The following is a 72,089-nucleotide window of genomic DNA, read 5'->3' as shown; positions in this document are numbered from 1 at the left end:
GATGCCGTTGGCAACTATTCTCATCTAGGTGTACTATCGGGTAGTACGTAGCTCTACACAATAATCTCAAGTTAGTACTGTAATCTGCAGCTTACAGTATAAACATCAAGAACATTGCATAGTTACTACGATACATCCCAATAGATCAAATTTTCCTATCTTTTATTCTTTTTGAATTCACTGATATTCGAATCTTATTCTGATTACAATATCCATTAGCAATTTCTAACAGTAACCTCCTTGCCCTTATTAAGAGCAATTCCATTACTGCATCTTACTTTTACGTCCTCTTGCCTTACATTAAGTAGGCTCACTAATTAGCTTTATAATTTATGGTGTGTTAGAAAATACTTTTCGCCGATAAACTCTTTCAAAACTAATTTCACTTATTATCACAATCCTTATCTTAAGGGCTAATCACTAATGCGTCAAAATTTATTCCTCTGTAAACGAATAACAACAGAACATATAGTTCTAACACTAATGTAAAAATATGAAAATTCGTGTCAAACAATACATATATATATCTCGGTTGCTAATTGAGAAAGTACCAAAGAATGATGTCAAAAGTCTCGGTCTCTTTTCTGTCAGATAGCGTATACTCGTTGAAGCATCACCTGCTTTTGGTGATTCACGTAGTCGACTTCTAGGTGTACTACCCTACCTCTACCTTTGCCTCTACTAACCGATGGTGAACTCTTTGGGGTAGAAACTTGGGTTGATCCTTTGGTGTAGTAAATGATCCGTAACGACTGGATTTACACAATCCTTAGCAAAATGACCAGTCTCTCCACAATTAAAGCATGCTCCTACGGCTCTATAACATACCCCACTATGTGGTTTACCACAAGTTTCACAAAGTCGATCCGACAACGCATTTAGGTTTCGTTGAGTTGGTGATCGGATCGAGGTGGTTTCATCCAAAAGATCTATCTTTACCTGACTTCTTACTATCTCTGTCAGATCCCCAAAGTTTTTCCTCTTTCCAAGAGGGACCACTAGAACTCGCTCACTGACTTTTCCTCTTTTTCTCGCCTTCTCCGATTTCTTTTCTCAAGAGCCGCTTGATTCAATTCTTTCTAATTCCAGTGCTTGAGAAATAAGTTCAGAGAAGTTGTTATGTTTGAATCCGACCACTTGTAATCTGATACTGGGCTTCAAGCCGGTTTCAAACCTCTTACATCTCTCCTCACGGTAGAAAGTAGACTTCTCGCATAATGGCTTAGGCGGGAGAATTCCTTTCATACTTAGCCACCGATCCGCTGCTTTGCACTTAGGAATTCTTGCACTCCGGTCTACATAAGCATCGGGGACATATTTTTGCCCGAATTCTCGAGGAAGTCATTCCATGTTAGCACCAGTTCTATCGATCGTGGGGATGGTTTTCCACTACCATAAGCATCCTCAGAGCAAAGATACCGAGTACTCAAATCTAAGCTCCTCTGCAATGCGCTTTCTTGAATACCCTATCCATCCTCTCTAACCATTGTTCTCGCCTCTAGAGGATCTATCATCCCCTTGAACTCAGTAGCCCCATACTTCATCAATTTGTCATATTGTCTAGCGTAAGATCGTGGTTGTACCACCGGTGTCCGTATTGGGACTTGAGTAGGCACATTACCATCCATTTGTTAGAACATTGCACTGCGTCACGAGCGAATCGAGCAGAATCTGCAGATCGCAGGGCTGGTGCTCAACCACCGACATTATGTAGGCATGGGGCATCCCCTTGCACCTCCTCACCTCAATAGATTGATCGACTAAACGATCACCCTCTTCCATAGTCAATGCGAGGATTCTAGACCTCCGTATAATAATACAAGGAGATTTCCTCCCGTTAGTGCATATTTATAATGTAATGTAATCGTATGTATCAAACAATGATATTGAGCAATTGTAATCGTGAAGAAAGAATATTCAAATAACATGTGAAAACAGAATTTAAAAACTTTGCTCGATACCACTAAAACATGTCACACCCTACCCTCTCAGAAGGCATAACATGATCCCGTAGTATACCTAATGAATTACCAACTCCGCTTCATCGATAATCCATTAAATACACTACAAGGGATTTTAAAACTTTTCTTACTTCTTTTACAGTGGTGAGCATTATTTACAGTGTGAAAGACTTTGGTGAATCAAGTGAAACAACTAACTCATTTGATTTATTTGGAGTATTCAGAAAATTTTGGCAAGGTGCCATTTGTATTTTAGACAAAACAGCTTCTTCAAAAACCTCAAAAAGCACTTCAATATATTTTCAAATCTCAACTCCAACATTTTTATCAACACAACACATTTCTCAAGTCAAATCCACGGTGATTTTCAAAGACTAAGATACAAAGATATAACACAATTTTTACAAGCCAAATAACTCATAATTATTTTACAACTTTATCAGATAACTTAAATTTACAATCGCTCAAAACCAAGAACAAAGTATACATACAGTGAATATATATTACAAGATAAAATGCCACATGTGGTATACTCATTATACCCAAAAATCTCTCATTGGCGATACTAGCAAACTTAGCTCACGCTCTGTCTGTCTCTACCGCGACAAAGAATAAAGCTATCACGAGACAATATCTCGCAGTGCACAACATTAACCAAATACAAATTTTAAATCACAATTCATAAATCATATCAATAGTGGATACTTAAAACCATAGTTAAATTCAAGACAATAAATGTCAACAAGAATTTAAACTCCATTTGTTAATATCACAATAATTTTCAATAAGTCGATCATGGTTGAATTCAATAGACAGATATGTCAATAAGAGTTTAAATCAATTTCACAATCTCACAATACATAATAACACAATTCGATCAAATAATCAAGAATACAAGGTTGCCAATCTATAACACAATTTAGGCCATGACACAATTTTTTCCATATATGCCGTGTTGTACACCACGACAAGACATGCTCACCCCAATAATCGAAATCAATGAGGGAGGAAGCTAGCTATATAATGAGAACTCATCCACACTCACCTCAGATCGAAGTCAAAGAGGAGGAACTTAATCATACTCACCCTGCACTAATAAGTCAAAGAGGGAGGAATAATCACACTCACCCCATTAATGGAGGAGGAACATATTATCGTGTCATGCCAATTGTGAGTCAAAACAATTCCAAACATTTTATTCAAATGATCCGTAAGAATCCAATAAATTTCCAAAGTTATAATTTCATTCACAAAATGGCAACACAATTCGTAATTCACTTCAATTTCCACAAAACCATTTACGTGCTTTTCAATCAATAAGTATCCATCAAATACCATTCAAACAATTTTTCACGATTTCAAACCATTCACAATGTTTTTCAATCAATAAGTGTCCACCAAACACATTTCCACAATTTAAAACAATGATATGCAAATAGTCAATATTTATTTCCATTGAAAATAATTCAAAAGAAACAGTTGTTGTGCACAAACCTCGATGACTCCCCCGATCCGACTCGTGTTTCCTTCCCTTTTCCTGAGTCTTTGGTAATCGAGAAACACAATTTGAAGTGTTTCAAGACTAATTTAAAGTGTCTCTATCGATGGTGTTTGGTAAATAATGCATCAACTCAATTATTCACTTAATCACCTAATATACCGACCCTCGCTATGCTTTTAGGTAAATTAGGTTTTAGTGTCGTTAATATGTCACATTTGATAGGGTTTTAGGTTTGGTATGTTTTACCAAAGTCATTTCCTTGCTTAGTGCATTTTAATGCAAATTGCTAGATTCCGGAACACTGGTTTGACCTAACCGGACGATCTAGTTCCTCGGTTTTCGGTCTCGGTCGAAACTACAAACTTGTAGATCTAGGTCTTATTGCACGCGGTGCAAAATTTCAGGTCAATCCGAGTTAAGTAGACCAAGTTATGGTCATTACACTATTGCTGGTCAAGTGGTACCATTTTAGGTCAATTTTTGGTCAATTTGGTCAACTCTGGTTCGGCCAGTTTTTGGACTGAACTTGTGCAAGTTGTTTGACTTGCTTATGGTCATTTCTGGGCTTTGGTGTCTTCATAAGACTTGTAGGTATGGGTCTTAACTATTCTTGGTCAAAATTTCAGGTCAATTGGACCTGGTTTGAGTGAGTTATGGCCTAAACACTCACTGCTGCCCAATTGGTCATTTTTCAGGTCCTAATTGCACCTAATCCGAATTGGTCATTTTTTTAGGTCACCTTGCAAGCAGAATTTTGGCATGGTTTCTCAATGAAAGTTGTCACATTTTGTGCCTAGTTTCACCTCAAATTGGTCTCATACCAATTGAGGTTATACATTCAAGGTTATAGGCTAAAATATACACTGCCCTCAATATGCAATTCACATCCCAACTTCAAACACACACTTACCTTTGCAAGGTTTACTTCCATACCCTACCAAACTGTTTTGGCACATTACCAACAACATTTTCTACATTACATAAGCATTATTTTGGGCAGATTCCAATCACCCTCAACACACCAAATATCATTCACAATTACAATTTCTAAGTACCATTACAAACACACTTAAACATTACAAACTTTACATACACTTTACAATGTAAATTGACATACATATCATCAATCCTTCTAGGTCAATATGCTGCCCACACTCCCTTCAATATACTCCATTATTCAAGTGTCCACAAGCTGCCACAATTCATTCATCAACATCACATTGCCGTACCATATGCCAATTCCCATCAAAGTGCATCATTCACCATATATACATGCATTAAATCACTAGGTTACTAAATCACCATGATTAACATTATTTCTCATCAATTATATACACAAATACCTCATCAAAAACGTGACCCATGGCTGTCCAAAATGGCAACAACAATAACCCTTCAAACTCAAAATTTTCCTTCACCAAACCAACACCCATAACATGCACACAAAACTTAACAAAGCTATCTTCAAAATTATGAACTTACCTTATGCTTGGAGCTTGTTAAACCTTGCTTAAACTTCTCAAATTTAGTATCAAACTCTTCCTTGTGATGAGTAAACAAAGTTTAATGAAGGAACTCAAGTGTTTGGAGTTGAAATGGAAGGATGGATCAAGCTTGCATGAAAATGTCCATGGAGTTTCCTCTCCCTTCATTCACGGCAACTTTGGTACAATGGAGAAGATGAAGTTTCTGCCTTGGATAATGGATGTACACCTGCCCCACTATGTGTTTAATTAATCCTTTAATGGTCCACTAACTCCAAATAATCATATAATAAGCCAATTGTTCATTTATTCCACATTAACCCATGATTTTAGCTATTTGTATTAGGTACCACTAAACTAATTTTTCATTTTATTTTCTAAGTGTAATATTATTTATTTTTAATGGACATTTAGGTCAAAAGACAATTCGGGATGTCAAATGACCATAATGCCCCTGTTCGGGTTGCATTCCCGATTTTTCGGTAATACCGGGTTTTGTCTGTTTTTCGATTTCTCACTTTTCTTTGTACTAATTATTTAATTTTTATTTGATCTTTCTAATGATATTTATTCTTCAATAAGGGTCTATTTAAGTCCTAAAAATGTTTTCCAGGGTTCCCCGCAGTCCAGGGCTAGTCAACGGTCCACGCCGTGACTTCCCAGTGCGGTCACCCATCGCTAGGTTTCCCGGCTCGCTTAACTTGATCACATTTCTTTGCTATTATTTTTCCTTTGTTTTTCTTGTATTTTCTTTTCTTGTATTTCATTATTTTATGTCTCCTCCCTCATGTCAAAGTGTAGTTCTAGGCATCCTAGCTGTCCGGACAACACTGGTCACCGGAGCAGTAGAACGCACTACCGAACTTTGGGGTGTTACAATAATGACAAACACAAATTGAATGCAAGTGATCTAAAAGAATGAAATGCCATGTTGAAAACCAACTCAAGTTCAAAATATATTTGGCACTTAAGGTTATGTCATGTTACAGAAGATAGGATTGCAAAACTGGAGAAAATGGGGATTTTATCCTCATTGGGCTTTGAGCCTACTCCAACTTGTGAATCTTGCCTTCAAGGCAAAATGACTAGATCACCCTTTGTTGGACAAAAGCTAAGAGCTGAAAATATTTTGGAGCTAATACATAGTGATGTATGTAGTCTATTTAAGGAAATGGCTAGAGGGGGCTTTCATTATTTTATTACCTTTACTGATGATAAATCAAGATTTGGGTATTTGTATTTGATGAAATACAAACATGAATCCTTTGAAAAGTTTAAGGAATTTAAATCTGAAGTAGAAAATCAAACAGGAAAGAGTATTAAAGCTCTTCGATCAGATTGTGGAGGTGAATATTTGAGTACTGAATTTGATGAATACTTGAGAGAGCATGGCATTGTTTCTCAGCTGACTCCTCCAAGAACGCCACAGCTGAATGGTGTATCTGAAAGGAGAAATCGTACCTTATTGGATATGGTACGTAGTATGATGAGCTATACTGATATGTCAATCTTCTTTTGGGGATTTGTATTAGAATCAGCTTTGTATATTCTGAATAGGATTCCATCAAAATCAGTTTCTTCCACACCTTATGAGATATGGCATGGAAGAAAACCAAGTCTTAAGCATGTTAAGATTTGGGGTTGTCCAACTTATATCAAAAAGCTGAACACTGATAAATTGGAGACCAGATCAGAAAAAGGTCAATTTGTTGGATATCCAAAAGATAGTTTTGGATGTTATTTTTATTTGCTTACTTCACAAAAGGTTGTGATAAGTAGAGATGCCACATTTCTTGAACAACAGTTTGCTCAAGAAGGAGGCAAAGGAAGGCAAATAGAGTTAGAATTGGAGAATTCTGACCAACAAACAGATTAGATGGATATAGATTCATCTAGTCAACCTATACCCGTTGATGAAACATCTACAGCTATTCCTCGTAGAACAAACCAGGGTATCTCACCTACCAGTGAGATATGGTTTTCTTCATGAAGAAGAACAAAAGTTGTCTACTCATGAAGAAGTAGATCATGGAGATGATCCACTTACCTATGAAGAAGCTATATCAGATATAGACTCTTCAAAATGGATTGATGCTATGAAATCCTAGATTGATTCAATGTATAAGAATCAAGTTTGGGATCTTGTTGACCCACCTGAAGGTATTGTACCTATAGGGAACAAATGGGTTATCAAGAAGAAAATTGGTTCTGATGGAAAGGTAGAGACCTATAAGGCAAGGCTAGTAGTGAAAGGGTTTCGCTAAAGGTAAGGAATCGACTATGAGGAGACTTTCTCGCCTGTTGCCATGCTTAAATCAATTAGGATTTTATTAGCAATAGCTGCATACTATGATTATGAGATTTGGCAGATGGATGTCAAAACAGCTTTTCTCAATGGATACATTGAAGAAAACATTTTCATGGAACAACCTAGGGGATTTGAATCCCAAGATGGTTCCAAGGTATGCAAGCTAAAGCGATCCATTTATGGGTTGAAACAAGCTTCGAGGAGTTGGAACATCCATTTTGATGAAGCCATTAAATCCTTTGGTTTTATCAAAAATGAGGATGAGCCATGTGTATATAAGAAGGTTAGTGACAGTGCTATCACTTTCCTTGTCTTATATGTGGATGACATATTAGTGATGGGTAATGACATAGGTATGTTGACAACTATAAAGGTATGGTTGTCAAATACATTCTCCATGAAAGACTTAGGGGAGGCAACCTATATTCTTGGGATTTGCATCTATAGAGATAGAGCGAAAAGAATAATTGGTTTATCCCAAAGTCTATACTTGGAAAAGGTGTTAAAGAGGTTTAACATGCTTGATTCCAAGAGAGGATTGTTACCTGTGAGACATGGTATCCATCTTTCTAAAGAGATGTCTCTAAAGACACCTGAAGAAAGAGATAAGATGGACAGGATTCCATATGCTTCAGCTATTGGAAGTTTAATGTATGCAATGTTGTGTACTAAATTTGGATATCGCATATCTTTATTAGTTTGACTAGCAGGTATTAATCCAATCCAGGTTTGGAACACTTGATAGCTGTCAAGAATATCCTTAAGTACTTGAGAAGAACTAAGGATTTATTCTTGATTTATGGAGGTGGAGACTTGCAATTGGATGGTTATACTAATTCTGATTTCCAATCAGATATCGATGATAGAAAGTCTATCTTTGGATATGTGTTCATTTGTAATGGAGGTGCAGTCCATTGGAACAGTTCCAAACAGAGCACGACTGCCGATTCCACTACAGAGGCTGAGTATATTGTTACATCAGATGCTACAAAGGAAGCTGTTTGGATAAAGAAGTTCGTGACAGAACTTACAGTAGTTCCTTCCATTGAGTCAGCAGTTCCATTACACTGTGACAACAATGGAGAGCGATCATCTGAGCTAAGGAACCAAGGTCTCACCAGAAATCCAAACACATAGAAAGGCGCTACCACATTATCAGAGAAATAGTTGGGCGAGGCGATGTAGCCATGCAGAAAATAGCATCAGCTGAAAATCCAGCTGATCAATTCACTAAGCCTATGTCATAGACTCAGTTAGATCGACATCTTGAGAAGATAGGTCTAAGATATTGTAATGAATTGCTCTAGTGCTAGTGGGAGATTGTTAGTAGTATGCCCTAGAGCATATCATTTAGTATGTATCTTATACATATTTTTATTAATAAAAGGCATTTCCACTTTTCCGTTTACATAATATATTTATGTGTAATAGAAAAGGTCCATTGATATTTTGTTAGAAATATTATTCTTAAGTTGTTAAGAATATGAGTGACAATATTTCTAGCACAAAGTATCATAAATAGGTTCACAATCGAGGATACTTCATAATAAGGACATGACTTATCCAGAAAGATTGTATTCATGTTTGTTACCAAGTTATTTATATGAGATATAAATAAGATGGAATGGTGAGTCTCATGCCATATGACAAACATGATAGGCACTTATAAATGATAAGTAGGCCGAACCAGTGACACTTATGACAAGCACATGGAGTTTACTCTTGTCAATGTTTTGTTATAAATCATATCAGTGCATATAATCTTTAGACCTGAGATAGCACAGTTATCTTGTATATAGGTAGCTTGAGTTTGATACTACTTTCATACTTGTACTATGTATGGGTATATGGGCATGTGTTGGCTCCTACTAGTTATTTATGAAGGTAGGTGTTGATCAAGATGGAATCTGTTCCTCTAAGTAAATAGAGATAAAATCCTATGTTCATTTAATTGTTCTTGATGTTTCAAGTTCCTGGCCAGGACAGATAGATTTATTTAGAAAAGAGTTTCTGATGAGAAAATTTTTTTAATCAAGAACTGGAATTAAAAGAAAACATAATATTCATAGCAAATGGAGTTTGACATGAACCATGACTCCAGCTTGAGTTGAGATTTTGTAACAGAGAGATTCTAGTGCATGGTAACATATGATTATAGGTTCATTTAAGGTAAAACTTATTACTAATTAGGTGGCCATGGCATGCTATGCTAGGTGTTAACCATGGTCTATGAGGTGCAAAAAATGATTTAGAGAAATCATTTATGGTAAGAAAGAGTTCTTATGATATTAAGAGTTGATATCATGTCTCATTGCCAATTAGTGATGAGCCTAGCAAGTCACACACATACACAAGTTATCACCTAATTAAATATGATTTAATTAGTTAATTAAAGAGTTTAATTGATTAATTAAATAGGTTTGGTTTGCAATTAGATTGCAAAGTCCCTAGCATGACTTGAAACCAAATATAGATTATTGGATGTGTAATATAAGTTAAATTTATATTTAAAGTGTTTAAATATGAATTTAATTAATGAGAAATTAATTAATAGAGATTAATTAATTAATTTATTTTTGATATAAATTGATTAGAAGAAGAGAAATAATTATTTTGGGTTATGAACTCAAAATTAAGACATAGGGCCATTTTGGTAATTTCACAGTGTGAAACGTGGCACCATGAGATGGTGACACATGGGATTTCACGTAAGCTTGCCAAATATTTTTAATCATGTAAGATGATTAATATTAAGATTAAATATAGGTTTGACACTTAGCACAATGTGATTGGATCACTTAAACCTAGAGCTAATCAAAGGGTGACATGTGGCAAGGGTTTAATGTGTTAACCTAGCTATATAAGTGTTGTTATGAAAAGAGAAAAGTAGCCAGCAGCCACTCCTCTCCTTTGTCATGCCACTTTGAGGCTTTTCATCTATTCTTCTTCATCTCTCATCAATTCAAAGAGATTAGCCATCAATCTCTTGAATTAAGAACACTAGAAATTGTTTCTAGTGTCTTGTTTACATCTCTAATCTCTTAAAAGGTAGAACTTGAATTTCTAATTAATAGAAAAAGCTTTAGAAGCTGTTCAAGGGCTGCCATAGGTGTTCTTGGTGTAGACAAGCTAAAGGGACAACATCTGGTGTCCTGAAGACGAATCTCAAAGACGTAGACACGCTGCAATGCATCAAGAGGTTAGTGTAATCGTTCTTGATTTAATCTAGGGTTCTAAAATTAATCTGATTAATTTTAAAATCTTAAATGGGAAATAAAGATCCAAAAAAACATATTAAAAGAGTTTTAATATGTTGTTTATCATTGAAATCAAATAGATAAAAATAAATCTTGCATGATGCATGTGACCCTAGGTGAAAATTTTTGAATTCAATGGTATAAACTTGTGTTTTTCACGCTTCCGTTCCTTCAAGACCCACCAGACACAGCAGTAGCCGCCACAATAGTGTATCGACTATATGCTGACAAGATCTGCTACAGCTATAGCTCAGTGTTCACCTCAGCAGTGTCTTATTTGGGTAGGGCCCATGAAATTAGGATTTTGCATTTTGTGTCATGTACAGTCTAATGTATATTAAGTTTGAACTTTGTAATAAATTGTAATTATATTGTGAGACTATAATTAAAGTTTGAGAATGTATGTATATAAATTTCCATATGAATGAATGAATGAAAAATATTATTTTCTTGAAATTGAATGAATAGATATGATACGATATGTTATATGACAAGATGAATAAAACAAATATGATATGAAATTTTTTTTGACAGGTAACTATTGGAACCCGCCAGATGCTAATAAATCAGAGGAGGCTCTGCCTGGGTTTCCACAGAAATAAATTGTGATAAAAAAAATATTTCCACATGTTTTCTACAAAGTTTTAAAATTAATAATGGACACGATAGGATAAGATAGGGTGCTCTAGAACCGAATGTGGCACACCTTGCTTGACTACACTGTAGACGGGTAAGGGGTGTTACAGAGTTTCCCCTATTTTATTACCAATTGCCGTGTTTCGCAATTCATCGGTTTAAAAAAAATTTCAACAATAATTTCCAATAAAAATCTCAACCATATTTATTACAACCATTTCATCATTTCAAATATCATTATGTGTTTCAATTCCCTATTCATTTTCATACAAATTCATTCATGCTCAATTCATATACAAAAATTCTCAATCTTTATTAATTTACATGATTTACAAACTAATTACATAAATTCATAATTTACATGTTATACAAATTAATTACATATGAAATAGCCAATTTTTTTATAATTTACATTACAACATAATAACTAAGTATATTATACAAAATACAAAATATGACCTATATGGGTCCTATCTACATGCATTACTGAGGAGGTGACAACCTTTGACACTTCTGCAAATCCGAATTTCAAAATCTTAGTCTAATATTCACTGAGCTTTATCTTCAGTATCTGTGCGAAGGAAACAATCTATCGTGCTAAGCATTTATGCTTAGTGGTATAATAACATAACAAAGAAATACTATATAAATAAATATAGAAATGAAACATAATTTGGATAATTAAAATTTAATTATGTAGAAATGAAACGTAATTTGGATAATTAAAATTTAATTATATTTTGTATGAAACTTTTAATATTGATTATCTTTTATTCTAATTTGTTCCTCTTTACAAGTGCTTAGTTCATAAATTTTACAGTAATAATATAATGGTCGGGCTCCAACAACTAGAGGAATTGTCCGCTTTGGCCATAAGCCTCATGGTTTTGTCCCATAAGTAAAATGAAGAACTTCCCAGGAGGTCACCCATCCTAGGATTTCTCTCAAGCGAGCACGCTTAACCCTAGAGTTCTTCCAACTCTCCAGGTGATTCCTCCAAAAGGCGCCTCTAGTGATTAGTTCCCAAATTTATATATCATTACCTTGTCCTCCCATTCCGATGTGAGACATGTTTCCTTGTCTTTCAAAGAAGCTTTACGCCACGTCCAGCCTAAGCTGGGCTCTTCACCCCCTTAAGCTTCGAGCATCCTCGCTCTCACACCGTACTGAGAGAGTGTCTGGCTCTGATACCAATTATAATGGTCGGGCTCCAACCACTAGAGGAATTGTCTGCTTTGGCCATAAGCCTCACAGTTTTGTCCCGTAGGTGGAATGGAGAACTTCCCAGGAGGTCACCCATCCTAGGATTTCTCTCAAACGAGCATGCTTAACCTTGAAGTTCTTCCAACTCTCCAGGCCATTCCACCAAAATGCGCCTTTAGTGATTAGTTCCCCCATTTTATTTATCATTACCTTGTCCTTCCATTCTGATGTAGGTAGTGTTTGCTTGTCTTTCAAAGGAGTTTTACACCACGTCCAGCCTAAGCCAGGCTCAATTGTAATGCCCTCACTTTAGGTATTTCGTACATTCTACTGTTCTGACAACTAATGTCTATTTGGACAGCTAGGATGTCTGGAATTACACTCAAACTAGAGTGAGGAAACATAAATTGACTGAATAAAGACTAAGTAAAATTAAAGAATAGTAAAAGAAGCGAAGTACAACTCGGTTAAAAGAGCCGGGGTCATGGCAATGGGTGACCGTACTAAGAAGTGACTATAAAGACACTTGCCAACCCCAGACCATGGGGAAACTCTTTCAAATAAATAATGGGAATAAATTGAAGGATTTAGGAGGTCTAAATGACAATAAAAATATCAAAGAAAATTTAAGAAAATTAAGTTAATCGGTACAGACAGTTATAACTCGATAAGCACAATGAAGGGCATTTTGGTCATTTCAACTCCAGAGTTGAATTTTGACCTAAATTTCAATTAAATTGAGAGAGATTAAAACACATAAAATAAATTAAAATCATAAATTATGGTATGAAAAATGAGAAAAGAAAAAGAAAAGAAAGAAAATCAAAATATATATGAGTTATTACATGAGCATGATGTCATAATGACATCATTAAAAGTTCTAACCAATTACAATTTAACAAATACTATAAAGGGATAAGAAAGAAGTAAATTCTTTTTTCCTTCTCCATGGCCGAATCCCTTTCATGGTGAACTCCCACCATTTTTTATCTTGTAACCTTGAAATCCTCCCTTTTCTCACCAAAATTCCCATAAATCCCTTCATTAAAAATTATCCTTACACCTAGACAAAGTGATTAGCAACCAAGAAAGAAGAGAATAGTGAGGTTTTGGCAAAGTGAAGAAGTTGATCAAAGAGGTTAGTGCCTATTTCTTCTCTTTTCTTTTATTAAACATTGAATTGGAGTTGAGAGGAGTAGGAATTACAAGAAATTAAAAGAAATTGATAAGTTTATGAAAGAGTTGAAATTTTGACAGCTTAGGGAACCTTAGGAGTTTGAAAATTTCGACTTACCTAAATTTGATTAGTGATGTTGATGAATGAAATTAAATGTATTGGAAGTTAATTTGCAAAAGTGTGCTTGAGATTTGATTCTTGAAATTAGGGTTTGATCATAAATTAGGGCTTTTGTGAAATTGTTTGAAATTAGCAAATTGAGATTGATTGATGATATTTGTAAGTGCTATGTAAGCCAATCGAAGTAAGGGAGTTGGAGGAAATTGAAAATTTGAGAGTGCTCTCTTGTGTAGGTTGTGGGGCTCAATGAGCCCAGTTTGGTTTTTTACTTATAACTGAAATTGTATGGCTCCAATTGGTATGAAGCCAATTGGAGTTGAAACTAGACTCGAAAAACTCCATTTTTATGAAGAAACCATGCCCAAATTCTGTCCAAAACTTGACCAAATTACTATTCCAATCCGGTTGACCATACATTGAACCCAGAAAAATGACCAAATGAATAGTACACATTCATTTGGCCATAACTCCCTCTAGACAGGTCCAAATGACCTAAATTTTATACCATTGGAAAGCTTAGACATAGAACTACAACTTTTATGGAGAATACAAAGCCCAAAAATGCCACTAACATAACCAAATTGCTGGCCCAATTTGGGACACAAAACTGTTCAGAACCATATTGTCCAGAAATTACTGAACATAGGCCTACCCGACCAGTTTTGGCAAAAGGCCATAACTTGATCTACAAAAACCTAAATGTAATGAAACCAGTGGCATAATTTCCACAAGACATATATCTACAATATTGGTATTTTTACCAAAACCCAGAAATTAAGGGAACTAGGTCAATTGGCTAGGTAAATTTAGCATACAAATTTTGGAAATTGCCTAAGTGACCACTTGACCCAAGAACAGTCTTTTAGTCATATCTCCCACTAGAAAACTCCAATTGGGATGGGCCATACATTTTAAGAAACCTAAGAAATAGAGATCCAACTTTGTTTTAGAAACCTTCCTCAAATTGTGAATGTAAGAATCCTAAAAGTTGAGTCAAAGCCACTGACCTGAACTGGAATCATATTGGCATAGGGTGTATGAGTCCAGGCTAGTTAATTACCTATAAATAATTCTAAAATTCTTGAAAAATTGTGATTCAAAATTTTGAGTGATCATAAGACATAGGGTAACAACTCTTATGAAGAACATTAGGCCTAAAAGTGGCTATAACATGTCCAATTAATTAGATAAAGATGGACTCCAGAATCTCCCTAAATTTGGACCCAAAAAGAGACCATGAACCAGTTGTGGTTATTTGACCATAACTTAAGTTCTAAAACTTCAAATGACATAAATTAAAAAAGAAAACAAAGACAAGACATAGAGGAACAACTTTCATGAAGGAAGTGTGGCCAAACAGTGGCCATACCTTGACCAATTCGTTAGGTAAACTTAAGACATTAAATCTGGACCTTGAGAAAAGTTCATAAAATGACTTGTTATATGATATGAAGTTAAACAAAATGAATTGTTAAACATAAAAGTGACATGAATATGCATGTGGGACTTATGTTTCCCATTATAAGTAACATGAAAATGTTATTAAATATAACTAACACGTAATATGAAACTATAAATACTTAATAACATTAATTTGCCCAAAGTATAACTAAACTTATTTATCTAGCATGGATCGATTAATATACCAATTAGGGACGGCAGATTGCAGTACTGCCCACAGAAATAATCATTGATAGAAAATATATGTCCAAGATGATTGTTCTACTAGCTTTATGCCTGCTCGTTGGCCACTGTGCTTGATTTTATTTCTGGCTTTATGCCTGCCCACTGGCCTTGTGCCTGACATGACAGATGTATACATGTTAGACATAAGGATGTTTAACTAGTATACTCTCGTGTATCCAGTCTTTATAGTCTGTCTTAGGTTACTTGAGTATAGATATCTGTAATACACTTTAAGTTTAAATAAATACATGAAGAAAGTACTAATATGGGTATGATAAGATTGAATATGTAATATATGAACAAAAAGATCCCGATAAATTGTTTGCTCCCAAAGTTTCATAAATATGTAATTAATTCAAAAATTTAGTAAATTTTATATGGAATAATTATTTCAATTATTAGTTATTTTTATTTAAATTATTGCACCACTTAGCAAAAATGCTTAGCGCGATGGATTGTTTTCTCGCGTAGGCACAGGAGACCACCACCAGCAACAGTAGTAGCAGTAGAGTGTGGATAGAGAGTTTATCAAATTTGCTAAAGTGTCGGTCACCTCATCAATCATTTTGGTAGGGCTCATGTATATTTAGGTTTTTGCATTTTGGTTATTGTATGTAAGTAAACTATGTACATCATTTTGTGAATGTAAATAAATTGTAAATTATTGTATACAAATTTTATATGAATGTATGAAATTTATATGAATGAAATCAAATTTATTTTCTTGAAAATTATATGAGCTATGATATGATATAATGCATGGAAATTGATATGAGCAACGAGATGATGTATGAGAATATAAAATAGATATAAAATGTTTTTAATAGGTAACTGTGGAACCTGCCATGCACTGAACAAAATAAAAGAGACTCTGTCTGGGTCTCCATAAAAATGAAATGGAATATAAAAAAAATTCTAAACGTAAGATAATATAATTAAATAGACATTAAATTAATATTGTACACGATAAGACAGGATAGGATGCTCCGACACGGAATGTAGCACACCTTGCTCGACTACACTATAGACGGGCGAGGGGTGTTATATTTATTAGTATCAGAGCAAAGGTTTAGGCTTTCCTACGCATAGGTAGACAGAAAGATATAGTGTGCATAACATGCATGAGCCTTTATTTAGGAGTCGAGGTGGCACTAATACAGATCTATTCTTTCTTTATTTTATAGGATTGATGGAGTCCGGTCCTTCAGAAGAAGGGTCCTACAGATCTGAGGAAGAGGAGATTGGTAGCCACGCACCTATCCGCAGTCAGGGGAGAGACAGGAGAGAGGAGTCATCACACAGTGCTGCGAGTAGAGCGCAGCAGGCATTTTTGGAGTAGATGACTCAGATGCTCTGCTAGTTTACCAAAGCCATCCCACAACTATAGCCACAACCACAGCTTATACAATAGTCCCCACTAAAGAAGTTGAGAAAATATGGGGCCATCGATTTTATGGGTAAGATGGAAGACGACCCAGCCGCTGCTGAACATTGGCTAGAGTGGTTAGAGTGGACTGAGAGGGTGTTGAAGCAGCTACATTGTACACCAAAGCAGCAGTTAGAGTGTGCTCTGTCATTACTATAGGAGGAAGCCTATCAGTGGTGGGATACAATGTCTAAAGCGGTACAGCCAACAATGCTTACTTGGGACTTCTTCTTGGCTGAGTTCAAGAAGAAGTATATTAGTCACATGTATTTAGAGGCTAGAAGGAGAGAGTTTTTGACATTGAGACAGAGACAGCTGATGGTTTATGAGTACGAGAGGGAGTTTGTGAGGCTAGGTAGATATGCCCAGGGGATAATGCCTGTAGAGGTATATCAGTGCCGTAAGTTCGAGGATGGATTAAATGATAATATTAGACTTCTGGTGATGGCACATGGGTATACAGACTTCTCACAGTTAGTGGCTGTAGCTCTCAATGTAAAGAGAGTACGAAATGATGAGCAAACTCGAAGGGATAGGCAGCGTAAGAGGGGTTTTGGACTGGGCCAGTCTAATGCACCAGCTACTAGTAGTAAGAATTCCAAGGGCCAGAAAGGCTAGTCTAGAGTTTCTATGGCCAGTTCTCCTGGCACAGTAACTAGGGGATCAGCCCCAGTGCCAAAGTGTATTCACTGTGGGAGGAGGCACAGAGGAGAGTGTCGATTATTGACTGGGGGATGTTTTAGATGTGGATCTATGGATCACCTTTTGAGAGATTGCACACAGAGGGGTGCTTCCACTGTTCTACCACTAACCGAGAGACCTGCCCCTGTGGCCTAGAGGGGTAGATGACCAACAAGGCCAGAGGTGACAGGTACCTCACAGAGACCAGCTTCTGAGACTATTGAGCGGCCCAAGGCTCGAGTAGCACCTCGAGTATATGCTATGGTTCGGGAGGAACCAAATCCAGCAAATGTTAGTAGAGGTATATTTTCATTTATAATACTTTAGTATATGTATTAATAGACCCTGTAAATGAGATAAGAGAAGATAGGTGTAGAATTAGTTGAGAATAAGATTGTAAAAACCAGAACAAGTAAGACAGACTAAAAAAATAGTAATTCCTCGACTATTTACGCTGGGTAAATTTCGAGGACAAAATTTTTATTAGAGGGGGAGAATTGTAACGCCCTCACTTTAGGTAGTCCATACATTCTACTGTTCCAAAAACTAATGTCTATTCGGATAGCCAGGATGTCTGGAATTACACACAAACTAGAGTGAGAAAACATAAATTGACTGAATAAAGACTAAGTAAAATTAAAGAAAAGTAAAAGAAGCGAAGTACAACTTGGTTAAACGAGCCGGGGTCATGGCGATGGGTGATCGTACTGGGAAGCAACTGTAAAGACAGTTGCCAACTCCTGACCGTGGGGAAACTATTTGAAATAAATAATGGGACTAAATTGAAGGATTTAGGAGGTCTAAATGACAATAAAAATGTCAAAGAAAATTTAAGAAAATTAAGTTAATTGGTACAGAAAGTTATAACTTGATAAGCACAACGAAGGGCATTTTGGTCATTTCAACCCCAGAGTTGAATTTTAACCTAAATGTCAATTAAATTGAGAGAGATTAAAACACATAAAATAAATTAAAATCATGAATTATGGTATGGAAAATGAGAAAAGAAAAAGAAAAGAAAGAAAATCAAAATATATATGAGTTATTACATGAGCATGATGTCATAATGACATTATTAAAAGTTCTAACCAATTACAATTTAACAAATACTATAAAGGGATAAGAAAGAAGTAAAAAGGGACAAGAATTTTCATCTTTTTCTTTTTTCCTTCTCCATGGCCGAATCCCTATCATGGTGAACTCCCACCATTTTTGATCTTGCAACCTTGAAATCCTCCCTTTTCTCACCATAATTCCCATAAATCCCTTCATTAAAAATTATCCTTACACCTAGACAAAGTGATTAGCAACCAAGAAAGAAGAGAATAGTGAGGTTTTGGAAAAGTGAAGAAGTTGATCAAAGAGGTTAGTGCCTAATTCTTCTCTTTTCTCTTATTAAACATTGAATTGGAGTTGAGATGAGTAGGAATTACAAGAAATTAAAAGAAATTTATAATTTTATGAAAGAGTTGAAATTTCGACAGCTTAGGAAACCTTAGGAGTTTGAAAATTTTGACTTACCTAAATTTGATTAGTGATGTTGATGAATGAAATTAAATGTATTTAAAGTTAATTTGCATAAGTGTGCTTGAGATTTGAATCTTGAAATTAGGGTTTGATCATAAATTATGGCTTTTGTGAAATTGTTTGAAATTGGCAAATTGAGATTGACTGATGATATTTATAAGTACTGTGTATACTAATTGAAGTAAGGGAGTTGGAGGAAATTGAAAATTTGGGAGTGCTCTCTTGTGCAGGTTGTGGGGCTTAATGAGTCCACTTTAGTTTTTTACTTATAACTGATATTGTGTGGCTCCAATTAGCCAAAACACTCCATTTTTTATGAAGAAACCATGCCCAAATTCTGCCCAAAACTTGACTAAATTACTGTTCCAATCCGGCTGACCATATATTAAACCAAGAAAAATGACCAAATGAACAGTACACATTCATTTGGCCACAACTCCCTCTAGACAAATCCAAATTACCTAAATTTTATACCATTGGAAAGCTTAGACATAGGACTACAACTTTCATGGAGAACATAGAGCCTAGAAATGCCTTTAACCAAACTAAATTGCTGGCCCAAGTTGGAACACAAAACTGTCTAGAACCATATTGTCCAAAAATTACTGGACATAGGCCTACCCGACTAGTTTTGGCAAAAAGGCCATAACATGGTCTACAAAAACCTAAATGCAATAAAACCAGTGGCAAAATTTCCGCAAGACATATTTCTACAATATTAGTATTTTGACCAAAACCCAAAAATCAAGGGAACTAGGTCAATTGGCTAGGTAAATTTAGCATACAAATTCTGGAAATTGCCTAAGCTACCACTTGACCCTAGAACAGTCTTTTAGTTATATCTCCCACTAGAAAACTCCAATTGGGATGAGCCATACTGATAAGTGCATAATTTATTAATTTTACTCCCATTACATTTTGTGTTTCTAGTGTATTTTAATGCCTAATTCAGTTGATTAAAGTATAATTATCAATTAGGCATATTTTTAGAGAGTTGTTGGAATAATTGTGATAAATGGAGAAATTTTCAGCATTTGTGTTAATTTGACCTTTGCTATATTTTTCAAGTGTTTCTAAAGTTGTGGCTCTCCAAATTGAGTGCTATTTAATTCATTGAAAAACTAAGTCAGAGCACTACAAATGACAAAGAGGGTCCAAAGCCCAAATCAGTCTCCATGTTTGTTAAAATGAGCTATGGATCTATTATAAAAGCCCACTCTTGATGTGTCACGACTAGTCTTGGGAATTATTTTATATCTAGAGCTCCGGAGGTCCAAATGAAGCAAACCCAAGCCCAATTGAACTTTAAGAACCACTTCTACAATTGTTATGAAGGGCTGGAAGCTAGATAAGGCCATTTTAATTGTCAAAAATGGCAATAAAGTCGTCATTATGGGTTGGGTACTCTGTCAGAACCTGTTTCAGTTTTTGGCCCATAACTTGGGCTGTAGACCTTTGATTTTGGCAAATGAGTACTCATTGGAAAGCGAAGAAGAAGTAGGGCTACAACTTTCCTAAAGAAGTCAGAGGTAGTGTCACACCTTACCTCTCTGTAAGGCATAACATGATCCCGTAGAATACCTAATGAACTATCGAACTTCACCTACCGATAACTCATTAAGTACCCTACAAGGGATTTTAAAACCATTTTCTTACTTTTAGGAAGTGGTGAGCATTTTTTACATTTAATAGAAGTTTAAAAGCTAGTTAAAATTTTTTACCTTTTTTATTTGTCCGCAAATTTTGAAAAAATTTCGACAGAGTGCCGTCTATATTTAGGAAAAACAGTTCTTCAAAAAGCTGTAAAAACACTTCCAATATTTCTTTTTCATCAAACTCACTACTACCTCAACACAACTCAACATCATTTCTCAATTCAATTGTCATAAAAAATAGTACTCAATAATTCCATTCATATTTCATTAAAGTAAAATCACTTTACATTCATCAACCAAACTTTACATTAGCAAATCCAAAATACTATTATTACAAACTCTATACAATTGCTCATGACCAATTTATACATTTACATACATCAAAATAATTATTACAATCAGGTATAAAATATACCCGACAAAACTTCAGGGACGTAGCTCCAAGATCCTCAGTAGCTCACTCTGCTGCTCCTCTAGTCTCTATATCTGTGATAGCAATAACAGTCATCGCTGAGTACTATGACTCAGTGGTGTACAACATACTAAAATAACATTTATGCATAATTCAAATCACATTTATTCAAATATTGAACTGAACCTGAAAATAGATTCAAAACATGATTTATAAACTTTTGCTCCAAACAATTTCATTTAGGAAGTCTCAAAACAATTTCATAAAAACACACAGTTATATCATGCCATTCGAAACAATATTCATCTCAATAGTCAGAGGCTTATGAGAAATCACAAGGCTATCTAGCTCAATCTATGGGTACCCATTCAAATTTCTTCTTCTACTGGCACACACCTCAACACTTTAGCCAAAGAAGGAATTAAAATTCGAAACTAATTTCTCCCACTAGTCATGCTAGTGAGACATTCAAATATATGGTCATGACACTGTGGTTTCAAAACTATCTTATCAATTTATCAAACATTTACTAACAATCAAATCACATATCATCAAATTTCCAACAATTTAGATCAAAAGCATAGTGTACATTTCAATCCTTATTTTGCAATATAAATAAACCACAAATCATTTCATGCACTTTGCAAAGGAATTTTAAAGAATGTTTATGTTGTGCACAAACCTTATACGAGTCGCCTCTTGGTCTTGACTCGATGCTTTGGGTTCCTTCCTGATATTCTTTTCGACTGAAACACACAATTTCACAGTGTTTCAGTATCATAATTTATCATAAATCCAAAACTAAATTTAAATCTATTTATCTCTAGCTTAAATATGCTAAACTTGATGTTCATTAACATTTACACTTTAGGGTTACTATTCATAGCACTATTCAAGTCAATTTGTTGACTTTCTAATGCTCAATAGGTATGGGAATTTCAATTTCAACCACATACCATATTTTGATTACCTAATTTGTTGGCTTTGGTTGGTTTCTCAAACTTTAAGTTTCTTAGGTGAAACTTCCAAAATTTCATATTTAGTGCCTTGTACTGCACTGTTCCATTGGTCATGTTGCTGTGGTAATTTGGCTAAGTTTTCTTCATAGAATTTATTCCTTATTGTCTTAACTTTATTTCCTTTTTTGAATCACTCCATTTGGAGTTTTGTAGCCCAAGTTATAGCCATTTGAACATGGTTGGCCGGATTTAGTATTACCCAGAATTCTGAGCAAATTCTGGATTTTTAGCAATTTTTGTGGGTTGACTGCAGGTAGTTTTTCAAATAAGTTATGGTCAAAATTTGGGTTTGTTTTCTTCATGAAAGTTGTAGGGCTATGTCTCAGCTTTCTATCGGTATAAAATTCAGGTCATTTGGACCTTCCTAGGCCAAGTTATGGTCATTTATGTAACTATTGTTCATTTGGTCATTTTTGTACAGGTCAGTTTGCCCAATTCCGGATTTGGCCTAATTGTTCACTAAGTTATGATCACTTTCTGGGCATGATTCCTAAATGAAAAATGTGCTATTTTGTGTCTAGTTTCATTTCTAATTAGCCTCATACCAATTAGGTTGGTAAATTTTTATTTTTGATCCCTGAAAAGGACCTAGGTCAAGCTGCCTGCAGATTAACCCTCAACAATCCGAATTAGAACTTGGCTCCAACAATTCATACACACCACAAATGGTCACATTTGACCATTTCTCAAATCAAATAAGGTTAACTACATCAATTGACCAATTCTCAACTTTTTCTCTAATTTTTCACAAGCTCAAAACCCTAGCTACACATAAAGTTTAATCTAATGCATTCAAAGTGCACATTCATAATCAATACACCTAATTCAACTCAAATAACCATTCAAACACCTTAAACCCATTCATTTCAAACCCTAACCCTAGCTGGCTGAAATTTCTATTTGGTCCTTCAACAATTGTTTTTGTTTGATTTTACACAATTTCTATGTAACACCCCTATTTGCATAGCCTGGTATATTTCACTATTCCGGTGACCTGTGTTGGTCCGGATAATTAAATGGATTAAAACCACACTTAAGACAACTAGATAAGCCATAAACATAAATAATTAGTAATTGTCAATTAGTTAAGTATAAATAAGAAAAACAGAACATAAGGAGTTAAATGAGCTGAGAGTCACAGCGATGGGTGACCTTCTCGGAAAGGATTGCGAAGTCGATTTAAACTCAAATTTCAAACCGTAAAATGTGACACCGCGATCCTTAGGACTATTGCGAACATAGTGGAGAAGAGAAAATCACAAAAAAGAATTGTTAAGCCAGTCAAATAATTAGGTCAGGGAGCCGGAAGAAATATTAAATTATTTACAAACCGGGTCGAACCGGCGAGGGTCAATTCGATCAATTGACCCTGAGAATTGACTCCTAACCTAACTATCAAATAAAATCGGAGAAAAGAAAATTACAGAATCAGGAATTAAATTAAAGAACTAGGGAAAAATAAATAGAAAAAAAAAAGAAGAAAAAGGAAAAGTAGAAATTGGTGACATCATGCATGACATCATGCATGATGTCATAAACACTAATATAATTAAAAATTAAATTTTGGATAATTGTGGTCTTCCATAAGACTTAAATTTCATAAAAAAAAAGGAAAATCATTTCTTCTTCTTCTTCAAAAAATGTCCCCATCTCTCTCTCACTTTTCTCTCCCAAGGTTCCTCCATTAACAAGCTTTTAAAGCTTGAAAAACTTAGTTCTTCCCCACAAATTTCAACCCTAAACCCTAAAAAGCTTCTAAGTTACCCTAGAAAAGAAGATTAAAAAAGAATAGGAAGGAAGAAAGTGAAGGAATTGAGAAGTTGAAATTCAAAGTAAAGGTTAGTGCTTCACTTCCTAGGTTTGATTCATGTGTATGTAATGAAATAGTTTGGAAATTATGAGAAAATGGAAACAAATCAAAAGAAAACATAGTTGAGGGACCAAATGTAAATTTCATCCAGCCATGGTACCTTGAAGTTTTGATATGTTCAATTTAATTTAGACATGAATTTGACATTGATTAAGGTTGAATATGTGATTAGTGTAGTAAATTGGGTATGAATTAATCAATTGCATGAATTAGGGTTTTGGCACCTAGGGTGTAACACCCCTCACCGACTACAGTGTAGCCGAGCAAGGCATGCTACAATCGGTGCCGGAGCACCCTAACTTATCTTACTTTATTTTTTTCTAAATAATTTTGAATTCATTTAATTTAATATCAATTATTTTTCGATGGAGAAACCAGCGGAGTTTCCCCTATTTTATTATCGTTTGGCGTATTTCAATATTCACCTGTTTGAATTCAATTCAATAATATTTCTAAAATAAAATCTTATCCATGCTAATCATAATTATCTCATCAATTATTCTCATAATTTTCTCATATTTCAAATCTCATCCATACATTTCAATTTCATAATCATTTCCATTCATACTCAATTCATATGTAAACTGTAACACCCTCCCGGTAGCAACTCCATACATTCTACTGTTCCGGTGACCAGTGTCGGTCCGGACAGCTAGAACGTCCGGAAAAAAAATATTTAAATTAAAGTGAGGGACCATAATTAACTCAAATATTAATAAGAAAAATTTAGAAAAAATTTTAGAAATAAAATACAATTAAGTCAAATGAGCCGGTGCCCAAGCGATGGGTAACCCAGAGGGAAGTTGCGGTTCTCGCAACTAGGAGCCCTAGACCCGGGGAAGAATTATAAAATAATTTTTCGGACTCCAGAGAAGGGTCATTGAGGTCCCTATGGCATTAGAATGCCAAGAAAATATTTAGAAAAATTTTTCAATCGGTACAGACAATTTTGACCCGTTAAGCTAAACGGAGGGCATTTTGGTCATTTCGCCTTCAGAGGTGATTTTTGGCCGACTTGTCCAGTTGAGTAAATAATTATTATGACATAAAATATGAATTAATGTTGATGAAAAATTTATTAAAAATGAGAAATGCAAATAAGAAAACAAAAGTAAAAAGAAATGCAAGTTAATGAGAATTGTGACATCATAATGATGTCATTTAAAATTGTCCACCAATCACCATACAACCAATACACTTAAAACAAATAAAAGAGCTGGAAATAGAAGAAAAAAATTCATCTTCTTCCTTTGGACCAAACCAGCCGAAACCCTTCTCCCCTCTCCCTCCATTGATTTTCAACCAAAGCTCAATTTCTCTCTTCATTTCACCATAAACCCTCCTACTACTTTCACTAAAACTCATCCTTGCACCTTGAATAACCCCTAGGCAGCAAAAAGCAAGAGAAAAGGGTGAAGAATTTGAGCTCTTGAAAAGCTCTCAAGTGAGGTTAGTGCCTATTATGCATACATCTCTCTCTTTCCATGTTAGAGACCTAAAATAAGTAAGAAATTGTAAATTAAGTGGATAAAATCTATGTGTATGTATATCCTAGAATTTGGCAGCCCTAAGGAAAGAAAGATTGAGTGTTTTTGATGGACTTGGAGTGAACTAGAGATCATGTTTAAAGTATATAAATATAAGGATAATGAATTAGTTAGTTAACTAAGGTAACTTGTGTGAACCTTGAATTTGAGCTAGGGTTTTGGGAGTAAAACTTGGACTTTGCTTATGAGATGGTGAGTGAACATTCTAATGGTCAATTAGTGACCATTTGAGGTAAGATGAACATAATTTGAAGTGAATTAGGGATTACAAACTGAATTGGTATGCTGCCTAGTGAGGGCAGCAGGTGAGGCTATGATTCCAGCCCACTTGGACAGCCATAATTTTGGCTGTGTAGGTTCAATTGGTGTTTGGCCAATTGGACATGAAACTAGACATATAATGGCACAATTTTGCTGAAGAAACCATGCCCAAAAGACCAAACCAAGTGGACCAAAAATTGGCCCCAATCCGGATACCCTGAAATCAGATTCTGCAGAATGACCAAATGAACAGTAACTGTTCATTTGGCCATATCTCACTGTAGAATGGCCCAATTGACCTGAAATTTCTACAGCTACAAGTTAAGATATAGACAAACAACTTTCATGAAGAAACCTACCCCAAATTATGACCAGAACCTATCCAACAAGGCAGTGGCAGTCACTATTCACTGCACTGTAGATATGGTCAATTCTGCAGTTTTGCAATCCGGCCAGCTGTGGTTTTTGGACCATATCTGGAGCTACAAAACTCCAAATGGAGTGATTCAAAAAAAAAAAAATTCAACTAGACAAAATAAGGAACAACTTTCATGTTTACCATTTCCTCAAATTCCCACTGTAACAGTCACTAATGGAACAGTAAAGTTGGGGTACAAAAACTGAAAATTCTGCTCCCTTAGTTCTAAGCTTAGAAATGGTATTGGTAATTAATTCCAACAAGTTTTGAATGCAAAATGTGGTACATTGGGAGTGTTAAAACCAATGCACCTATTTTCTATGCAAAAGTCAACATTTTTGTTGACTAATAAAGTGAATAGTGACACAAAAACTTGAAACTCAAAAATTGAAGAATTCAAACGTATCAAATGCCCTAGTATACCTAACAAGATTGGTTTGGATAGTTTGGCATGCCAATAGGGTTCAGTTAGCAGTAATGCACATGGCATTATGCCATTCTGTGATTTCATGGCTTTTAACCATTCTGACCTTGTGTTGATATTTGGCCTTGTGCCTATTATCATTACAGCTTATTAGCTGTTCTGTTGGACACCGGGAGATGCACATGTGACCGATGGTGTGACGGCCCGAGGTACCAGATACCCAGTGCCAGTTTACCCGTTTATCCAGTCCAGTCGTTCAGTATAGGTTACTTGGGCAACCAAAAGAATGAAAGTGGATAAAGCTAACGAAATAAATGATTATAACAAGTACAAAACCAGTAAAACATCGATACATTCAATGCATATTTATTTTTGTTATTTCTTTCTATTTTACTATTTGCACCACTAAGCATTATTGCTTAGCGCGTTGCTTTTGCCACGCGTAGGTTCTGGAGATACTGATCGAGAGCCCAGTAGACCGTAGACTGGGTGAGTCCATCCTGCAGCTCTGCATAGTGTCCGTGTCACCTCACCATCCACAGTGCATTGGTAGGACACTAGGTTTCATTTTGGTATTTTTGTAACTAACTTTTATTTTCTCATATGTAATTGAACTTATGTAACATATTTTGATGTTCGTGTAAATAATGAAAATTATGTTTGTGAATGGAAAAGTGAATACTTATCTGTGAATTGTACATGATTATCACATGAGATGAATGATTGAGAAATGAAATTTAAAAATATTGAGATTTTGATATTGGAGTTTGAGATAATTGATTACCCAGTGCCAGTTTACCCGTTTATCCAGTCCAGTCGTTCAGTATAGGTTACTTGGGCAACCAAAAGAATGAAAGTGGATAAAGCTAACGAAATAAATGATTATAACAAGATCAAAACCAGTAAAACATCGATACATTCAATGCATATTTATTTCTGTTATTTCTTTCTATTTTACTATTTGCACCACTAAGCATTATTGCTTAGCGCGTTGCTTTTACCACGCGTAGGTTCTGGAGATACTGATCGAGAGCCCAGTAGACCGCAGACTGGGTGAGTCCATCCTGCAGCTCTGCATAGTGTCCGTGTCACCTCACCATCCACAGTGCATTGGTAGGACACTAGGTTTCATTTTGGTATTTTTGTAACTAACTTTTATTTTCTCATATGTAATTAAACTTATGTAACATATTTTGATGTTCGTGTAAATAATGAAAATTATGTTTGTGAATGGAAAAGTGAATACTTATCTGTGAATTGTACATGATTATCACATGAGATGAATGATTGAGAAATGAAATTTAAAAATATTGAGATTTTGATATTGGAGTTTGAGATGATTGAATATGATTATAGGAAGTGTTTTTCACAGGTTCCGAAGAACTGTTTTCTCCATTTTTAGCCGGTACTCTGCCGGATTTTCTATAAAATTTTCGGAACCCAAATAAATTAAAATTTCAACAAATGACTTAAATAGATTATATTTCACAAATTATATTCAAAATTATGATGAAAATTAATTAAGATAAAATAGAGTGTTCCGGTACACCGTGTGGCAAAGCTTTCTCGAATATAATGTAGACGGGTAAGGGGTGTCACATTTAGTGGTATCAGAGCACGGTTTAGGCGTTTCTGGGCCTAGATTGAGTCCATACCATGCATTGCATTTGTAAGAGTCGAGGTGACACTAATGCAGATCTGTTTGTCTTTGTTATTTTGAATAGGATATGGACCCTACATCACAGAGAGCAGTTGAGGAGAAAGTGGAGAGTCATGCTCCGCCTGCAGCAGCTGAGACTGGGGGTATGGAAGAACTCGCTCACTTGACTCAAGCGAGCACCTTTCGGCCTCCACAGGCCATGTTTCAACAAATGGCCGAATTCTTCAAACAAATGGCTGGGGTAATGCCACCACCACCACCACCTCCACAACCAAAATCACACCTGGAAAAATTGAGAAAATATGGAGCAGTGGACTTCTTTGGCAAGAAAGAAGATGATTCTGTTGCAGCCGAAAATTGGTTGAACAGAACAGGCAGAGTTTTAAAACAACTCCACTGTACTCCAAAGCAAAATCTAGAAGCTGCTGTATCTTTGTTGCAAGATGATGCGTATGAATGGTGGGATACTGTGTCCAGTGAAGTACAGCCAGAAATAGTAACTTGGGACTTCTTTCTCTCCGAATTTAAGAAGAAATATATGGGTAGTGTATACCTGAAAGAGAGAAGAAGAGAGTTCATTAATCTGAGGCAGAGACAATTGTCAGTGGCCGAGTATGAGAAGGAATTCGTCAGATTGAGCCGTTATGGAAGGGAGATAGTCCCTAATGAGGCTGAAAGGTGTAAGAGATTTGAAGAGGGACTAAATGACAACATAAAGATCATGATCACTGCCTTGGGAATCACCAACTTTACCAAGTTAGTGGAAGCTGCAATAAAGGTTGAAAAAGTAAGAATCAGTGAGCAGACTAGAAGGGAAAGACAGCAGAAGAGGGGCTCGGGTCAGTCTAGTTCATCTCCTACACCTGGGAAGAAGTTCAAGGGTCCACCTGCACAGAGTTCAGGTCAGCCACAAGGGCAAGGTCAGTCTCAGGGGCCTAGGCCACAGTTTACCCCTAGGAGAGGTCAGTCCACACCATCAGTGGGCAGCTCTCCAGGGATGGGGTTCAGAGGACCAGCCCCAGCATCTTCTGCATGTCCACACTGTTTGAAATGGCATAAGGGGGAGTGTTGGAGGGTGACTGGTGCCTGCTTAAGGTGTGGGTCAACAGAGCATCAGTTGAAGAACTGTCCACGCAGAACTACTACAGCTGCTCCAACACAAGCAGACAGACCTGCTCCTGCACCACAAACGGGTAGGAAATCTGGCAAATCTGACGCAGTGGGACCATCACAGAGGCTTGCATCTGAGCCAGCAAAGAGGGCAGATAACAGACCACCTGCCAGAGCCTATGCCATTAGAGCCCAGGAGGAGCAAGATGCCCTGGACGTCATCAGGGGTACGTTCTCCCTCTACAATACATCTGTGCATGCATTGGTGGATCCAAGATCCACTCATTCATACATTTGCATCAACTTACCCGTAGAAAGGGGGATACTAGTAGGGGAGAGTGACCAAGACATTCTGGTCACTAATCCATTGGGCCACAGTGTAGTGGTGAACAAAGTGTACAAGGGTTGCCCGTTAAAGATTCAGGGGTATGAATTCTTGGCAGACCTAATTGAGTTGCCTTTCCATGAGTTTGACGTGATTTTGGGAATGGACTGGTTGTCACGTCATCAGGCAATGGTTGATTGCAAATCGAAGAGAATTTCTTTGAAAACTTCTGAGGGTAATGAGATCACAGTTGTGGGGGAAAGGACAGATTTTGTAACACCCCTATGTTCGGTAGTGCGTTCTGCTGTCCCGGTGACCAGTGCTGTCCGGACAGCTAGGATGCCTAGAACTACACTTCAATTTGAGTGAGGAGACATAAAATAATGAAATACAAGAAAAGAAAGTACAAGAAAAACAAAGGAAAAATCATAGTAAAGAAACGTAACCAAGTTAAGCGAGCCGAGAACCCTAGCGATGGGTGATCAGATCGGAAGTCACTACAGAGACCGTTGACTAGCTCCTCGGATCATGGGAACCCTGGAAAATATTTTTAGGACTTAAATAGACCCTTATTGAAGTATAAATATCATTAAAAATATCAAAGAAAAATTAAATAATTAGTACAAAGAAAAGTGAGAAGTCGAAAAACAGACAAAACTCGGTGTTACCGAAAAATCGGGAATGCAACCCGAACAGGGGCATTATGGTCATTTGACATCCCGAATTGTCTTTTGACCTAAATGTCCATTAAAAATAAATAATATTACACTTAGAAAATAAAATGAAAAATTAAATTGGGGGTACCTAATACAAATAGCCAAAAATGGAGTGAAAATGTGTAAATAACACATTTAGGCTTATTATATGATTAAATGGAGTGAGTGGGCCACTAAAGGAATAAATTAAACAAAAAATGAGGCTGATGTAAGTCCACTGTATTTAGCAGCAACTTCATCTTCTTCATTTATCATCTAAGCCGAATTGAAGAAGAAGAAAACCTCCATTTGTGTTTTTCATTCAAGCTTCATCTAATCCTCCATTTCAACTCCAATCTCTTAGGTTCCTTCATGAAAAATTGTCTACACATCACAAGGAAGGGTTTGATACTAAAATCAAGAAGTTTGGTGAAGATTTAACAAGTTCCAACCATAAGGTAAGTTTATATTTTTGAAGATTTCTTTGTTAAACTTGGTGTACATGTTATGGGTGTTGGATTTGTGAAGGAAATTTTTAAGTTTGAAGAGTTATTGAGATATCCATTTTTGGGCAGCCATGTAGTCATGTATTTGATGAAATAATTGTGCATATATTTGATGAGAAATGATGTTGATCATGATGATTTAATAACCTAGTGAACTACTTCACATGTATATGGTGAATTTTGCACTTGGAATGGGATTTAATGAATTGTAGGACACTTTGATGTTGAAGGACAATTTCGGCAGCCTTGATACTCTTGGATAAGTGTATGTGTTCATGAAGATATGGGCAGAATTGTGGCATTAAGGATTGAAGGATATGTGTATGAAATTGTTGTGTAAAGTGTATGTAAGAATTAGTGATGTTTAGGTGTGTATGTGTAATTGTATTTGGACTTTGGAAATTAGAATTATATTTGGTGCATTGAGGATAATTGTAATCTGCCCAAAGTGATGTTAATGTAAAGTGGAATATGTTTTTGGTAATGTACCAAAACAGATTTGGTAGGGAAGTAAACATATTGCAAGGTAAGTGTGTGATTGATGTGTGTTTAAGCTAGGTAACTAAGGGCAGTGTACATTTTAGCCAATAAGTTTAAATGTGTAACCTCAATTGGTATGAGACCAATTGGAGGTTAAACTAGGCACAAAATGTGCCAACTTTCATTGAGAAAACATACCAAAATTCTGCTTGCAAGGTGACCTAAGAAAATGACCAATTCGGATTAGGTGCAATTAGGACCTGAAAAATGACCAATTGGGCAGCAGTGAGTGTTTAGGCCATAACTCACTCAAAACAGGTCCAATTGACTTGAAATTTTAACCATGAATATTTAAGACCCATACCTACAAGTCTTATGAAGACACCAAAGCCCAGAAATGACCAGAAGCAAGTTAAAAATCTTGCACAAGTTCGGGTCCAAAAACTGGCCGAACCAAAGTTGACCAAATTGACCTAAAATTGACCTAATTTGATGCCATTTCACCAGCAATAGTATAATGACCATAACCTGGTCTAATTAACTCGGATTGACCTGAAATTTTGCCCCGCGTGCAATAAGACATAGATCTACAAGTTTGTAGTTTTGACCGAAACCCGAAAATCGAGGGAACTAGGCCGTCCGGCTAGGTCAAACTAGTATCCCGGAATCCAGCAAGTTGCAATAAAATGCACTAAACAAGGAAATGAGTTTGGTAACACAAACCAACCCTAAAATACTATCGAATGTGACATACTAAGAACGTTAATACCTAATTTACCTAGAACGCATCGAGGGTTGATATATGGGTTGATTAAGCAAATAAAGGTATTCAGTGAATTACTTATCGAACATTATCGTTAGAGACAATTTAATTTTGTACTGAAACACTTCAAATTGTGTTTCTCAGTTAGCAAGGACTCAGGAAAAGGGAAGGAAACACTGAGTCCAGACCAAGAGACAGTTATCAGAGGTTTGTGCACAACTAGTTTTTAACTGATTTTGTTTGAATATTTCATATGACTAAATGACATACTTTTCTTATGTATTATGTTTAACAAGCATTGGATTTAATTCAATGATTATTGAAATTGTTATAGTATGTATGAATTTAGTTTTGTAAAATGGTATTTTCACAAGTATTAAGCATTGTTATAGATTGAATAAATTATGTTTTGGAAAATTGTGATAGAACATATTTTGAATTGTGATGGTAATTTTCATGGAAAAATGCAAATTTATGATTTGAATTGTGTTGAGCATAAAAATTATTGGATATTGGAATTGACTTTGAATCGAATTATATTGTGATTTATGCTCACTAAAAGGATTGTGATATTGTTTTATATCTCACTATAGATGCTTGACTAGGTTATTACCCGTCTCTCTCATTTGTAGAGAAGACAATGGAGTTAGTTGTGTTTTGATTACCATGGTACGTGCACAGGCTTAGATTTTCCTCTGATTTGAGGTTAGATCTAAGTTTATTTTATCGTTATGGCCCTTGCGGAAGATTCATTATTGTGATGGTACTGTGCATGATGATTCGACCTCCCCGACCATAGGGAGTTAGAATCACATCGAATATGGCCCTTTCGGATTAGTCTTGCATAGTTAGTGAGATAAAGATTAATTTTTGAGATACAACATGGTTTTTGAGATACAACATGATTTTTGAGATACATAATGATTTTTGAGATACATAATGGCTTTTGAATGGTAAGGGATTGTGATTTCAATTATGGTTTATGTATAATTGATTTTGTTAGAATTACTTAAATGGATAGTCATGATTTGATAAATTGAATTTTGTGATCAAAGTCAATTATACAAATGATTTACACTATTGGCAATGAATATTTGGAGTTTTGGAATTTGATGAGTATTCAGATTTCCAAATTATTTACTGTAAATTTTGTCAATGTATATTGTACTATGTTTTAAATTATAGTTGTGCACCACTGAGTTCACCACTCAGCGATAGCTTTGTATGCTGTCGCAGGTAAGAAGAGCATAGAGCAGTGAGTAAATTTCTTTGAAGGTACATTCAGATCAGCTCCAGGTATATCATAGATATACCCATGTACATAGGTTTTGATGTATGCATGTAATAATATGTATGTAAATTATTTGAGCAGTTGTATAAAAACTCTTGTAAAATATTTTGGTATGTAATTAAATGTAAATTATTGTAAATGTAATTTATTATAAATGTAAATTTGAGATTTCGTTTACTTGAATAGTTTTGTATTATAAAATTTGAGTCTTGTAATCAATGAAATGTTTCTTTATGATGAGAATAGTTTGAAAATGAATTGATTGTTTATTGAGAATTGAATTGTGAATTGAAATGAAGTTATTGAAGTTGTATTTGGGAAAACATATTGGGAACATTTTCTTTTGCAGGATTGAAGAACTGTTTTCTCAAAATACAGTCGGCACTTTGTCGAAATTTTAAAAAAAATTTTATAACACCAGATTTTAATCTATGACTTAAATTTCATGAAAATTGTTTTAAAATCCCTTGTAGTATATTTAATGGATTATCGGTAGGAGAAGTACGGTAGTTCATTAGGTATACTACGGGATCATGTTACATCTTACAGGGGAGTAGGGTGTGACATGTTTAGTGGTATCAGAGCAAAGTTTTTAAATTCTGTTTCCACATGTTATTTGAATATTCTTTCTTCACAGTACAACTGCTCAATATCATTGTTTGATACATACAGTACATTACATTATAAATATGCACTAACGGGAGGAAATCTCCTTGTATTATTGTACAGGAGGTCTAAGATCCTCGAATTGACTATGGAAGAGGGTGATTGTTCAGTCGATCAATCTATAGAGGCTGAGGTGCAAGGGGATGACCCAGCCCTACATATTGTCAGTGGTTCAGCAGCACCAGCCCCCGCAGTACCGCAGTTCTCTACTCATTTCGCTCAGCAGACGGCTGCAATGTTCCAACAAATGGATGGTAATGTGCCTGCTCAAGTCCCAATACAGACACCAGTGGTACAACCACAGTCTTCTGCTAGACAATATGACAAATTGATGAAATATGGGGCTACAGAGTTCAAGGGGACAGTAGATCCTCTAGAGGCAGAACTGTGGTTAGAAAGGATGGATAGGGTATTCAAGAAACTGCACTGCACAAAGGAGCTTAGATTTGAATACTCAGTATCCTTGCTACAGGGGGATGCTTATGACTGGTGGAAAACCATTCCCCACAGTCTGGTAGAACCTGCAGAGCTAACATGGAATGACTTCCTCAGGGAATTCAGGCAGAAATATGTCCCTGATGCTTATGTAGACCAGAAGCTGCAAGAGTTCCTAAGTCTGAAACAGGGGGGCAGATCAGTGGCTGAGTATGAAAGAGAATTTTCTCGCCTAAGCCATTATGCAGTAAGTCTACTTGCTACCAGCAGGGAGAGATGCAAGAGGTTTGAAACTGGCTTGAAGCCCAGTATCAGAGTATAAGTGGTCAGCTTCAAACACACTAACTTCTCTGAACTTGTTTCTCAAGCCCTAGAGTTGGAAAGAATTGAATCTGATGCGGCTCTTGAGAAAAAGAAATCAGAGAAGACAGAAAAAGAGGGAAAGTCAGCAGAACAGAGTTCTAGTGGTCCTACTGGAAAGAGGAAAAAATTTGGGGGATACGACAGAGATAGTAAGAAGTCCGGTAGAGATAGATCTTTTGGACAGAAACCACCTCGGTCGGATCAGCAAACTCAACAGAAACCCAGGAATGCACTGTCAGATCGACTTTGTGAAACTTGTGGTAAACCACATAGTGGGGTATGTTATAGAGCCGTAGGAGCATGTTTTAACTGTGGAGAGACTGGCCATTTTGCTAGGGATTGTGTAAATCCAAGTCGTTCTAGATCATTTACTACACCAAAGGGATCAACCCAAGTTTCTACCCCAAATAGTTCACCATTAGTTAGTAGAGGCAGAGGTAGAGGTTGGGGTAGTACACCGAGAAGTTAGAATCGTGAATCACCTGAGCAGGTGATGCTCACTGGAGTATCTGTTGTCTGAGAGAGAAGAGGCTTAGACTTTTGACATTATTGCTGGTACCTTCTCAATTAGCAACTAAGATATATATATATATATATATATATATATGTATTGTTTGACCTGGAGTTGTATACTTTTATGTTAGTGTTAGAACTACATGTTCTGTTGTTATTCCTTTACAGGGGAATAAATTTTGATGCATTAGTGATTAGTCCTTAAGATAAGGATTGTGATAATAAGTGAAATTAGTTTTGAAAGAGTTTATCGGCGAAAAGTATTTTCTAACACACCATAAATTATAAAGCTAATTAGTGAGCCTACTTAATGTAAGGCAAGAGGACGTAAAGGTAAGATGCAGTAATGGAATTGCTCTTGATAAGGGCAAGGAGGTTACTGTTAGAAATTGCTAATAGATATTGTAATCAGAATAAGATTCGAATATCAGTGAATTCAAAAAGGATAAAAGATAGGAAAATTTGATCTATTGGAATGTATCGTAGTAACTATGCAATATTCTTGATGTTTATACTGTAAGCTGCAGATTACAATACTGACTTGAGATTATTGTGTAGAGCTACGTACTACCCGATAGTATACCTAGCTAAGAATAGTTACCAACGGCATCTGTTTTGGTATAGTTATGCCAGGACAGAATTTAATTGTTAGAAATAAGTTTGAAAATCCTACTTAGGGATCTAAAACTTAAAAGTTAGAATATCGAAAGGTTATAGTTCAGTACAAAAAGAAGTAAGTTATAGAATATTGACAGATAAAAAGAGATATGGAAGTAGAGATTTGAACAGTTGATTCATATATAACAAAGAAATATTACGAATGTGAGGAAGACTATGGACTAGAATGGTCAAAGGACCAATGACTGATGAATGATTCTAACATGACCTCAAGGGTCATTCAAGAAGAAACGTGAACCGAAATATTAGACAACACAATAGTAAGAGAAGATTATACGATCATATAGAAAGGAGAAAATAAATGTATGACTATTGTAAGATAGCTATTGGGTAAAATTTCGTGGACGAAATTTATTTAAGGGGGGGAGAATTGTAACACCCCTATGTTCGGTAGTGCGTTCTGCTGTCCCGGTGACCAGTGCTGTTCGGACAGCTAGGATGCCTAGAACTACACTTCAATATGAGTGAGGAGACATAAAATAATGAAATATAAGAAAAGAAAATACAAGAAAAACAAAGGAAAAATCATAGTAAAGAAACGTAACCAAGTTAAGCAAGCCGAGAACCCTAGCGATGGGTGACCGCACCGGGAAGTCACGGCGTAGACCGTTGACTAGCCCTGGACTGCGGGGAACCCTGGAAAATATTTTTAGGACTTAAATAGACCCTTATTGAAGTATAAATATCATTAAAAATATCAAAGAAAAATTAAATAATTAGTACAAAGAAAAGTGAGAAATCGAAAAACAGACAAAACCCGGTGTTACCGAAAAATCGGGAATGCAACCCGAACAGGGTATTATGGTCATTTGACATCCCGAATTGTCTTTTAACCTAAATGTCCATTAAAAATAAATAATATTACACTTAGAAAATAAAATGAAAAATTAAATTGGGGGTACCTAATACAAATAGCCAAAAATGGAGTGAAAAATGTGTAAATAACACATTTAGGCTTATTATATGATTAAATGGAGTGAGTGGGCCACTAAAGGAATAAATTAAAAAAAAAATGAGGCTGATGTAAGTCCACTATATCCAGCAGCAACTTCATCTTCTTCATTTATCATCCAAGCCGAATTGAAGAAGAAGAAAACCTCCATTTGTGTTTTTCATTCAAGCTTCATCTAATCCTCCATTTCAACTCCAATCTCTTAGGTTCCTTCATGAAAAATTGTCTACACATCACAAGGAAGGGTTTGATACTAAAATCAAGAAGTTTGGTGAAGATTTAACAAGTTCCAACCATAAGGTAAGTTTATATTTTTGAAGATTTCTTTGTTAAACTTGGTGTACATGTTATGGGTGTTGGTTTTGATGAAATAATTGTGCATATATTTGATGAGAAATGATGTTGATCATGATGATTTAATAACCTAGTGAATTACTTCACATGTATATGGTGAATTTTGCACTTGGAATGGGATTTAATGAATTGTAGGACACTTTGATGTTGAAGGACAATTTCGGCAGCCTTGATACTCTTGGATAAGTGTATGTGTTCATGAAGATATGGGCAGAATTGTGGCATTAAGGATTGAAGGTTATGTGTATGAAATTGTTGTGTAAAGTATATGTAAGAATTAGTGATGTTTAGGTGTGTATGTGTAATTGTATTTGGACTTTGGAAATTAGAATTATATTTGGTGTATTGAGGATAATTGTAATCTGCCCAAAGTGATGTTAATGTAAAGTGGAATATGTTTTTGGTAATGTACCAAAACAGATTTGGTAGGGAAGTAAACATATTACAAGGTAAGTGTGTGATTGATGTGTGTTTAAGCAAGGTAACTAAGGGCAGTGTACATTTTAGCCAATAAGTTTAAATGTGTAACCTCAACCAATTGGAGGTGAAACTAGGCACAAAATGTGCCAACTTTCATTGAGAAAACATACCAAAATTCTGCTTGCAAGGTGACCTAAGAAAATGACCAATTCGGATTAGGTGCAATTAGGACCTGAAAAATGACCAATTGGGCAGCAGTGAGTGTTTAGGCCATAACTCACTCAAAACAGGTCCAATTGACCTGAAATTTTAACCATGAATAGTTAAGACCCATACCTACAAGTCTTATGAAGACACCAAAGCCCAGAAATGACCAGAAGCAAGTCAAAAATCTTGCACAAGTTCGGGTCCAAAAACTGGCCGAACCAAAGTTGACCAAATTGACCTAAAATTGACCTAATTTGATGCCATTTGACCAGCAATAGTATAATGACCATAACCTGGTCTAATTAACTCGGATTGACCTGAAATTTTGTCCCGCGTGCAATAAGACATAGATCTACAAGTTTGTAGTTTTGACCGAAACCCGAAAACCGAGGGAACTAGGCCGTCCGGCTAGGTCAAACTAGTATCCCGGAATCCAGCAAGTTGCAATAAAATGCACTAAACAAGGAAATGAGTTTGGTAACACAAACCAACCCTAAAATACTATCGAATGTGACATACTAAGAACGTTAATACCTAATTTACCTAGAACGCATCGAGGGTTGATATATGGGTTGATTAAGCAAATAAAGGTATTCAGTGAATTACTTATCGAACATTATCGTTAGAGACAATTTAATTTTGTACTGAAACACTTCAAATTGTGTTTCTCAGTTAGCAAGGACTCAGGAAAAGGGAAGGAAACACTGAGTCCAGACTAAGAGACAGTTATCAGAGGTTTGTGCACAACTAGTTTTTAACTGATTTTGTTTGAATATTTCATATGACTAAATGACATACTTTTCTTATGTATTATGTTTAACAAGCATTGGATTTAATTCAATGATTATTGAAATTGTTATAGTATGTATGAATTTAGTTTTGTGAAATGGTATTTTCACAAGTATTAAGCATTGTTATAGATTGAATAAATTATGTTTTGGAAAATTGTGATAGAACATATTTTGAATTGTGATGGTAATTTTCATGGAAAAATGCAAATTTATGATTTGAATTGTGTTGAGCATAAAAATTATTGGATATTGGAATTGACTTTGAATCGAATTATATTGTGATTTATGCTCACTAAAAGGATTGTGATATTGTTTTATATCTTACTATAGATACTTGACTAGGTTATTACCCGTCTCTCTCATTTGTTGAGAAGACAATGGAGTTAGTTGTGTTTTGATTACCATGGTACGTGCACAGGCTTAGATTTTCTTCTGATTTGAGGTTAGATCTAAGTTTATTTTATCGTTATGGCCCTTGCGGAAGATTCATTATTGTGATGGTACTGTGCATGATGATTCGACCTCCCCGACCATAGGGAGTTAGAATCTGATTCGACCTCCCCGACCATAGGGAGTTAGAATCACATCGAATATGGCCCTTTCGGATTAGTCTTGCATAGTTAGTTAGATAAAGATTAATTTTTGAGATACAACATGGTTTTTGAGATACAACATGATTTTTGAGATACATAATGATTTTTGAGATACAGAATGGCTTTTGAATGGTAAGGGATTGTGATTTCAATTATGGTTTATGTATAATTGATTTTGTTAGAATTACTTAAATGGATAGTCATGATTTGATAAATTGAATTTTGTGATCAAAGTCAATTATACAAATGATTTACATTATTGGCAATGAATATTTGGAGTTTTGGAATTTGATGAGTATTCAGATTTCCAAATTATTTACTGTAAATTTTGTCAATGTATATTGTACTATGTTTTAAATTATAGTTGTGCACCACTGAGTTTACCACTCAGCGATAGCTTTGTATGCTGTCGTAGGTAAGAAGAGCATAGAGCAGTGAGTAAATTTCTTTGAAGGTACATTCAGATCAGCTCCAGGTATATCATAGATATACCCATGTACATAGGTTTTGATGTATGCATGTAATAATATGTATGTAAATTATTTGAGCAGTTGTATAAAAACTCTTGTAAAATATTTTGGTATGTAATTAAATGTAAATTATTGTAAATGTAATTTATTATAAATGTAAATTTGAGATTTCGTTTACTTGAATAGTTTTGTATTATAAAATTTGAGTCTTGTAATCAATGAAATGTTTCTTTATGATGAGAATAGTTTGAAAATGAATTGATTGTTTATTGAAAATTGAATTGTGAATTGAAATGAAGTTATTGAAGTTGTATTTGGGAAAACATATTGGGAACATTTTCTTTTGCAGGATTGAAGAACTGTTTTCTCAAAATACAGTCAGCACTTTGTCGAAATTTTAAAAAAAATTTTATAACACCAGATTTAAATCTATGACTTAAATTTCCCGAAAATTGTTTTAAAATCCCTTGTAGTATATTTAATGGATTATCGGTAGGAGAAGTACGGTAGTTCATTAGGTATACTACGGGATCATGTTACATCTTACAGGGGAGTAGGGTGTGATTTCTGTCAATGTTATCTCAATTACGATTGCAAAAGAATGATGAGAAAGGTGTGAAGCCTACCTAGCACATGTGGTGGATACTAGGCGAGCTAAGCCAAACACAGTGACATACCCATAGTAAAAGACTTCCCGGATGTGTTTCTGAAGAATTACAGTTTGCCACGAGAAAGGGAAGTTGAATTTGCTATTGAGACAACTGCGGATCAAAGACCCATTTCCATTGCTCCTTATAGGATGGCACCCACTGAATTGAGGGAGTTGAAAACTCAGTTGCAAGAGTTGCTTGATAAGGGGTTCATATGCCCTAGTGTGTCACCATGGGGAGCTCCAGTGCTGTTTGTGAAAAAGAAGGATAGGACTTTGAGGCTATGCATCGATTACCGGCAGTTGAATAAAGTGACTGTGAAGAACAAATATCCGTTGCCTAGAATTGATGATCTGTTTGATCAGTTGAAGGGAGCAGGAGTATTTTCCAAAATTGATCTCAGATCAGGGTATCATCAGTTGAGGGTGAAGGATGCAGATGTGCCAAAGACTGCATTCAGGACCCGATATGAGCATTATGAGTTCCTAGTGATGCCCTTTGGCCTAACAAATGCACCAGCAGCATTCATGGACCTTATGAACCGTATCTTCCATCCATACTTGGATCAGTTCGTAGTGGTCTTTATTGATGATATTTTGGTGTATTCCAAGACCAGGGAAGAACATGATGCGCATTTGAGGATTGTTCTGCAAACCCTGAGAGAAAAGAAGCTGTATGCTAAGTTGTCCAAGTGTGACTTTTGGTTGAATGAGATTGCATTCCTTGGACACATAGTGTCAGCTAATGGGATTAAGGTGGATCCCAAGAAAATAAAAGCAGTGATGGAATGGAAGCCTCCCAGGAATACAACTAAGGTCAGAAGCTTCTTGGGGCTAGCTGGGTATTACAGGAGATTTGTGAAGGGATTTTCCTTAATAGCTGCTCCAATGACCAAGTTGTTACACAAGAATGTCAGATTTGACTGGAATGACAAGTGTCAAACCAGTTTTGAGAAGTTAAAGGCTATGTTGACAGAGGCACCGTATGCTACACGCCGGTGTCAGGAAAGGACTTTGTGGTCTACAGTGATGCCTCTCATAATGGGTTAGGGTGTGTATTGATGCAAGAGGGGAAGGTGGTCGCTTATGCTTCCAGGCAGCTAAGGCCACATGAATAAAATTACCCTGCCCATGATCTAGAGATTGTAGCAATTATCTTCGCACTGAAGATATGGAGGCATTATTTGTATGGTGAAAAGTGCTACGTTTACACAGACCACAAAAGCCTAAAATATTTGCCAACCTAGAAGGAGCTCAACCTTAGACAGAGGTGATGGATTGAGTTCCTAAAGGACTAGGATTGTGTAATTGACTACCATCCCGGGAAGGCAAATGTAGTTGCTGATGCTTTGAGCAGAAAATCAGTGACAGCTTTGAGATCATTGAATGCCCGTCTATCTTTGGTTCGAGATGGAGCTATTTTGGCTGAGTTGCAAGTGAGGCCAAACCTGTTACAGCAGATTTTAGATGGGCAGAAGGTAGATGAGAAGCTAATGGCTATTATAAGCAAAATCTCAGAGAAAAAAGCAACTGACTATGAAGTGAAAGCAGATGGGTGTCTGTATTACAAAGGAAGACTGTGTGTACCAGATGATGGGGAATTAAAGGTCGGTATTCTAAAAGAGGCACACACCAGTGTTTATGCTATGCACCCAGGAAGTACAAAAATGTATCATGATCTGAAACTTCAGTATTGGTGGCCTGGTATGAAGAAGGACATAGCTGATTATGTGACTAAATGCTTGACATGTCAGCAAGTCAAGGCAGAACATCAAGTTCCATCGGGTTTGCTACAGCCTATACGCATACGTCACCATGGATTTTGTAAGTGGTCTACCTCTCACCCAGAAGAAACATGATGCAGTATGGGTGATAGTTGATAGATTGACAAAGTCAGTACACTTTCTGCCAGTTAGGACTGACTACTCACTGGAGAAGTTAGCAGAATTGTATATCAGTGAGATAGTTAGATTGCATGGAATTCCACTTTCCATCATATCTGATCGAGACCCAAGGTTTACATCGAGATTTTGGAAAAAGTTGCATGAATCCTTGGGTACACAACTCCATTTCAGCATAGCTTTCCATCCTCAGACGGATGGGCAATCAGAAAGAGTAATCCAGGTAAACAATTGAAACCCATGGAATTGATACAAATATTGAATTAAAATGATAATAATAACATGAAATATATGTCAGGTCCTTGAGGATATGCTGAGGAGTTGTGTCATTGAGTTTGAGGGAAGTTGGGATAGATACCTCCCACTGGCAGAATTTGCATACAACAATAGCTACCAAGCTAGCATCCAAATGGCCCTATATGAAGCACTATATGGGAGAAAAAGTAGAACTCCAGTGTGCTGGACTGAATTGGGCGAAAACAAACTGGTGGGGCCAGACCTTGTGAAACAGACTGAGGAGAAAGTAAAACTAATCAAAGCCAACCTGAAGGTTGCCTCAGACAGATAGAAATCTTATGCCGACCTGAAGAGAAAAGAAATAGAATATGTGGTTGGCGACAAAGTGTTCCTCAAGGTGTCACCATGGAAGAAGGTATTGAGATTTGGAAGAAAAGGTAAGTTGAGCCCTAGGTTTATTGACCCATATGAAGTCATTGAACATGTGGGACCAGTAGCCTATAGGCTAGCTTTACCACCAGAGCTGGACAAGATCCACAATGTGTTCCACGTGTCCATGCTCAGAAGATACCGCTCAGATCCTTCACATGTCATCTCCAGGGAAGAGATTGAAATACAACCGGATTTGACATATGAAGAAGAACATCTACGGATCCTGGCTCGGGAAGTAAAAGAATTGAGGAATAAGCAGACTCCATTGGTGAAAGTGCTTTGGAGGCACCACAACACCGAAGAGGCAACTTGGGAAAGTGAAGAGACGATGAGGCAACAGTTCCCTCAACTGTTTGCATCAGGTAAATTTCGAGGACGAAATTTAAATTAGAGGGGAAGAGTTGTAACACCCTCCCGGTAGCAACTCCGTACATTCTACTGTTCCGGTGACCAGTGTCGGTCCGGACAACTAGAACGTCGAGAAAAAAAATATTTAAATTAATGTGAGGGACCATAATTAACTCAAATATTAATAAGAAAAATTTAGAAAAAATTTTAGAAATAAAATACAATTAAGTCAAATGAGCCGGTGCCCAAGCGATGGGTAACCCAGAGGGAAGTTGCGGTTCTCGCAACTAGGAGCCCTAGACCCGGGGGAAGAATTATAAAATAATTTTTCGGACTCCAGAGAAGGGTCATTGAGGTCCCTATGGCATTAGAATGCCAAGAAAATATTTAGAAAAATTTTTCAATCGGTACAGACAATTTTGACCCGTTAAGCTAAACGGAGGGCATTTTGGTCATTTCGCATTCAGAGGTGATTTTTGGCCGACTTGTCCAGTTGAGTAAATAATTATTATGACATAAAATATGAATTAATGTTGATGAAAAATTTATTAAAAATGAGAAATGCAAATAAGAAAACAAAAGTAAAAAGAAATGCAAGTTAATGAGAATTGTGACATCATAATGATGTCATTTAAAATTGTCCACCAATCACCATACAACCAATACACTTAAAACAAATAAAAGAGGCTGGAAATAGACGAAAAAAATTCATCTTCTTCCTTTGGACCAAACCAGCCGAAACCCTTCTCCCCTCTCCCTCCATTGATTTTCAACCAAAGCTCAATTTCTCTCTTCATTTCACCATAAACCCTCCTACTACTTTCACTAAAACTCATCCTTGCACCTTGAATAACCCCTAGGCAGTAAAAAGCAAGAGAAAAGGGTGAAGAATTTGAGCTCTTGAAAAGCTCTCAAGTGAGGTTAGTGCCTATTATGCATACATCTCTCTCTTTCCATGTTAGAGACCTAAAATAAGTAAGAAATTGTAAATTAAGTGGATAAAATCTATGTGTATGTATATCCTAGAATTCGACAGCCCTAAGGAAAGAACAAGATTGAGTGTTTTTGATGGACTTGGAGTGAACTAGAGATCATGTTTAAAGTATATAAATATAAGGATAATGAATTAGTTAGTTAACTAAGGTAACTTGTGTGAACCTTGAATTTGAGCTAGGGTTTTGGGAGTCAAACATGGACTTTGCTTATGAGATGGTGAGTGAACATTCTAATGGTCAATTAGTGACCATTTGAGGTAAGATGACCATAATTTGAAGTGAATTAGGGATTACAAACTGAATTGGTATCTTTTGCCTAGTGAGGCGGCAGTGAGGCTGTGATTCCAGCCCACTTGGACAGCCATAACTTTGGCTGTGTAGGTTCAATTGGTGTTTGGCCAATTGGACATGAAACTAGACATTTAATGGCACAATTTTGCTGAAGAAACCATGCCCAAAAGACCAAACCAAGTAGACCAAAAATTGGCCCCAATCAGGATATCTTGAAATCAGATTCTGCAGAATGACCAAATGAACAGTAACTGTTCATTTGGTCATATCTCACTGTAGAATGGCCCAATTGACCTGAAATTTTTACAGCAACAAGTTAGATATAGACAAACAACTTTCATGAAGAAACCTACCCCAAATTATGACCAGAACCTATCCAACAAGGCAGTGGCGATCCTTTATTCCTTTGCTGTAAATATGATCAATTCTGCAGTTTTGCAATCCGGCCAGCTGTGGTTTTTGGACCATATATGGAGCTACAAAACTCCAAATGGAGTGATTCAAAAAAAAGAAATTCAGCTAGACAAAATAAGGAACAACTTTCATGTTTACCATTTCCTCAAATTCCCACTGTAACAGTCACAAATGGAACAGTAAAGTTGGGGTACAAAAACTGAAAATTCTGCTCCCTTAGTTCTAAGCTTAGAAATGGTATTGGTAATTAATTCTAACAAGTTTTGAATGCAAAATGTGGTACATTGGGAGTGTTAAAACCAATGCACCTATTTTCTATGCAAAAGTCAACATTTTTGTTGACTAATAAAGTGAATAGTGACACCAAAACTTGAAACTCAAAAATTGAAGAATTCAAAAGTATCAAATGCCCTAGTATACCTAACAAGATTGGTTTGGATAGTTTGGCATGCCAATAGGGTTCAATTAGCAGTATTGCACATGGCATTATGCCATTCTGTGATTTCATGGCTTTTAGCCATTCTGACCTTGTGTTGATATTTGGCCTTGTGCCTATTGTCATTACAGCTTATTAGCTGTTCTGTTGGACATCGGGAGATGCACATGTGACCGATGGTGTGACGGCCCGAGGTACTAGATACCCAGTGCCAGTTTACCCGTTTATCCAGTCCAGTCGTTCAGCATAGGTTACTTGGGCAACCAAAAGAATGAAAGTGGATAAAGCTAACGAAATAAATGATTATAACAAGTACAAAACCAGTAAAACATCGATACATTCAATGCATATTTATTTCTGTTATTTCTTTCTATTTTACTATTTGCACCACTAAGCATTATTGCTTAGCGCGTTGCTTTTGCCACGCGTAGGTTCCGAGAATCTTGATCGAGAGCCCAGTAGACCGCAGACTGGGTGAGTCCATCCTGCAGCTCTGCATAGTGTCCGTGTCACCTCACCATCCACAGTGCATTGGTAGGACACTAGGTTTCATTTTGGTATTTTTGTAACTAACTTTTATTTTCTCATATGTAATTGAACTTATGTAACATATTTTGATGTTCGTGTAAATAATGAAAATTATGTTTGTGAATGGAAAAGTGAATACTTATCTGTGAATTGTACATGATTATCACATGAGATGAATGATTGAGAAATGAAATTTAAAAATATTGAGATTTTGATATTGGAGTTTGAGATGATTGAATATGATTATAGGAAGTGTTTTTCACAGGTTCCGAAGAACTGTTTTCTCCATTTTTAGCCGGTACTCTGCCGGATTTTCTATAAAATTTTCGGAACCTCAAATAAATTAAAATTTCAACAAATGACTTAAATAGATTATATTTCACAAATTATATTCAAAATTATGATGAAAATTAATTAAGATAAAATAGAGTGTTCCGGTACACCGTGTGACAAAGCTTACTCGGATATACTGTAGACGGGTAAGGGGTGTCACATAAACATTCTCAAATTACATAAGCAAAATTTTCAAATTTCCTTAATTTACATAATTTACAAAATAATTATAAAATTTCATAATTTACATGATACATAAATTAATTATATATAAAAAAGCTAATTAATTAATTTACATCGCATTCCTATTAATTACCTGTTCATAATATACATTACAATACAATATCTAAGCATTTTATACAAAATATAAAATATGATCTATATGGGCCCTATCTACATGCATTGCTGAGGAGGTGACAAACTTTGACACTCTGCAAATCAAAACTCCCAAAATTCCCAGTCAAACGTCCATTGGCTTCTAGCTTCAGTACCTGCGCGAAGGAAACAATTCCATCACGCTAAGCATTGCTGCTTAGTAGTGCAATAATATAACAAGGAAATAATATACAAATAAAGATAGAAATAAAACATAATTCAAATAATTAAGATTTATTTATACTTCACATGCGGTTTCTAAAATTTAATATGTTTTATCCTAATTTAGTCTTCTTTGAAAGTGTTTATTTCGCCAATGTACAGTAATAATGTACAAAGAAAAATGATATAAAAATAATAAATTTATACTTATATTATTATATAAGTCACATTTGCAATATTCATTTATGTTATAATTTTCTTTGCTAATCTTTTAGCATTTTCTCTATACTTGCTAGGTTGTCTCAGATTATCTCATAATAAGTAAATTTTAATATCGGTCCAGTTCATTTCTATTCTTTCTAATAAATAACTATTCTAATTTATTTTAAGACATCTTACTCATTTATTTTATTTAATTTCTAATATTTTTAATTGCTAATATTCTTAACTTATCTCAATAAATTTCACTGCCCAAGTAACCTATGACAGGCTGACTAAACTGGATAACGGGTCATTGGCACTGGACACCGCAGTGCCTCGGGCCGTCATACCATGGGACGCAGAACGTCAACCACGTATGCAGTCAGTGTGGCTAAAAAGCCATGATAACACATAATCGGGCATAAAAGCCATGAATGTTGCCATAAAGCCATGAATACGGGCATAAAGCCATGAATATAGGCATAAAGCCTTTCGCAGTACTGCTAAAACAATACCCTATTTGCATGCCAAACTATCCAATCTAACACACATATCTAGGCAATACAAGGGCACATAATATCATTGAATATTAATATATTGTGTTTTATGACTTTATTATTTCATGATAAATTTCATAATTTATACATTCATCATAATATTCATACATTCCTTACATCATTCATATTGATCACAATTCATAACAATGGTGTTCATATACCATTGTACTCAAAATGTTCTTCCTTTCCCTTATAAAGAAAACTAATATTCCATTCATATTTTCATGTGATTCATTTATTCATTACAATATTTATATGAATTCACAACTCATACAAGGTGTTATTATCTTATTTGTAATGGAAACATAAATCCTAATATAAACCTCATCCTATTTATACTCAACAATCCATCTAGTTTAATTTCATTTCATATTCAAGTGGTATTACTTATGTTTTATTAGACCTACTAGTAAGGGAATACAAATCTTAATCATATACTCACATAACTTAAATGTTTATTAAGTCAATTAGGTAAATTACTATTTCTATTCCAAGTAATCCATGAATGTTTCATGGATTCCAAATTTCATACCTTAATTTCCTTTACCAATTTAGTTATTATACTTCGTGTCTTTGTATTACTATTCACAATACTATGCACTCAAATTGTTGACTTTTTAATACATAATAAATTTATTGAACCTAATTTCTCCAAGATACCACATTTTGCATTCAAAATTTGTTGGTATTGGTTGCCAATACCATTTCCAAGCTTAATGTTAATTGGGCAGAATTTTCAGTTTTCATGCCTTGTATTTACTGTTCCATTGGTCAATTTTTCATTGGGAATTTGGCAAACTGATCAACATGAAAGTTGTTCCTCATTTTGTCTAGTTGAATTTCCTTTTTTGAATCACTCCATTTGGAGTTTTGTAGCTCAAGTTATGGCCTAAAAACCATGACTGACCGGATTGGGCAGAACCCAAAATTCTGGGTAAATTTGTTTCTGCCAGATTTGGTAACTCAAGTTTGGTTGGCAATTTGACTAGGTTATGATCATAATTTGGGTCAGGTTTCTTCATGAAAGTTGTTGGTATATATCTCAACTTGTTTTTGGTAAAATTTCAGGTCAATTGGACCTTGCTACATTGAGTTATGGCCAAATGACCAAATACTGTTCATTTGGTCATTTTGCCTAGGCAGATTGCAGGTCACCCGGATTAGGGCAAACTTTTGGTCAAGTTGGTTTGGTTTTCTGGGCATGGTTTCTTCACCAAAGTTGTGCCATTATGGGTCTAGTTTCACCTCCAATTGGCCTCATACCAATTGGAGTCACACAACCTCAGTTATAGGTCAAACAATACCCTGGACTCATAGGTCCAAATTTCCTGCATAAGAGAAGCACTCTCAATTTTCAATTTCACCCAACTTCCAAACTTCAATTCATATTTATAACACTTCTAATAGTCAACAATCAACCTCAACATCATCAAATTCAAGTCACAACACAAAATTCCATATTTGAGCAAACCCTAAATCAACTTGCATAAATTTTTAAATCCCAAGAGAATTTCTAGCACTAACCTTATTCCTTAGCTTCACTCAACTTTAATTCAACCTTCTAATCAATCAAAAACTTGAAGCTCCTTCTTGGTCCACCTTGGCTGAAATTCCTCTTTCCCCAAACTCAATTTTTTTTTGGTTTTTCTTGAGTGCTTTCTACTAATTATGCTTTAGTTTAGGGTGGGCTATAATTTTTCCAACAAAAAATTTGGTTGAGACTTAGGGTTTTAAGCTTTGGATTTTAGGTTTTAATGGAAAATATTTAGAGAAGAAGGGAAGAAAGCAAATGGACGGGAAGAAGAAGGGAAAAAATGCAGATTTTTTGTTCAATAATTAACCTATATAATAATTAAATATTTAATGGCAATATGGTAAATAAGTAGAATGGCAAATTTGAAATTATTTTGAAGTTTATAATCATTATAATTTGACTTTTCAATAATTATTTTGAATTTTTATAATTTCAATTAATTAAATTAATTTAGCTTCATTAAATTAATAATTATTATTTTTGGTCAATATTGGACCCTCAAATTTAATTGACCAAATTTTGCTCTTACCGAGTTGTCAGTTTATCTTTCTTTCTTCTTTCTTTTACTCATTTTTAATTTATTTTTCATCAATATTTATTCCTATTTTATGTCATAATAATTATTTACTTAATTGGACAAGTCGGCCAAAAATCATCTCTGAAGACGAAATGACCAAAATGCCCTCCGTTTGGCTTAACAGACTAAAATTGTCTGTACTGATTGAAAAATTTTTCTAAACATTTTCTTGGCATTCTAATTTCATAGAAACTTCAATGACTCTTCTCTGGAGTCTCAAAAATTATTTTATTAATTTTTTTTCACGGATCTGGGGTTGATAACTATCTTTACCGATACTTCCCTATATGGTCACCCATCGCTAGGGCACTGGCTCATTTAACTTGGTTGTATTTTATTTCTAAAATTTTTCCTAAATTTTTCTTATTAATATTTGAGTTATTTATGACTCTTCACTCTAGTCTAATTATTTTTCCAGACGTTCTAGCTGTCCGGACCGACACCGGTCACCGGAATAGTAGAATGTACGTAATTGCTACAGTGAGGGTGTTACATAGGGTTTGGAAGACAAAAAAGTGAAAAATTGTTAAATGATGTGTTTGACCTAGTTTGAGGTGAGAAATGGTCATTTGAGACCAATTGGAGTATTTTAGAAGTGTTGGAACCAAATGCAAATTCGGGTTGCTTAGTGTCATGCTGCAGGTAGCAGGACCAAGGTCCCTTTGAGGGACCAAAACTGAAAATTTACAAGTCCAATTGATATGAGGCCAATTGGGAATGAAAATAGACACAAAATGGAACATTTTTCATTTAGGAATCATGCCCAGAAAGTGACCATAGCATAGTGAACAAATTGACCAAATCCGGATTTTTGCAGTCTGACCTGTACAAAAATGACCACATGAACAGTATTTTGTTCATTTAGCCATAACTTGAGCTAGGCAGGTCTAAATGACCTGAAATATTACCAGTGGATAGCTGAGATATAGACCTAAAACTTTTATGAGGAACACAAACCCAAATTATGCCCTTAACCAAGTCATTTAGTCACCCAAAGTTGGTGACCTAAAACTGCCAGAACCAGAATTTACCCAAAAAATCTGGGTTAAGTCCAATTCGGCAGCCATGATTCAAATGGCTATAACATGAGCTACAAAAGTCCAAATGGAGTGATTCAAAAAGGAGAATAAAGTTAAGACAATAGGGAACATTTTCTATGAAGAAAGTTTTACCAAATTCTAAGAGAAAAATGACCAATGGAACAGTACAACATAGGACGCCAAACCTAAAAATTTGCAATTTTGCTTAAAAGACTTAAAATTTGAGAAAACAACCAAAACCAACAAATTAGGTAACCAAAATGTGGTATGTGGGTGAAATTAGAATTCCCATACCTATTAAGCATTAGAAAGTCAACAAATTGACTTGAATAGTATCATGAATAGTAACCCCAAAATATAAATTTTAAAGAAAGTCAAGTTTAGCATATTAAAGCTAGGTATAAGTAGATTTGAATTTATTTTTGGAGTTATGATAAATGGTGATTGTCACACCCTACTCCCCTGTAAGATGTAACATGATCCCGTAGTACACCTAATGAATTACCGTACTTCGCCTACCGATAACCCATTAGATATACTACAAGGGATTTTAAAACAATTTTTATGAAATTTAAATCATCGATTAAAATCTAGTGTTATAAAATTTTTTCAAAATTCCGGCAAAGTGCCTGCTGTATTTTGAGAAAACAGTTCTTCAATCCTGCAAAAGAAAGTGCTCTCAATTTGTTTTCTCAAATACAACTTCAATAACCTCATTTCAATTCACAATTCAATTCTCAATAAACAATCAATTCATTTTCAAACTACTCTCATCATAAAAAAAACATTTCATTGATTACAAGACTCAAAATTTATAATACAAAATTATTCAAATAAATGAAATCTCAACTTTACATTTACAATAATTTACATTTAATTACATACCAAAATATTTTACAAGAGTTTTTATACAACTGCTCAAATAATTTACATACATATTATTACATGCATACATCAAAACCTATGTACATGGGTATATCTATGATATACCTGGAGCTGACTTGAATGTACCTTCAAAGAAATTTACTCACTGCTCTATGCTCTTCTTACCTGCGACAGCATACAAAGCTATCGCTGAGTGGTGAACTCAGTGGTGCACAACTATAATTTAAAACATAGTACAATATACATTGACAAAATTTACAGTAAATAATTTGGAAATCTGAATACTCTTCAAATTCCACAACTCAAAATATTCATTGCCAATAATGTAAATCAATTGTATAAATGACTTTGGTCACAAAATTCAATTTATCAAATCATGACTATCCATTTAAGTAATTCTAACAAAATCAATTATATATAAACCATAATTGAAATCACAATTCCTTACCATTCAAAAGCCATTCTGTATCTCAAAAATCATTATGTATCTCAAAAATCATGTTGTATCTCAAAAATCAATCTTTATCTCACTAACTATGCAAGACTAATCCGAAAGGGCCATATTCGATGTGATTCTAACTTCCTATGGTCGGGGAGGTCGAATCGGATTCTAACTCCCTATGGTCGGGGAGGTCGAATCATCGTGCACAGTACCATCACAATAATGAATCTTCCGCAAGGGCCATAACGATAAAATAAACTTAGATCTAACCTCAAATCAGAGGAAAATCTAAGCCTGTGCACGTACCATGGTAATCAAAATACAACTAACTCCATTGTCTTCTCAACAAATGAGAGAGACGGGTAATAACCTAGTCAAGCATCTATAGTGAGATATAAAACAATATCACAATCATTTTAGTGAGCATAAATCACAATATCATTCGATTCAAAGTCAATTTCAATATCCAATAATTTTTATGCTCAACACAATTCAAATCATAAATTTGCATTTTTCCATGAAAATTACCATCACAATTCAAAACATGTTCTATCATAATTTTCTAAAACATAATTTATTCAATCCATAACAATACTTAATACTTATGGGAATACCATTTCACAAAGCTAAATTCATACATACTATAACAATTTCAATAATCATTGAATTAAATCCAATGCTTGTTAAACATAATACATAAGAAAAATATGTCATTTAATCATATGAAATATTCAGAACAAAATCAGTTAAAAACTAGTTGTGCACAAACCTCTGATGACTGTCTCCTGGTCTGAACTCAGTGTTTCCTTCCCTTTTCCTGAGTCCTTGCTAACTGAGAAACACAATTTGAAGTGTTTCAGTACTAAATTAAATTGTCTCTAACGATAATGTTCAATAAGTAATTCACTGAAAGTTATTATTTGCTTAATCCACTCAATATATCGACCCTCGATGCGTTTTAGGTAAATTAGGTTTTAACGTTATTAATATGTCACATTCGATGGCATTTTAGGGTTGGTACGTTTTACCAAACTCATTTCTATGTATACTGCGTTTTCTTGCATTTTGCTGGATTCCGGAATACTAGTTTGACCTAGCCGGACGACCTAGTTCTCTCGATTTTTGAGTTTCGATCAAAACTGCAAACTTGTAGATCTATGTCTTATTGAACGCGGGGCAAAATTTTAGGTCATTCTGAGTTAAGTAGACCAAGTTATGGTCATTATACTATTGCTGGTCAAATGGTATCAATTTAGGTCAATTTTAGGTCAATTTGGTCAACTCTGGTTCGGCCAGTTTTTGGACCCGAATTTGTGCAAGCTTTTTGACTTGCTTCTGGTCATTTTTGGGCTTTTGTGTCTTCATAAGACTTGTAGGTATGGGTCTTAACTATTAATGGTTAAAATTTCAGGTCAGTTGGACCTAGTTTGAGTGAGTTATGGCCTAAACACTCACTGCTGCCCAATTGGTCAATTTTCAGGTCCTAATTGCACCTAATCCGAATTGGTCACTTTTTTATGTCACCTTGCAAGCAGAATTTTGGTATGCTTTCTCAATGAGAGTTGGCACATTTTGTGCCTAGTTTCACCTACAATTGGTCTCATACCAATTGAAGTTACACATTTAAAGTTATAGGCTAAAATGCATAATGCCTTTAATTACTAGCTTATACATGTATCCATTACACATTTAATTGCTATATGTCCACTCCCCTTACAATTTCTGTTTTGGCACATTACCAAAACCATATTCCACTTTACATTAACATCACTTTGGGCAGATTGCAATTATCCTCAATACACCAATTAAAACTCACATTTACAAGTTCTAAGTACAATCACATATACGCCTAACCATTACAAATTTTTACATATACTTACACAATCAATCTATACACATATCCATCAACTCTCAAGGTCAATATTCTGCCAATACCTTCATGAACATATACATTTATTCAAGAATCTCAAGGCTGCCGAAAACTTCCTCAACACCAAACTATTCCACAATTCATCAATTTCCATCCAAGTGCAAAAATCACCATATATTTATGGAATAATTTACTAGGATATTACATCACCATAACCAACATAATTCTCATCAAATATATGTACAAATACTTCATCAATACATGACTACATGGCTGCCCAAAAATGGATACCTCAATAACTCTCCAAACTTAAAAATTTCCTTCACAAAACCAACACCCATAACATGTACACAAAGTTTAACAAAGAAATCTTCAAAAATGTAAACTTACCTTATGGTTGGAACTTGCCAAACCTTGATTAAACTTCTTAAATTTGGTATCAAGCTCTTCCTTATGATGTGTAGACAATTTTTGATGAAGCTACCTAAGTGATTGGAGTTGAAATGGAAGGATGGATCAAGCTTATGCAAAAACGTCCATGGAGTTCTCCCTAGCTTTCCATTTCGGCAAGGTTGAATTCAAGTGAGGAAGATGAAATGCAGATGGGATAATGGGTGTACACCTGCCCCACTTTCTTTTTATTTTATCCATTAGTGGCCCACTCACACCATTTAATCATTTAATAAGTTAAATTCCCACTTATTCCACATTAAACCCTTAATTCTTACTTTTTACTTTAGGTACCACCAAATTAATTTTTCATTTTATTTTCTAAGTGTAATATCATTTATTTTTAATTGACATTTAGGTCAAAAGACAATTTGGGATGTCAAATGACCATAATGCCTGTTCGGGTTGCATTCCCGATTTTTCGGTAATACCGGGTTTTGTCTGTTTTTCGATTTCTCACTTTTCTTTGTACTAATTATTTAATTTTTCTTTGATCTTCCTAATGATATTTATTCTTCAATAAGGGTCTATTTAAGTCCTAAAAATGTTTTCGGGGTTCCCGCATGATCGAGGAGCTAGTCAACGGTCCACGCCGTGACTTCCCGGTGTGGTCACCCATCGCTAAGGTTCTCGGCTCGCTTAACTTGGTTACATTTCTTTGCTATTATTTTTCCTTTGTTTTTCTTGTATTTTCTTTTCTTGTATTTCATTATTTTATGTCTCCTCACACATATCGAAGTGTAGTTCTAGGCATCCTAGCTGTCCGGACAAAGATTGGTCACCTAATGAGAACGCACTACCGAACTTAGGGGTGTTACAATTCTCCCCCCCTTAAATAAATTTCGTCTCAAAATTTTACCTGGCATTAGTCTCTGAACAGCTGTGGGTGCTGTCTCCTCATATCCTCTAATATCTGAATTACCCTTTCAGACTGGCCATCTGTCTATGGGTGGAATGCTGTGCTGAAGTTCAATCTAGTTCTTAGGGCTCTCTGAAGACTACCCCAGAATCTAGAAGTAAACCTAGGATCTCTGTCAGATGCAATCGATACTAGCACTCCATGCAATTTTACAATTTCATATATGTACAATCTGGCCAATCTTTCCAGGCTATAGTCCATTCGAACTGACAAAAAGTGAGCAGACTTGGTTAGTCTGATAACTATGATCTATATTGCATCATGACTATTCTGTGTCCTCAGAAATCTCATAACAAAATCCATAGTTATCCGTTCTCTCACTCTGTTTCATAGGGTGCTATTTGTATGCTAGCTCGACACTTATTATTATATACAAATTCTGTTAGTGGGATGTATCTGTCCCATCTCCCCTCGGATTCAATGACAGAAGTTCTCAGTATATTCTCGAGGGTTTATTACATTTTACAGGTTATTATTATCATTTCATTTCATTATTTATAGAAACTCAATGAGTTTCAGAATTTACCTGAATCACTTGTTTCGACTGTCCATCCATTTGAGGATGATAAGTCATACTGATATCTCTAAGCTTATAGCAATTACTGTGGTACAGGTAATTCACATTAATATAACTGAGTCACTGACTCTAGCTACCTTACCAGTGTAGTTTGATAGGCTAGTTCTGAAGTCTTAAATTTCTGACTAAAATTTTCACATTTATTTCCAGTAATAGTACTCTATTCGGGTGCAACTGTATCAATTTATAGATTACTTACAAAGATTCTTAATTTATTGTACCACGAGGAAGCACGTAGCTCTACACAATAATCCCGTGTCGGTACTATAATCTGCAGCTTACAATACAAACATCGAGAACATTATATAGTCACTACGTTATAACCTCATGGGCTAGGTTTTCTAACATCTTATCCTTCTCGAATCCACTAATATCCTAAACCGATTCTGATTACAATATCCATTAATAATTACTAACAGTAACATCTTTGCCCTCATCTAGAGCAATTCTATTACTATAACTTACTTTTAGGTCCTCTTGCCTTACATTAAGTAGGCTTGCCAATTAGCTTTATAATTTATGGTATGTTAGAAAATACTTTTAGCTAACAATTCTTCCAAAATTAATGTCAATCATACTTGTTATTATAGTTATTATCCTAATGGACTAGTCACTAATACATCGAAATTCATTTCCATGAAAAGGAATAACAACAGAACATATAGTTCTGACACTAACACACAACTAAGTAGTGCTGGGATCAAATAATAACTCATTGTTCCCTTCAAAAATTAAGAACTTACCAGCAGCTACATCTGAAGTTTCTGCTCTTTCTCCTTGGCGCATAGTGGACGCTCTGACTGGTGCGCTACTATATTCGGGTTGATTCACTGTGTTATAGTGGTGAGGAGTACTAACTCTATTTCTATCTTGACTCTGACTGACGGTCTGTGAACTCCGGAGAGCAGATCGAGGTGGTTTAGTACAATCTTTAGCAAAGTGTCCAAGTTTTCCACAATTGTAGCAGGCTCCAGAGGCCTTATAGCATATCCCACCATGATATCTTCCACAAGTTTCACATTGGCGGGGAGGGTAGGAACTTCTAGTTGTTCAACGATTGGACCTTGGTGGTCTCTGTCTTAATGATCCACCTCTATCATATCCCTGAGCTCGAGGTTCCTCAAATTCTTTTCTCCTCCCCAAATTACTGTTCGAGCTCTGACCCATAGGTTTCTCCCTCTTCTCTATTTCATGTTGCCCTTGTGGAGGTTGGGTCTGTACTTGGGCTTGGGCTGACAGATTATCAGCCATTTGTTGGAAGAAAGTGGCCATTTGCTGGGCCATTTGTGCAGTAATTGTACTGGTAAAACTGGTACAGTCGGGCCTTCGACACTTGGTGGAGTTGGGGCCTCAACTTGTACTTCTGCCATCACGGACTGTTCTATTGTCTCATTCCTCTCTTCCATATCTTTTCACAATATTTTCTATTCTTGTACAACCAACATAAGGAGATTCCTCTCCATTAGTTCATATTTATGATGTAAATGTACTATATGTATCAAACATTTGAGCAGTTGTAGTTACCGACAAAAAGATTTCAAATTCACAGTTCGAAATTTACTTTAAAACCATTGCTCTGATACCACAGAACATGTCACACCCTACTCCCCTGTAAGATGTAACATGATCCCGTAGTACACCTAATGAATTACCGTACTTCGCCTACCGATAACCCATTAGATATACTACAAGGGATTTTAAAACAATTTTTATGAAATTTAAATCATCGATTAAAATCTGGTGTTATAAAAATTTTTTCAAAATTCCGGCAAAGTGCCTGCTGTATTTTGAGAAAACAGTTCTTCAATCCTGCAAAAGAAAGTGCTCTCAATTTGTTTTCTCAAATACAACTTCAATAACCTCATTTCAATTCACAATTCAATTCTCAATAAACAATCAATTCATTTTCAAACTACTCTCATCATAAAAAAAACATTTCATTGATTACAAGACTCAAAATTTATAATACAAAATTATTCAAATAAATGAAATCTCAACTTTACATTTACAATAATTTACATTTAATTACATACCAAAATATTTTACAAGAGTTTTTATACAACTACTCAAATAATTTACATACATATTATTACATGCATACATCAAAACCTATGTACATGGGTATATCTATGATATACCTGGAGCTGACCTGAATGTACCTTCAAAGAAATTTACTCACTGCTCTATGCTCTTCTTACCTGCGACAGCATACAAAGCTATCGCTGAGTGGTGAACTCAGTGGTGCACAACTATAATTTAAAATATAGTACAATATACATTGACAAAATTTACAGTAAATAATTTGAAAATCTGAATACTCATCAAATTCCACAACTCAAAATATTCATTGCCAATAATGTAAATCAATTGTATAAATGACTTTGGTCACAAAATTCAATTTATCAAATAATGACTATCCATGTAAGTAATTCTAACAAAATCAATTATATATAAACCATAATTGAAATCACAATTCCTTACCATTCAAAAGCCGTTCTGTATCTCAAAAATCATTATGTATCTCAAAAATCATGTTGTATCTCAAAAATCATGTTGTATCTCAAAAATCAATCTTTATCTCACTAACTATGCAAGACTAATCCGAAAGGGCCATATTCGATGTGATTCTAACTCCCTATGGTCGGGGAGGTCGAATCGGATTCTAACTCCCTATGGTCGGGGAGGTCGAATCATCGTGCACAGTACCATCACAATAATGAATCTTCCGCAAGGGCCATAACGATAAAATAAACTTAGATCTAACCTCAAATCAGAGGAAAATCTAAGCCTGTGCACGTACCATGGTAATCAAAACACAACTAACTCCATTGTCTTCTCAACAAATGAGAGAGACGGGTAATAACCTAGTCAAGCATCTGTAGTGAGATATAAAACAATATCACAATCATTTTAGTGAGCATAAATCACAATATCATTCGATTCAAAGTCAATTTCAATATCCAATAATTTTTATGCTCAACACAATTCAAATCATAAATTTGCATTTTTCCATGAAAATTATCATCACAATTCAAAACATGTTCTATCATAATTTTCCAAAACATAATTTATTCAATCCATAACAATACTTAATACTTATGGGAATACCATTTCACAAAGCTAAATTCATACATACTATAACAATTTCAATAATCATTGAATTAAATCCAATGCTTGTTAAACATAATACATAAGAAAAATATGTCATTTAATCATATGAAATATTCAGAACAAAATCAGTTAAAAACTAGTTGTGCACAAACCTCTGATGACTGTCTCCTGGTCTGGACTCAGTGTTTCCTTCCCTTTTCCTGAGTCCTTGCTAACTGAGAAACACAATTTGAAGTGTTTCAGTACTAAATTAAATTGTCTCTAACGATAATGTTCAATAAGTAATTCACTGAAAGTTATTATTTGCTTAATCCACTCAATATATCGACCCTCGATGCGTTTTAGGTAAATTAGATTTTAACGTTATTAATATGTCACATTCGATGGCATTTTAGGGTTGGTACGTTTTACCAAACTCATTTCTATATATACTGCGTTTTCTTGCATTTTACTGGATTCCGGAATACTAGTTTGACCTAGCCGGACGACCTAGTTCCCTCGATTTTCGGGTTTCAGTCAAAACTAAAAACTTGTTGATCTATGTCTTATTGAACGCAGGGCAAAATTTTAGGTCATTCTGAGTTAAGTATACCAAGTTATGGTCATTATCCTATTGCTGGTCAAATGGCATCAATTTAGGTCAATTTTAGGTCAATTTGGTCAACTCTGGTTCGGCCAGTTTTTGGACCCAAACTTGTGCAAGCTTTTTGACTTACTTCTGGTCATTTCGGGGCTTTGGTGTCTTCATAAGACTTGTAGGTATGGGTCTTAACTATTCATGGTTAAAATTTCAGGTCAGTTGGACCTAGTTTGAGTGAGTTATGGCCTAAACACTCACTGCTGCCCAATTGGTCAATTTTCAGGTCCTAATTGCACCTAATCCGAATTGGTCACTTTTTTATGTCACCTTGCAAGCAGAATTTTGGTATGCTTTCTCAATGAGAGTTGGCACATTTTGTGCCTAGTTTCACCTACAATTGGTCTCATACCAATTGAAGTTACACATTTAAAGTTATAGGCTAAAATGCATACTGCCTTTAATTACTTGCTTATACATGTATCCATTACAGATTTAATTGCTATATGTCCACTCCCCTTACAATTTCTGTTTTGGCACATTACCAAAACCATATTCCACTTTACATTAACATCACTTTGGGCAGATTGCAATTATCCTCAATACACCAATTAAAACTCACATTTACAAGTTCTAAGTACAATCACTTATACGCCTAACCATTACAAATTTTTACATATACTTACACAATCAATCTATACACATATCCATCAACTCTCAAGGTCAATATTCTGCCAATACCTTCATGAACATATACATTTATTCAAGAATCTCAAGGCTGCCGAAAACTTCCTCAACACCAAAGTATTCCACAATTCATCAATTTCCATCCAAGTGCAAAAATCACCATATATTTATGGAATAATTTACTAGGATATTACATCACCATAACCAACATAATTCTCATCAAATATATGTACAAATACTTCATCAATACATGACTACATGGCTGCCCAAAAATGGATATCTCAATAACTCTCCAAACTTAAAAATTTCCTTCACAAAACCAACACCCATAACATGTACACAATGTTTAACAAAGAAATCTTCAAAAATGTAAACTTACCTTATGGTTGGAACTTGCCAAACCTTGATTAAACTTCTTAAATTTGGTATCAAGCTCTTCCTTATGATGTGTAGACAATTTTTGATGAAGCTACCTAAGTGATTGGAGTTGAAATGGAAGGATGGATCAAGCTTATGCAAAAACGTCCATGGAGTTCTCCCTAGCTTTCCATTTCGGCAAGGTTGAATTCAAGTGAGGAAGATGAAATGCAGATGGGATAATGGGTGTACACCTGCCCCACTTTCTTTTTATTTTATCCATTAGTGGCCCACTCACACCATTTAATCATTTAATAAGTTAAATTCCCACTTATTCCACATTAAACCCTTAATTCTTACTATTTACTTTAGGTACCACCAAATTAATTTTTCATTTTATTTTCTAAGTGTAATATCATTTATTTTTAATGGACATTTAGTTCAAAAGACAATTCGGGATGTCAAATGACCATAATGCCCCTATTCGGGTTGCATTCTCGATTTTTCGGTAATACAGGGTTTTGTCTGTTTTTCGATTTCTCACTTTTCTTTGTACTAATTATTTAATTTTTCTTTGATCTTCCTAATGATATTTATTCTTCAATAAGGGTCTATTTAAGTCCTAAAAATGTTTTCCAGGGTTCCCCGCAGTCCAGGGCTAGTCAATGGTCCACGCCGTGACTTCCCGGTGCGGTCACCCATCACTAGGGTTCTCGGCTCGCTTAACTTGGTTACATTTCTTTGCTATTATTTTTCCTTTGTTTTTCTTGTATTTTCTTTTCTTGTATTTCATTATTTTATGTGTCCTCACACATATCGAAGTGTAGTTCTAGGCATCCTAGCTGTCCGGACAGCACTGGTCACCGGAACAGTAGAACGCACTACCGAACTTTGGGGTGTTACAGTGATACTGAAACACTGTGAAACTGTGTGTTTTAGTGGAAAAGAATACTGGGAAAGAACCCGAGACATCGAGTCAAGGCCGAGAGGCGACTTGTATAAGGTTTATGCACAACTAACTATTTTGTTACTTTTCACTTCTAAATTGATTTGAACGAATTTATTTTATGTTTTATAATTTTGTTGTGTTGAGGATTTTAATTTGTTGAATGAAATTGTATAAATTAAATGTAAATTTTCTTTTGCATTTAAGGATTTATTGCATAGTTTTGAGGATTGTAAATTTTAAGTTTGATGTGTTGCCAACCTTGAGCATGAATTTATGATGATTAAATATGTCGATGATTTATAAACACTTTGTAAATAGAAATTGTTTTGAATATGATTTAAAACCACAGTTGACATGGCAAAATATGTTATGAATTCTCATTAGCTTGTCTAGTGAGATATCTCCTCCACTAGATGGGGCGAGTTCCTTCCTCTCTGGCTTGCCAGTTGGGGAAGAGTTTAAATGAGTACTCATATATACTAGCTAGTCTTTGTTCCTCCCTTTTAGCCTCGGTTATTAGGAGAGTGTGAAATGTCGTGGTGTACAACACGGCATCTATTTGAATTTTGGGTCATGGGTTCAACTATGTGAATTGTTGGCAACGCCCTTTAAATTTTGCATAGTTTGATAAATTTTGGTTGAAATAAATAATTTGTCAGTGATTCAAAATATTTTTGTATTGTTCCAAGATTTAAAAGAAATATAGATAAATAGTTACTATTTGATCAAAATGTTATTCAAATGAATAATTTGCATGAATGAAAATATTGATTTCTGAATGTTATGAATTTTGAAGAATTTAGAAATTTTAAATTTTTATTTGTTATGAATTAACAAGCATAACTTGTATTAAGTTTTAAATTATTAGTTTGTTCACCACTGAGTTCACCACTCAGTGATAGCTTTGTATGCTGTCGCAGGTGAAAGAAAATATAAAATAGCTGAGCAAGATTGTAACACCCCTATGTTCGATAGTGCGTTCTACTATTCCGGTGATCAGTGTTGTCCGGACAGCTAGAATGCATAGAACTACACTTAAATATGGATGAGGAGACGTAAAATAATGAAATACAAGAAAAGAAAATACAAGAAAAACAAAGGAAAAATAATAGCAATGAAATGTAACCAAGTTAAACGAGCCGAGAACCCTAGTGATAGGTGACCGCACCAGGAAGTTGCGGCATGGACCGTTGACTAGCCCTGGACCGCAGGGAACCCTAGAAAATATTTTTAAGACATAATTAAAGACCTATTGAAGTATAAATATCATTAGAAATATCAAATAAAAATTAATTAATTAGTACAAAGAAAAACAGAAATGGAGAAAATGACAAAACTCGGTATCACCGAAAAATCGGGAATACAACCCAAACAGGGGCATTGTGGTCATTTGACACCCCGAGTTGTCTTTTGACCTAAATGTCCATTAAAAATAAATGATATTACACTTAGAAAATGTCATGAAAAATTAAATTGGTGGTACATGAATTAAATAGCAAAAGATAGGAGTTAAATGTGGAAATATGGAAACTTTAAAATAAACAAATACTACATTCTCACTTAGTGCTCCACTAACACCTAAAGTGGACCATTAACCTTCATTTTGGACAGCAGAAACTCATCTTCTTCAACCTCTCAAAGACCAGCCGAAATGCTCCCAAAGAATCCTCCATGGCTGAATTCATGCAAGCTTCATTCTCCCATGATCCAAGCCTATTTCCTTGCACTTTCCTTCACTAAAATTGTTCTACACAACTTGGGCAGTAGATAGGTAGCTAGAAAATCAAGTTTTTGTGAGGTTTTGAAGAGTTTCAAAAGTGGTAAGTATGTATTTTTAGTTATTGTTTCATTAAACCTTGAAGGGATGTTATGGGTAGTTGAATTGTGGAAGGATTTTTGAAGTTTGATGAGTTAAGGGAAAGGTATATTTTTGGCAACAATGGAACTTCAATGAGAGCAATTTGTCTTTACATGTAAATGGTAGATTAAAGTGTTGATGTAAGTGTTTATGTGTGTAGGAATAAATTGGATAATGTATACTAAATGTATATGTGAAAGTAAACTTGATTTTGGAAGCTTGGAAACTAATGGAAGGAGATGTACAATCGGCAACTTGAAGTGTAGATCAAAAAAATGTTTTTTCATGGTTTGGTTTATGGAATTATAGTGTTGAATTATGGTGCTTGTTATGGCAGCATGTATATGTGTATAGAGGTTTGAATATGGACATGTAAATGAGCTTATCATGTGGTTAAATTGTTTGTAATTTGGACTTGAAAAATTATGCACTATAATGTGCATATTGAATGTGATTACATGCTGCCAAAATGACCAAAAATGTGTTGTGAAATGTGTTAATGGTAAGGTACAATATAGAAATGACATGGAAGAGTTAACTTGGTAGGCATAGGATGTGTATTTGATGAGTGATGAACAATGAACAATAGGGCAGTGTATGTTTTAGCTTAGAACCTTAAGTGTGTGACTCCAATTGGTATGAGACCAATTGGAGGTGAAACTAGGCACAAAATGTGCCAACTTTTATGAAGGAAGCTTACCAAAATTCTGCTTGGAAGGTGACTTGAAAAATGACCAAATCTGGATTAGGGCATTTAAGGCCTGAAAATTGTCCATTTGGGCAGCAGTTAGTGTTTTGACCATAACTCACTCAAAACAGGTCCAATTGACCTGATATTTTTACCATGAATATTTGAGACATATATCTACAATTATTATGAAGACACCAAAGCCCATAAATGGCCAGAACCAAGCCAAAGAGCTTGCACAAGTTCAGGTCCAAAAACTGGCCGAACCAATAGTGACCTAAAAATGACCTAAAGTGACCATTTTGGTACATTCTATCCAGCATTGGTAAATTGACCATAACTTGGTCTACACAACTCAGAATGACCTAAAATTTTGCCCCGCATGCAATAAGACATAGACCTACAAGTTTGTAGTTCGGATCGGAACCCGAAAACTGAGGGAACTAGGTCATCCGGCTAGGTCAAATTAGTATACCGAAATCCGGCAAATTGCAATAAAATGCAATATAGTTGAAAATGAATTTGGTAACATGTACCAACACTAAAAGGCTATTAAATGTGACATATTGGTAACATTAGAATTGACTCACTTAGAGTGCATCAAGGGTCAATATTATAGGTTGACTAATGAAATGAATTGAAGGGAATAGTACTAAGAAAATTTAAATATTAGATTTTATTGTTAGAAACAAATTCATTGAGTACTGAAACACTTTAAATTATGTGTTTCAGTTGAAAAGGATATTGAGAAGCATAAGGAAGACTGAGTCAGGCCAAGAGGCATATATCAGAGGTTTGTGCACAATAGTTATTTCTTTTGAATTTTTCAATTTAAATAAATTATGATTATTTGTATGCTATTGTTTTAAATTGTGTTTGTGTACAATAATTTTGATTTCTCATTTTCTACTTAAAAATTTAACTGAACATTATAGTTTTAAATTGTGTCTATGCACAGTACTTTCTATATTCATTGTTTTACTGGAAAATTTATTTGGAGAAATAAGTTATGAATAATTTTTTATTGTTTTGGCTTTGAGAATCTTATTTGGAAATTATTGTGTTGCCTACTTTGCAAATGGAAATTTTGAGATAAAATGTGATTTGGGAATTATATGAAATATTGTGATTTGAAATTGTTTTGATTCACACTTAGCATGACACTGTTATTATATTCCTCCCTCTTTGACTTATCAGTCTGGGGTGAGTGTGATTATGTTCCTCCCTCTTTGACTTGCCAGTCTGAGGTGAGTGTGGATGAGTACTCATTATTTAGCTAGCTTCCTCCCTCATTGATTTCGATTATTGGGGTGAGTGTGTCTTGTCGTAGTGTACAACATGACATGTGCGAAAAAATTGTATCATGGCCCAAATTGTGTTATTGATTGGCAAAACTGTATTATTCAGTTATTTGATCAAATTGTGTTATTTATTGGCAAAACTGTATTATTCAATTATTTAATCAAATGGTGTTATTGATTGGCAAAACTGTGTTATTCAATTGTTTGATCAAATTTGTGTTATATGAACTTTGTAAATTGTGAAATGGAATTGTGAATTATTTGATTTTTGAATTGTCAATAAAAGAATTATATATCGCATTTCAAATTGTTATTGTGCACCACTGAGTAAATTTTACTCAGCGGTAGCTTTTCATTGCTATCGCAGGTAAACAGACTGACAGGGCAGCAGACTAGGTTGCTAATGCTATATTGAGAGTTCATCGGGTATATTGAGTATACCATATTTTGTATTTTGTATTGTAATGTATGTTCACTGTTTGTTTATAGTGTTCTTGGTTTTGAGCAGTTGTAAATTAAAATTGTACATTAAAGTTGTAAACTAAATTTGTAAATTATTTTGGTTTGTAAATATTGTGATATATTTCTTTTATCTCAGCTTTTGAAAACACTAAAAAATTATTGTGGATTGAGTAGACAAATATTGAGAAACTTATTGTGTTGGTTTGGATGTTGGAGTTTGAGATTGAGAAATATATTTGAAGTGTTTTTTACAGATTTTTGAAGAACTATTTTATTCAAAATACCGATGGCACTCTGCCAAAATTTTTTTAAGAAATTATTAATTATTCAAATGTGTTAGCTATTTCACTTCAGTAAAAGAAACTTTTTAACACCTGTAATAGTGCTCACCACTGTAAAAAGAAGTAAGAAAAGGTTTAAAGTCCCTCGTAGTGTATTTAATGGGTTATCAGTAGGCGAAGTTTGGTAATTCATTAGGTATACTATGGAATCATGTTATGCCTTACAGAGGGGTAGGGTGTGACAAAGATTACTAAAAGGCATAGTGAGTGTAACACCCTCCCGGTAGCAACTCCGTACATTCTACTGTTCCGGTGACCGGTGTCGGTCCGGACAGCTAAAACGATAGGAAAAAAATATTTAAACTAAAGTCAGGAACCATAATTAACTCAAATATTAATAAGAAAAATTTAGTAAAAATTTTAGAAATAAAATACAACCAAGTTAAATGAGCCGGTGCCCAAACGAAGGGTAACCAGAGGGAAGTTGCGGTTCTCGCAACGAGGAGCCCTAGACCCGGGGAAAAATTCATAAAATAATTTTTGAGACTCCAGAGAAGGGTTATTGAGGTTCCTATGGCATTAGAATGCCAAGAAAATACCTAGAAAAATTTTTCAATCGGTACAGACAATTTTGACCCGTTAAGCCAAACGGAGGGCATTTTGGTCATTTCGTCTTCAGAGGTGATTTTTGGCCGACTTGTCCAGTTAAGTAAATAATTATTATGACTCAAAATATGAATAAATATTGCTAAAAATTAAATTGAAATGTGGTGGGAAAGAAAAGCAAAGAAAAATCAAAATAATGCAAATAATGACATCACATGATGTCACTCACTTACTATCAACCAATCACAAGTTAATAAGCTTTATTAAATCACTTAAGAGAGTCAAAGAAGACCAAAAATTCTGGTCATCTTCTTCTTCATCTTCCTCAAGACGTGAAACCCATCTTTCCCTCTCCCTCCATTGAAGCTCTTGTTTCAAGCTTGATTCCCTTCACTTCCCACCATAAAATCTCTTTTTCTTTTCATTAAAATTTGTCCACTCATCTTGGGAGAGTGTTTGGCAGCCAAGAAGAGGAAAGAAAGTGAAGTTTTGAGTTGGGAAATTCTGCCCTAATCAAGGTTAGTGCCTATTTACACTTAAATCTCCTTTATTCCATGTTAAAGCCTTAAAGTGAGCAAGAATTTGTAACTTAAATGAATGAAATTTATGTTTATGCATGCCTTGAATTTTGGCAGCCCTAATGAGGGAACAATAATGGAGTGGCTTGATGGTTTTAATGGACTTAGAATGAATGGGAGATTATGTTTAAGCTATATATCTACATAGATAATGATTTAGTGTGCTTACCCAAGGTGTATGGGTAAATTGGAATGGAAACTAGGGTTTTGAGGGTGAAAATGTGGACTTGGCTTATGAAATTGTTAAAGGACATTCTAATGGTCAATTAGTGACCATTTGAGGAAATTTAACCATAATTTGGACTGAAAAATAGCTTGGCAAAGAGAGTGACTATGCTGCCTAGGGACAGCAGTATTGGTGACTGAGATTTCAGTCCAATTACACAGCCATAACTTTGGCTGTGTTGGTCCAATTGGTGTTTGGCCAATTGGACATAAAACTAGGCTTATAATGGCACATTTTTTCTGAAGAAACCATGCCCAAAAGACCAAAGCAAGAGGACCAAAACTTAGCCCCAATCCGGACACCCTGCAACAGCCCCTGCAGAATTGACCAAATGAACAGTAACTGTTCATTTGGCCATAACTCACTGTAGATTTGGTCAATTGACCTGAAATTTTTACAGCAACAAGTTAAGACATAGAAAAACAACTTTCATGAAGGAACCTACCCCAAATTATGGCTAGAACCTAACTCAAATGGCAGTGGCAGTCACTGTTCATGTTACTGTAGATATGGTAATTTCTGCAGAATGCAAATCCGGCCAGCTGTGGTTTTTGGACCATATCTGGAGCTACAAAACTCCAAATGGAGTGATTCAAAAAAAGGAAATTCAACTAGACAAAATAAGGAACAACTTTCATGTTTGTCATTTCTTCAAATTCCCACTGCAACAGGGCCCAATGGAACAGTAATGTTGGGTCTCCAAAACTGAAATTTCTGCCCTCTAAGATTTAAGTTGAGAAATGGAAATGGCAATCAATTCCAACAAGTTTTAAACACAAAATGTGGTATGTTTGGGGTGTTAAAACCAAAACACCTATTTTCTATCCAAAAGTCAACATTCTTGTTGACAAATGAGGTGAATAGTGACACCAAAACCAAAAATTGGCAATTTTGCCAAAATGACCTAAGCTTTGAGAAAGTGACCAAAATCAACAAGTTTTGAATACAAAATGTGGTATGTTGGGAGTATTAAAACCAATGTACCTATTGTTTATGCAAAAGTCAACATTTTAGTTGACTAATGAAATGAATAGTGACATGAAAACTTGAAATTCAAAAATTGTGAAACTTAAAAATGCAAAATGCCCTAGTAGGCCTAATGTGATTGGTTTGGATAGTTTGGCATGCCAATAGGGTATTGTTTTAGCAGTACTGCGAAAGGAAAGGCTTTATGCCCGTATTCATGGCTTTTATGCCCGTATTCATGGCTTTTATGCCCGATTATGTGATATCATGGCTTTTTAGCCATACTGACTGCATACGTGGTAGACGTTCTGCGTCCCATGGTATGACGGCCCGAGGCACCGCGGTGTCCAGTGCCAACGACCCGTTATCCAGTCCAGTCGTCCAGTATAGGTTACTTGGGCATGAAAAAGTATAACTGTGAACTGATTATTAAAGAAAATACGAAAATTAAGTATCAGGAATGATTACAAAAATACAAAGAAGCTCAAGATCATGAAAAAAAAAATATATATATATATATAATTAACGAAATGCATGAAGAAGTTAATATCATAAAACATGATTAGCCCTCGACTAAACAATAAGTTAGTAATTACTCATTTCTTATGAACACAATAGCATGGAAATTATTATTTTTATTTGCATATTATATTTTCTTGTATTATTGGCACCACTAAGCTTTATGCTTAGCGCGTCGCTTTTGCAACGCGTAGGTACTGAAGATTTGGACAGAGGGCCCAGTAGACCACAGATTCGGTAAGGCAGTTCACAGTTCTGCATAGTATCCGTGTCACCTCACCTTCCACAGTGCATTGGTAGGACACTAGATTTCATTTTGATATTTTGTAACTAATTTCTATTTTCTCATATGTAATGAAACTTATGTAATGTATTTTGATTTTCATGTAAATAATGCAAATTTGTGTTTGTAAATGGAAATGTGAATATTGATCTGTGATTGTTACATGACTATCAAATGAGATGAATGATTGAAAATTGAAATTGAGAAATGAATGGTTGACAAATGTTGAGATGATGATTATTGGAGTTTGAGAGTAATTGAATACGAATATATGAATATTGGAAGTGTTTTTCACAGGTTCCGAAGAACTGTTTTCTCCATTTTTAGCCGGTACTCCACCGGATTTTCTTTAAAATTTTCGGAACCTTAAATAAATTATAATTTCGATAAGTGGCTTAAATAAATTTATTTCACAAGTTATATTCAAAAGGAAGAATAAAAATGAATTAAGATAAAATAGAGTGCTCGGCACACTGAGTGGCATAACTTGCTCGGCTACACTGTAGTCGGGTAAGGGGTGTCACAGTGAGACTATCTTCGGGTATATCATAGGTATACTCTTCTACTTTAGATTTTGATGTAATTCTGAAATTGTATGTATGAAATTTACTTTGAGCAGTTGTACCAACTCTTTGTAATATATTTTTGGATTGTAATGAAATACAAATTATTATAAGGTTATCTTGAGATTTTATGTATTTATAAAGTTTGCACTACTAAATTTTTAATACTCCCATGAATGTAAATATTCATTTTGTTATCTTAATGAGATATTTCAATGTTTGATTTAATTTAAACTGTATATTGAGTTGCTTGTGTTGATTTGTGAAATGAGATTGAATAATGGAGTTGTGATTGCGAAAAATATTGGGAGTGTCTTTATTTTCAGGTTTTGAAGAACTTTTTTATTAAAATACAGACGGCACTTTGTCAAAATTTTTGTAAAAATTACGGAGATTTTAAATATCTAAAAATTAGATTTATGTTGGACTTTAAATAAAGGTTTTTAATATCCGAGAAAAATTTTACCCACCAATTAAAAAATGAACGAAAATCGTTTTAAAATCCCTTGTAGTATATTTAATGGGTTATTGGTAGGCGAAGTATGGTAATTCAGTAGGTGTACTACGGGAGCATGTTACATCTTATGAGGAGTAGGGTGTGACATGTTTTAGTGGTATCAGAGCAAAGGTTTTAAAGTAAATTTTGAACTGTGAATTTGAAATATTTTTTGATAAGTACAACTGCTCGAATGTTTCATACATATAGTACATTTACATCATAAATATGAACTAATGGGGAGAAATCTCCTTGTGTTGGTTGTACAGGAAATAAAAAAAAATCCTGTGAATAGATATGGACAAGGGGGATAAAACGGTAGAACAGTCTGATACAGCTAATGTACAAGGAGAGGCCCCAGTTTCGAAAAGCATTGGAGGTCCAACTGCACCAGTCCCTCCTATACAAATTACTGCACAAATGGCCCAGCAGATGGCCATGTTTTTTTAGCAAATGGCTAATAATCTGTCAGCCCAGGCCCAAGTACAAACTCAACCCCCTCAAGAGCAGCATGAAAAAGAGAAAAGTGGGAAACCCATCGGTCAAAGTTCGAGTAGTAATTTGGGAAAGAGAAAAGATTTTGAGGGATCTCGATCTCTTAAGTATGATAGAGGCAGATCTTCAGGGCAGATGCAATCAAGAACCATTCGTCAAAGAACCAGAAGTTCCTACCCTATCCGTATCTGTGACGTTTGTGGAAAATTTCATGGGGGTATTTGCCATAGGGTCACTGGAGCCTGCTTCAATTGTGGTGGAATTGGACATTTCACCTGAGATTATACTAGCACACGTCGATTTATGCCACATACTACACCAGAGGAATCATTTCAAGATTTTGATTTTAGAGGCTCATTAATAGTTAGTAGGAGCAGAGGTATAAGTAGAGACAGCACTTAGGGTAATCCTCGCACAATGGACCAATCCGAGCAGAGGAATACATTAGAAAGAGGGAACGCCATGCGTCGAGGGGAAGAAGCAGAGACTTCAGATGTAGTTGCCGATATGTTCTTAACTTGTGAAAGGAATAATTATGTACTATTTGATTCTGGCTCTACTTGTTTATATGCTAATGCTAAAATTATATGTTCTACTGCTATTCCCTTGCATGGAGATAAAATTTAATGTGTTAGTAATTAGTCTTTTAGGATAAGAATTGCGATAATAAGCGTGATTGGAATTAGTTTTGGAAAAGTTTCTAGTGAGAGACATCTCCTAGACTACGATAAATTATAAAGTTAATTAGTAAGCCTAATTAGGTAAGGCAAGAGGACCAAAAAGTAAGTTATAGCAATATATCTGCCCTAGATGGAAGTAAAGGTACTACTGTTGATAGATGTCAGTAAGTACCATAATCAAAATAAGTTTAAGATATCAGTGGATTTGAAAGAAATAAGACATAGGGAAGTTTGATCTATTGGGATGTATCGTAGTAACTATTCAATATTCTTGATGTTTGTCTTTGTAGCTGCGATTCTGATCTTGACTTGAGATTTATTGTGTAGAGCTACGTACTACCCAATAGTACATAAGGATAAGAATAGTTATAAATGACTTTCGCTTTGGTACAAATATACTAGAATAGA

The sequence above is a fragment of the Hevea brasiliensis genome, chromosome 3 (genome assembly GCF_030052815.1).
Source record: "Hevea brasiliensis isolate MT/VB/25A 57/8 chromosome 3, ASM3005281v1, whole genome shotgun sequence".
In the NCBI taxonomy this organism is placed as follows: domain Eukaryota; kingdom Viridiplantae; phylum Streptophyta; class Magnoliopsida; order Malpighiales; family Euphorbiaceae; genus Hevea; species Hevea brasiliensis.
This window is presented reverse-complemented; position numbering follows the sequence as displayed.